We start from the raw sequence: 54,961 nt of genomic DNA on the forward strand, positions 1-54,961 counted from the left end.
ATATATATATATATATATACTTTGTTCTATTTGAGAAACAAAGATTGATACTTGTACTTATTTCTTAATTTTGCACTTTATAAATTTGTGGCTTGTACACGTGACAATCAGATTTTGGGGGGTTTGATAGAAGGAATAAGGTTTCTTGCTTTATATTTCTGCATTTCTTTCATTTTTGTTGGGTTGAGCTGACTTGTTTTGGTGGGAATAGACAAATCATCACGTGTGTTTTTGGGCCGTGACAATAACATATTCAAACTTCTAACCTCACTTAGAAAGGTGAATACAATCATCACCGTACGACATACTATGAAATTTAAAGTGTAGATTATACATTTATATTTAAGTATTTTTGTAAAAAAAATATAATATTTCTATATTTAATTTTGGAAGAAGAACATGGATTCACGTAAACATGTTGACCACTTTAGAATACACCCTGATTGATGGGAGTATTCGGTGGAGACTAACCACCAGGAGGGAAAATAGAAAATAGTTTAGGTCTTTACCTCGAGTTTTTGACCAAAATCCTCAAACTATATCCTTAAAATATCATTATTAGCAGAAAACATCCTTCAAGTATTTAAAAGTGAACAATGTTAATCCTTCTACTTAAATAAAAAAAAAACTAACAAATCCCACAAAAATCAAGTCATGCCTTCATAATTATTATTCTTATATATGCCAAAAATTCTGTTGTGTATTTTTTCGATAATTGAGTTTAGCATGAGGCAAAATCTTTTAATTTGACAGGTCTTATTCATTTATTTTTCGTGTAAATATATTAAAAATATTATTAGTTGAATTTGTTTCTTCTCAATTGAATATAGTAGAAGCGGCGTTCATTGAAAAGTTCTGTTTCTAATAATGTAGCATAAAATTCAAATGCGAGACATAAGCAATATTTGATCACTTTAATGTCAGATTGACCCAAAAATTCATTGATATAAATATAGTTTGACCATGAAAAAGGTAAAAATAATTAGATCCAACTTTGTGTTACTAAATGAGAAAAAGAGCAAATCATGTATCCTCACACTTTTCAAACATTTTCTTTGTTTCCGTAAGCATTAGTGACTAAGATTTTAATATTTTTTGAAGAACTTCTAATAGAAAGTAATGAAATTATGCAGAAAAACTTCTATTGTTAGTCACTTGAACTGCTCATATTTTTATAGGATTCCTTAGTTTTTTAATGATATCTAACAAAAGTACTATATTATTTACGTTTAAATATTTGAAGGTAATTTCTAATAATAATAAATGTAATTTAAATTTGAGATATAATTTAGAAATATTTTTGACCAAAAACTCTCTTTACCTCAATTTTTAAAAATAGTTAACCATTACATTAAGACTTCAGTTCAAAAAATTTCTTTAAGTAAATATTTTAAGGAATAAGATCGACAGAAAATAGAGTAAATTATCCCCCTTTAGGCTTTAAGTAAAAAAAATATATTTTTTGTGGGACTCAATCCTAATTTGTTTGTTTATAATAATTGTCCATGATCGTGCTGCACTAATTATAAGGTGTAATTTGAGCGATTTTATATATTCTCTGTATTTTAAATTTAAGATTATCATTTTTATTTATTTTTTAAAATTTTTTATCAAATTAAAACGATGAAAATAATGTTTATCTAGAAGGCTATAAATCAAATTTTTTGAAAAAGACCTAGAGCCGTTTGGATAGCTTTAAAAAAATAGTTTTTAAGTCAAAATAAAAAATTAAACTGAAATGATTTTTAAGTCAAAAAATAAAAAGTAAAAGGGAGACCTACTTTTGATTATTAGCCTAATTTAAGTCATTTAGAACTTATCTTAAGTTTTTTTTAACCTGGTTGAACATTTTTTAACTTATTTTAAGTTATGTTTTGACTTATTTAGAAGAGAAAAGGCTCAAATTTGCCATTGAACTTTCAGAAAAGACTCATTTATTCCATCAGTTAAAAGTTTGGCTCATTTATGTCATTACCGTTAAAGTAAAAGATCATTCATGCTATTATTTTTTAACAATGGTTTTGCAAAATCATTTTTGACACGTGGCCAATTATAATTCGGTCACGTCACCATTTTTTTAAATAAAAAAATTAATTCAATTTTTATTCATAGTTTTAATTTTTTTATTAAAAAATTGATGACGTGGCCAATTATAATTCGGTCACGTCATCAATTTTTTAAATAAAAAGTTTTTAAAATTTTTAATTCAATTTTTTTTAGAATTTATGATTTTTTTAATAAAAAAAATTGATGACGTGACCGAATTACAATTGACCACGTGTCAAAAATGGTTTTGCAAAACCACTGTTAAAAAATAATGACATGAATGAGCCTTTTCTTGAACAGTAATAACATAAATGAGTCAAACTTTTAACAAATGATAAATGAGTCTTTTCTGAAAGTCTGATGGCATAATTGAGTCTTTTCCCTAATAATAAAGTAAAACATAAATATTGAGTGCATAAATTTGCAGTTCTTTTTAATTAATTTGGTTGATAACTACACTTTTTCTTTTTGATATTCAAAATTATTAAACTAATTTCTTGTGTATATTTGTGTATAATAGTTTAATGATATCTCTCTATATATATATAACAATACCTTATTAAAATAATTATAAAAATCTCAAGCAAATATTATTAATATAATGATGTGTAACTGTATATTCATCTGAAGAACACATGATATACAAAAAATACTTACTCGTATGTGATTATAAATAAATCAAGCAATGAACTATATTTGCGATCACTATTATTTTAAGTGAGAATTGAAATATCGTTGGAATAGTAACAAAATTAGGTTCATCCGCATGCGAATGGCCCTCCTCTTCAACACTAATAAAACAACACCATATTTGATTGTAGTAGTCGTGGGAAGGAAATTGAGGCTTTATTTTTTTGTGCTTAGTGAAAATTTGAATGCTTTAAATATTAAATTATTAAAAATATTTGTTTTTATTAAGATTTAAGTACTTAATTGATTTGAATAGATTTTAAATAAAAAGTTAGTATCAATCAACAATATCTTGTATAGATAATATTTGTCACTATTTTGTTTATAATCAGCTGTCACTGCCACTAACTACATCTATCATCAAAACTATTACCATTGTCAATCACCATTCGCTTTCGTCATCACAATTACTACTAACAACCACAAGTGATGCCAACCATTAACTGCTACTATTCGTACCACCTTATCATTATAATTATATTCATTATCACTATCATTATTACTGTCAATCATTATTACTGTAATCAATTCCTAACATCAACACATTGTCAATCACCATATATTCTTCGACTACCACTAGTATCGTTGTCGCCATCACTTCCACCTCCACCATCACTATAAATCATATCACAATGGTTAATCCTTACTATCAACTACCTCCATCATCACAATTAGCATCGCAGCCAACTACCATGCCAACACATCGTCAACCACCAAACATTCTTTAACCACCACCAATTACTAATATCAACCAACTTCACAATCACCGTCATCACTACTAGTTGCCACCATCATGACAGTCACTACTACATCAATCACCTCCGTCGCAATTATCACTATCACTTTTACGAGCCACTAATTACCAACTATTACCATTATCACTATAAATCATCTATGTCATCACCGGTGTACATAAATATTGTTTTTTTAATCCAATAATAATAAATCTATATTTTTTTCTGATATTTAATATGTTTATATATATTTAAATTATTCACATTCAAAAATTGTATCACATCGGTAGCCCCCTAAAGTTGGCACTAATTTTCACTTAGACACTCCAATTAGACTTTGTTCATTTGGACACCTCATGTCATGTCCAGCTATGTCATTTTGACACTTTTTGCTGACATGACATAGTGAGTGTGATACACTCCTTACCAGCTGGAGAGCTTATATTTAACCTGCTTTATTTAATTTTTTGACTTAAGTCAACGACAGCTCCTTAAAGTTGTCTGTATAATTCATTTAGACACCTAACTAGGACTTGTACCTATTGAACACCTCAATTGTTTAGAACATGTACCTATTAAACACAAAATGCTGATATGGCAAAAAATGTGTTTTGCACTTTCCTGAAGCGTGTGAAAAGGTTCAAAATAGCGTTTTTTAATTATTATTTTTTTTACATTTTTTCTTCTTTTATTGACACCTGGCACTATAATTAACTTGAAACATTTTTTCTTCTTTTATTTACACTTTTTTCAAAAAAAAAAAAAGAAAAGCACCCCACCCCTACTATTCATCTTCTTCAAAATTTAGTTTGCAAACTTTCTCCATTTTAGCTCCAACATTGTTTGTCTCTCTTTTTTCTATCTATAAAAAAATATTTCTTCCAAATCTGGAGATAAATGAAAATCAACTATAAAGAAATCATATGCAGATTTGAAAGAAAGACTTTCTTTTGAATGATTTGTTGCAAATCTCATAAAAATAATGGAACAAATATGAAGAAGAGAAGATAAATGATTTCTATCATAAAAAATGTTAGCCGATATTTTTTATCACAATTTTCGAACAAATACTTCTACTCAAATTCAAATATAAACCCATTAAATTTATCAAAAACGATATTCCAAAATTTGAAAGAATTGATTTTTGAGCTATCAAATTTTTTTGTCATCGATGTAGAAATGAATAACCGCTGGCAAAATTCTTTTTATTCTTCGCTCTTAGTATTAATGTATCTTTTTTTCAAAAAATAATCTTCAAGTTATTTGATAAGTAATTAGGTTTTGTAATTTGAGAAAGAATATGTTTTGGGAGGAAGATGAAGATGAGGATGAAGATGAAAGGGGGTTGGGGTGGGGGAGAGGGTGGAGTTCTTAGAATAGGTTGACATTTTCATTGTCTTTTAAAAAAAAACTAGATATAAAATGTGTTTGAAATAATTTTAAAATTTTATTTTTTTATAATTTTGGGGGTCCTGTGCCACATGTCATTTTTTAATTAGTTGTTTTGCCACGTCAGCGCAAGTGTATCATACACTCTTCATGTTTTTTGATGATTATAAAAAAATGCCTAATAGGAATAACTTTGAATAGCTAAAAGTGTTCAACAAGTACTAGTCTTAGTTAAGGTTTCTAAATAAATTATGCGGACAACTTTAAGGGGCCGTCGATGACTTAAGCCTAATTTTTTCTTCTTCTTCCCCATTTTAGCCACCATTTTCAAAACTTAAACTCCTTCCATGGAGAAATAGATCTAATAGTGCTACAACATCAATAAATTTCAAGCTTAAATAACTTTTTTTATTTTGTTGTCATTCTTCCTTGAAATGTTTTGAATAAAAATTGAAATATATTTTCTTAAAAGAAAATCTAGAAAATTCTTTTAAGGGAACTCTTTGTTTAAATTTGAAGAATTTGATTTTATTTGAATTTTGTGAGTAAGAGAAATCAATTTTTGCAAAGAAATTGTGCTTGTATAAATAATTCATTTCAAATAGTTAAATTACTATAAAAATATATCGAAGAAAATTAAAACAATCTAGAATAGGGGGTTGTGGAATGTGAAGAAGACAATCTGGTGGGCGAGAGGTTGAGGACCAGTGGTGGGGGTGGTGAAGAACAAAATAGGACTTGTAAGTGGTTAATTCTTGTTAAAATTATTTGAATTAAAATTGACACATGTCATTAAGTAATTAGCCTTTTTTAAAAAAAAACTCAAAATTTATTATTTAAAAATTATTTTCAATATATATGTCACGTGTCTTTGTTTAATTCATCATTTTGACACGTCATCGACGAGTATGTTATACACACCTTACATATTTGACTGATTATAAAAAAAAGTGCCAAAATGACATACCAAAACATGACATGAGGTGTCTAAAATAATAAAGCCTAATTGAAATGTATAAGTGAAAATTAATACCAACTTTAGGAGGCTAGCAATACTATAAAAACAAATGCGGAGTTCTGAAGCACTTTAAGATTTAGAAAGAGCCTCAATTTTTTAGGTAAAAAGCTTTTGGTGCAAAAAGGACCTTATAGTTAAGTACTTCAATCAGTGAGACAGAAAGTGTTTGTTCAATCCATGAACAACAAAATGGTACTTGTACAAAATAGGAAATCATATATATCAGTGGACTATAGGAAATGTGGTTAATTAGTTTAGGATTAAAACCAAAGCTATCACTTCTTTTAAAGATATATAAAGGAGTACTCTATTGCGATGAGAAATTTTGGGAGGTAAAATACTATCTAAGCATCAAAAGAGAATTTTATTTTTAGGACTCAAACTCGAGACTCTAGTTATCGATCAAGACATATTTACTCCTCCACCTTTGTGATGGAGAATTTAAATTCTCTTTGAATTGTGAGAAAAGCTGATATATATTGGTAATTAATTAAGACAGGAAAACATGTTCTTATTAATAATAATAAAGCGAAAGTAGTTCTATGTTAGTAAATTTTATAATCTTTTATAAATTTGTTCTTTATTTTATGTCCTTCCAATAAGAAATATTATATAACACATAGAAAATCTAAAATGTATTCAATTATAATTTACATTGAAATTATAAGGGATTGTGTCCACTCATTTCCTCCTTTGCTGCTCCCTTAATGGTAAGATTGGTTGTAGAGCACAAAACAAAATAACATCATGATTTCAAGGCATAAAAAGGAGTAGTATGCATTAGAGAAAATACAGTACTAGAGTTGGTAGTATTACTTTTTTATTTGATATAAATCATAATAGATTGATATTTATTTAATATTATTTTATATATAATTAATACATAGCAAATCATGATATTAATAATAGAAGAGTTTCTATACGTGCATAAGCATTGTTTTGGATGGAGAATATTTTGTAAATAAAAAAATTATATGATACATATTATTTTTTTAATATACAAAATCAAATAGTAAATAAGATATAATGTCAAACATAACTATCTCTACCTTATTAATTTCAACATTATTAATATACGTTACTCAACATTATATTACTATTTTTATACATTTTATTAAAACACTCTGAAATGGTCCAATTCTATGAGGTTAATGAAAACTGAAAAGAACAAGACTCAGGCGTCTCAAGTGCAATAAATATAGGAGAAATAACAAACTGAAAGAGAAAAGGAGAAAGTCAATGAAATTAGTATGTAAACATTACGTAAAGCAAACAGGTACTGCCAATTTTATACATTCAATAAGGATCCGTTTTATAATACCCATAAACCTGTATTATTATTTAAATTGGAAAAAAAAAGTAATGCAGAAAAGGAAAAGCAAAGAAGAATATTAAATAATATATCAGAATTTTATATAAAGTCGAGCCCAATTATATACTATTTTAACTAGGAGAAGAATGGTCCAAATGGTTCTGTCAATTCTATATATTTTATTATTTAATATGAGAGCTTTTCTTTTTTGTCTCTAATATTAAAAAAATATAATAATAGTATAAATGAAAAGGTAACTTGAGCTCTGATCATCAGTTTAAATATTTTTGAATGTTTGACTACTTTGAATTTAGCGGGAAAAAAATATTTATGTAATATAAAAATTATACTTTATTTTGTTTTCAGAAGATGAGAAATCATTAATCAATTTGGTGTAGCCTGTAGGATTAGGTGGTTTTCGAGTCACGGTCCACAATATAGGCCCAAATTCATCCCAATGATCTGGGCCTGAACTTTGATATTAATGGCTATCTGGGTGAAACTATTGACTTCGGATAGTTGAAAAAGCTTAAAAAATAGATCAATTTTCACGTATGGCAAATATAAAAATTATATTTGAATGTTATAGTTATAGTTTGTATGATTACGTTCCATGATAAATTTTATGTTTGCTATGGAGCATCAGATTGTATAACTCGCTGGTAATGTTTCAGATTTGTATAATTTCGGTGGTAGGCCATTTGTATAAATCATTGGCAACCTCTCTTTTGTATGAATCGCTAACAGTCTCTCAATTTTATTTTATATGTTTGTATATCTGCATAAAATTTGAATTTGTATATAATTGAATCGAAATAAAACATTTGTATATCAAATCTCTCTCTCTCGCTTTATGCAACAATAATTATACATTGTAATTTGTATAATTTGTGTTTGTATAAAGTGAGAAAGAGAGAAAGACAAAAGAGAACTGGATAGGGAAAGATCTGTATTTGTATCATGATAAGTATATAGGACGAAAATATATGTATTCATATTTGTATATACATTTTTCTCTCGCTTTATACAAACACAAACACATTTCATATATGTGTGTTTGTATAAAAGCGAGAGTGGCGAGTGAGAAACCTAGGGAGAGAGGCGAATGAAAGCATTTTGCTACGGGTTAAATCAAATTGTGTTTATAACATTTAATTTGAATTAATAGTTTGTTATTATATATTTTTCCTTAAAAGGAATACAATACAAAATACAGAAACCTCAATAGTTTTTAGGCGTTAATTACACATTATCTCAAAAGTTTTTTAAATTAAATGATTTTGGATTTTCAAGAACTTGTGGATACATTGCTCATTCGCTATATATATATAACAAACAATGAATAAGTTGTGTATCACTAATATAATTATATTTGAAATAATTGGGGTTATGTATCAGTAATAATATTTGTACCATATCATTATACACAAACAAAATTGTGGTGTATTTCATATAGGTCAAGTGATGTATCCGGATGCTAAAAGAGAGAGAAGGAAAAAGGAAATTTTTGTATTTAATTCAAACATAGGAATTTTAGAGAATATAATATCTTAAGTTGTATATAATTTTGTAACTTTCTCTAAAAAGTTATTATCTTTATTGTTTTAAAAATAATTTCATTTCGTAATATTTTTTTTTCATTTGTTCCATTGTGTGTAGAGATGTCAAAGTTTGCTAAGCCCATGGAGCCGGTCCAACCCAACTCAGTATTGGGGTAGGGTTGTGATAGGATTTACAAGACCATTCAACATTAGGACTTACAAGCCCTTGAGTCTTGATCGGGAACGGGTCAGGATGTCCCATGGGTCAAAACTGTTTATATACGGTAACTAAAAAGATCTCACCAGTGTATGAGCTAGATAATTACTTAGATGCACGTTATGCTGTAACATTACAAATCTTACTAGATTTTGGTGCATTTCGATACGTCTATTTGTTCTAGATACACTTCATTCAAGTGGATTCACATGTATCTTGGATACATAAACAAATTTCAAACCCTCGCCTCCCACCCATCTCGATCGCTCTTATCTCGCTTGCATATTTGGGATGCATCACAACAGATACATATAGCTTGGGCATGTAGTATCCAAGATACATGTTAATCACACTAAATTTTTTGCTAGTGTTATTGAAAAAACACCATTATTACCATATCTGATTTGAAAATAGTCTCATTTACTTGATGTTATAGAGCTTTAAGTTTAAAAAGGAAAAAAAAGGGAAAAAAATGCTAACCCCCCAGTTTGTGGCCCTTCTAAGATTAGGTTGAGTTGAACAATTTAGGCACTTTCAAATAAAAGGGCCAACCTTCCTTAGCCCATTAAATTTCTTGGCCCACGAGGCTTGAATTGGATGGGCTGGGCTGATCTTCTTTTGTAACTCTAAATTTATGTGTACGGGAATTATATCATTGCTGAATAGAAATGTATCACTATTATTATATATGTATAAAGAATATCATATTCATAGTGGATTCAAGATTTGCACTAAGGGGTCGTTTGGTACAAACATGAATAATGCAGGAATTAGTAATGTAGGGATTAGCAATGCAGGGATCATTTTTATCAAGTGTTTGGTTCATTGTTTCTTATCTAATTTTGTGTGTGGTTTAAAAGTTTTTTTTAAAAAACTTTCAAATTATACCCTAGAGTTATTATGAGATTTTGTATTTCATGTAATTGAGTCAAAGTAGATAATTAACGGAGAATAATATTTTTTTATAACATTTTTAACTAGTTAGGAGAATAAAATTTTTATTGTCATGTTCACTATTTTCTCACTTAAATTATTTGAGAGTAAATAATTGTCATCTTAATAAATTAGAGTTAATAACTCAAAAGGTCACACAACTATAATGATTATAGAGAAAATTTATTGAACTTTGTTTTATATCAATAAATTTTAAAAAACTCTTTATCATAAAATAAAATAAAAATATAAAATAAATATAGAAAAATAAATTAAACTATTTTTATACTCGAGATGTGTGTGTAACACACACTCTTGTTTTAGACTACTTGTGTAATGTTTAATGAACTTTCATTAAGAGACAATATTTTACTTATGAATTGTTCTTAAATTCATACATCAACATTAACATATTAGTCGGATTATAATATTTTATATTAATAATAAATAGATTAAGTAATTCATATTTTAGAAACAAAAAATTATATCTAAATAATAAAATTTGTAAGCTAATTTATTTAAATAACTTTATTATTATAAATCTAAAATATAAAATCAAAAAAATAAATAAAATATTAAAAGGATTTGAGAGGTATTTTTGTCTTTACCTAGAATAGTCCCATGGTATTAGAGCTAATACCTCCAAATGGAAGGTATTAGTAATACATCACATAATACCATGTAGGATGTATTAACTAATCAATGGATTAGTTATACATAGGCTCACATTCCTACCAAACACAGTATTAAATTGTATCACATCTAATACATGGATTATTTCTTTTAATACAGCCTACCAAACGCCCCGTAAGGGGTTTCTAAGAGGGGAAATTTCAAAAACAACAAACATTAACCCTTAAAAGGATTCCATAACTACAGTTTCACTATTTATGATTCATAATAATATTCTTGTTTGCTATGCATTTATATTTATGTATTTTTTTCGTGAATTTTGATGAAAAAATACAAATAGAAACTAATTTGTATTAAAATGAATTCATATTAAGAGGAGAGAGATGAGTGAGAACGGGAGAAGAGAGACGGAAGCGAGATCGGGAGAATTATATTTTGTATCTATTTTACATTTTTATCCTCTATTTATTATTTAATGCATAACTATTTTGTATATTGTATCAATTGTATCTATCCTCTCTTTGATTGAGTACAATTGATACATAATACATTTAAAAATGTCTTACTTATACCGTATACTTTTTACCAAGTTGCTCACTCCCTCCTAAATTCGACCTTACGTATAGAATTGTATGAGTTAGAAGATGAATCATTGTTGTATATGTTGCGTATAATAAGCTCCAATCCCAATCTCGTTGAACAAAAATATTTAGGTGGCTCGTAACCATTTATACTTTTGCTCAACGAGATTGTGGAGAGCTTTGCGTTATTACTAGTTATATAAAAGAAAAAATAATCAAGTGTGTCAACATTCCCAAGTTGTTTCTGTAAATTATTTGTACATATTTGCTGAGCTTTCTTAGTTAAGCCCTACTCGGTTTCCAGGAACCCATACATTATACTCTACTAGATTTGACATTGCTAGATGACATCTAATCCTAAGGTAGGGCGAATAGCAGAAGATCAGTAGAAAAATAACTAAAATTGCGAATAAGTAGTAAGAATAACGCTACATATATTGATCTCCCTCTTCCCTTTCTTGATGGGACGTCGGTGAAATAACCTTCAAATGAAAAAAAACGAATGAAGAAGATTACAAGTCTTGCAAAGGGAAGGATCGAATATTAGCTGACTCAAGTGACCAAATCTTGACGGAGGCAGTAACGCTAGCCCCTGTGGCATTGTTGAAAACGAAGAGTCGTGCTGCTCCATTTACTGCCTTTGTTGGGTAAATTCGCGATGTTATGACTGTTCTTCCTCCTTGAGCAAAGCTCTCCACAATTGAGTGATCCACCTAAAATTCAGTTTATAAAACCTTTTACTCAAATGCAACTGCCAAGTACTTTAATTATTGTGAAGTGAACCAACTAGACTACAAGAATTGAATAAAAGCTTGATATTAAGAAAGGTAAAATAAGGGAATCATCATCACTTACCAATAATCTCATTGAGTGTTTTTCACCGTCCAACACAGGTACTGAACTACCATAAACTTGTTTACCAACTCCCGGAGCCTCTGAGGATCTGCATATATCAGATCAACAACCCGCTACTTTTATCCATCTCCATTTTACAAGGACAAATTAATTGTGCCAGATAGAGAAAATAGAAGCAAACCTAGTTTGATCAGCACAGAAGTGAGTCTCTGCACGACCATCAGCTCCTTTAGAAATGTAGAAGTAAACTGGCGTTAGCTCAGATAGCGTTTGATCAGCAATTACTATGACACCAAATGGTCCCAAAATGCCTCTGCTAGCAGCACCTCCACTAGTAGAGCAACTGAAACCTACATGATCTGCTTCAATTATTCCCTGAAGCGCGACTTTGTCCACTTCAAATGAGACTTCTATATCCAACTGCACAATAGCTAAACAAGTTTTAGGACTGCAGATTAAGCGCGTATAAGTAAAAGGTTTGTAATTTAAAACAAAAGTAAAGCAACAAACCTCTGCAGCTGAGTCAACACGGAGTAGCTCAATTGAGCCTGGTTGAAGATCGACTTGCTTAACAATAGGATCACCCACTCTTAAGCTTTCAATTTCTTCCACTGGCCACTGAAGTAGATGTGTCCCTGTCTTCTTGTCGTAAAGCACTGTCCTTGGAATACTCTGTTAATACGAAACTATTAGACATGAGAATTTACTTCAAATTCACTTCACCTACAAATGCATTGATTATACAACTTTCTCTAAATAAGAAATTTCCCTACCATGATTATTACGATACAACTAGACGCTGTGTATGGTGCAAAGTAAAATAACAAAACAATGTGTTCATCCAAGTCCATACCTGTACAGATGCCCATCCCTTCTGCAGGTCAGCAGATTCACTGTCAGTTTCCCCAATCCATCCCCACAGTACTCTTCGTTGTTTCTTCGGGTCATAAAAAGTCTTTGATGCATAATATTTCCCATAGTCTAGTCTCAACCCAATTCCACAATCCAATTCCGGGTTATCGGGCGTCCATTTGTTCTTTGTCAAGTCATACGTACCAATAGCATAATGATCTTGCTTATTGTCATCTAAACTTGCTTTTAAAACATGCTTTACACCCGGCCCGTTATATGATGTGTCCAACCCATTTGTTTTTTTAGTAGATACCGGGTAAAAGTCCACACACTCCCACATACCCGTACCCGGAACCGCATGCAGCACTCCATCCAATAGCTTAAAGCTTGTGAAGTTGGAAGTTTCATAAACAAGTGCAATACCCGTTTTACCAATCTTAGACCCGATTGTTAACAGCCATTGCCCATTTTGCGGTCCGGTCCAAGCAGTAGTCGGGTCTCTAAAGTCCTTGACAGCAATGCCGGGTGGAGGAACCAGAACCGGGTTGCCTTTGTACTTGACCCAGTCTAGAAGGAGAGGATCAGATAAGTTGGCGGGGTACGCAAGATTTTGCACTTGCACATAATCATCAGTGTCACCGGTATAAAGCATCATGATCTGACCATCGGGTAGGATGGTAGCGGACCCAGTCCAGACACCGTTAATATCATACCATTGATCAGGAACCATGGCAAAAGGCAAGTAGAGCCAGTGGATCAAGTCCTTGGATACAGCATGGCCCCATGTGATATTTCCCCAAATAGCTGAATCTGGATTGTATTGATAAAAAAGGTGGTACCATCCCTTGTGATACAATGGTCCTGTTAACCAATTTATTCACGTTACTAGAAATTTCAAAGTTTTTACTTGTATAGGTAAGACTTTTCTATGCAATTTGAATTGTCAAACACTCTACAAAATCTCAATATGTTCCGTACCAAAATTGCTATGCTTTTTGCGGCAAAAAGATAACCTTCTTTTTTTGAAAATTTGGCCACGAGTTTGTATTTTTGACTTTTGGATAAGATTTTCTTCAACAAGATACGCAAACAAATTTCAATAGTGATATGTTAGGAAAAATGACAGAAATCTCACATTTAAGTTATCTTATTACCATTATTCATATTAATTTTATAAATTTCTAATCCCTCAATTTTTACCTATCAGATTAATATATCAGTACATCAAATTAATATATCTCGCGCATCAGACTAATATATCAGCGCTTATATTATTGTATTAGTTTGAGAGATTTTTATAACTATAAAATTATAAGAAATTAATAATAATTTTATCTTAAAAATAAGTAATTTTTGTCATTTATCCATGATAATAGTAATTGCTAAGCGGCCAAGATAACCTACTCCATTTAAAATAAAAAAAAAAACAAGTGGAAGATGGATTACTTTGAGTGGGGGCCCAACTATTGGAATTATTACATTACTACAAAAAAGTATGACCCACATAACGTGATTGGTTTCCAAACTTGTATAAAACTGACCCAATCATGTGTTTTATTTTTATTGGAAAATTGCACAAAAGCAAAAAACATTACTGCCACAAGATCTCATGGTAATCCCAATTATATTGGAACAACAAGCTTAATTCATCAACTTGTGGTCTTTATTAAAATCTGTTCAACTAATTTTTATGAATATCTAGAAAGGTTAGAATATACTCCATCAATCCTACTCTATTTGACTTGTCGTGTTTTCTTAAAATTTGTTATTTCAAAATACTTATCCACTTAGAAAAATAAGATAATTGATTCCTCCCCTATTTCACCCTTAATCTAAATAATGTATACTGAAAATAAGAATGATTTAGCTTAATTATTTTTCCTAATGAGTACTCCCTCCAATCCAAAATTATTGATGATTTAACATGAATTAATTGTGACTAAAACATATGTAATTATGATAGTCTTTTCACATTGGATTTGACATAATCATTATAGGGGTCAGGAAGGGCAAATTTGAAAGAAAAAAAAAATTAAATATCACATTGATTATGTCAAACATCAATTATTTTGAAGGGAGTAATATTTGTTTTTGAGTATAAGGTAAAAGGATTAACCGAGATGATATACATAAGCACCCGAATTAATGATTTGCTCATTCATGAGATTGCTTTCAAAGTTTTAATCATAGTTTAAGAATATAATTAATTAAAAACTAGCAGAAAATAGTGATGATAATTAACTTTGAACTCACCATTAGGATCTGCAGAATAGCATCCAATCAGAATCCAAAAGATACCCCCAACAGATCAATAGCCATAAATATCATTAAAAAAAAAACTGGTATAAGTATTTAAAATTAATTTCAATTCTAAGATCAAATAAAAAGGAAATTACAGAAAAGTCAAAATAAGAAAGTTAATTACCGTTCATCCAATTTTTTTGAGGTTGAAAATGGTAAGCAGTTCTTTGCCAGCTAAGCATAGCATTGGACCACGCATAAGAAACGTGACTAGCCCCGGCTACATCTCGAAAAGTTTTATCGGAGACTCCCTGAGAAACACCTCTTGACGGCGGCGCCGGCGAACGGGAGTCGATTTGCAAGTCCGGTGACTGGTTGTTGAGGATCGGAAAGAAGGCTACAGAAAGCAAAAGGAAAACGGAGAGGAAAATGCCGGAGATGATTTTAAGGGACTTCCGGTGGCCGGAATCGGGTTGATCCGGGAGGAATGTGTAGTGAGAGGCGGAGTTTTCGGGGTCATAACACTGGGTGGCCATAATAGAAGATAGAGGAATGGGGGAAGCTACTAGTCTACTGCTTTATATATAGGTGATGAACACAGAAAATGACTGGGACCAACTAAATTGAGTAACAAAAGGGCTTTTATAATTTGAGGTACACTTGGGATTAGAGAAAATGACCGGAACTATGCTTACTGTTTGGTTAATTTTTTTATTTTACTTCTTCATTTATTTCAACTTCATTGAAATGGCTTAATGTATGCTTTATTTTAATCGTTAGTATATTTTACTTGATTGAAATGATCATTAATGTATAGATAAAATATGTTTATTTTGGTTCTTTATTTAATAAAAGTTTACTACTTTTCTTGCTCAAAATAAAAACTGTTATTAGGTCAGTAAAATAATATTTGAAAGAGAAAATAATAAATTTTATTGGAAAAATTAAAAATAAAAACAGTGTTAGATTTTATGGAAGATCTTTCTTTCGAAGTAAAAAAAAGTCTATGTTTAGAATAAAAGACCAAAATGACCACTTTTTGTTATATATGTACGATCATTTTAATAAATATATTAAGTATCCAAATGAACATATTTATTATATATTAAAGACTATCGTTATGGACCATTTTGCATATTTTCTCCTTGATATTATATTTCAGAGTAGTAACTTCCATTATAGATTAAAATGTGGAAAAGTAAATATTCAAAAAAAAATTGAGACTTGAATATTAATTAAATATAAATAGTAAAACTTTTCGTATAATGAAATTCGAATAAATCCTACTTGAAAGGGATTTACAGGTTGATTTGTCTTCATTGAATGTTTAGTTGGATTCAACAAAATAGACAAGTTCTCATCTATAAAGACAGAAATTTAAAAAGTTTAAATCCTCTAAATGTGCAAAAACATATTTATAAAACCAAGTTACTTGTAATGTAGTTATTTTATAGGACCTGTTTAATTAGAATGAAGTTTAAAAAGAAAAAAAATTAAATTCATGCACTAAAACAAGTTACATTTTTCTGATTATAAATAATTTCAATAAATGTGAAATCAGAAGTATAATAAGGGGGAAAATGTCTTTTTTCTCTCTTTTTAAATAGATTAAAAATAAAAAAATAACACAAACGAAAAGATTAATTACTAACTTAATAATATTGATAACCGGTCATTTGTCATCACATGTTAAAAAAGAATTTATTTTGTTATGGATTAGAGTTATCCTAAGTACAATCAAACTTTGATATTCTTCTTCTTAAAGTAGAAAAAAAGAATTGGAAACGATATGACAATACTTTAAATGCAATATTCGCCTCTCTCGACTCTATATTCATCTATTTTTAGTACATTCAATTGTTTTGATAATTAAGATTTGTCCAAAACGAGTTTTTTATGCTTATAAACAAGAAAATATATGAAATTTGTTTTCGCGACGTATCGTTGAATAAAAAAAGCTTGTAAAGTTTCAGAATGTTTGAAGTTCTAAAAATTATTTCTTGCCAGGTTCAGAAAGTATGATGTATGAAAAATTACATGAGCGATGATCTTAAGGGAAAACCTACAATAAACCTAATTATTTTATTAATTTTGGAAAGAAAAAATAAGTTAATTACGGAAACAAATTTGGTTAGAATTCAAATAGGACTCAACTATTGATAAGCATTTATTTGGGAACAATTTTTTTTTATAGTTAATACAATATTTTTAGCGACTAAACACTAATATAAGTTTTGTGCACTGTCAGTATAGTAAATTTCTACACCATCGGATAATTTAATATCTCCTTAATCTTTTTTACAAAATATAAAATTAAAATTAACTTTCTTTTCTCTCTCCTTGAAATTAAAATCCTCTCATGTATTTATTCCTCTAAAATAGCTGATATTCAGCGGCAGTTAGTCCTCCTTATACGCACTTGACCTACTTTCTCTTCTTTTTTTTTTTTTCAATTTGCATATCACATTGACCTACTTTCTCTTTATGTTTTCTTCATATCTGCATATCTTGATATTCCAATTTTGTTTGTTTATTTGTACACGTGGATAGTTATGATTTTGTTTTTATTTTATCATTTTTCACACTAATTAACTAATGATTATTTTATTGATTATTATAAAAAAAAAGCATTTGCAGTTAAATTTGCAGAATCGAAGTGTCAAATTCAATAATCTATTTCGCTATGTGTGAGTACTATAGATCTATGTTAGTGAAACTATTCTCTCTTCATTAATAATTTAATTTTAAAATTATTATGTGATTAGTGTGTCTTATTTTGTTTGCACAATCAGTTAACTCTAATAAAATTTCATTATTTATGAGTAATTCATTCATTAATCTTCTATAGATGATGGTATTCTTCATACAATATACTGTGTGGGGTTAAAGGAATGAAAGATGCTTCGACGGGAAAAAGAGAGACTTTCAAATGTAAATGTATTCACAATTTGTACTATTGTATGAAGTGCAAGTTTCATCCACAAACTTGTTAGGATCTAAGTATGTATTCATTCTAATATAAGTCCAAATTCATGTATATCATTCTGATACAATTAAGTAAGTGATCTTTGACATATCTCATATTTTACATGTGTGAAAGTAGGCAATGAAGAGGAAACTCATAGACTCAACGATGCTATTAGCAGCATCTGGTTAGGGAGGAGGATGAGGTAAAAAGTTCCATCGCGTCTGGAGCATCATATGCACTTTATAGATGTTTCTTCGGTCCTTAATCTCAATCTTTTCAGAGATAAATTTCTGAGATTGAATTAGTTCTTCTTGAAAAATCTGAAATATCTTTCTTATATATTCCTTCGCCGCTTTATCCTCCATAGGATACAAAGTTTTCAATATAGGTCTTGAATATTTTGTCTTGTAATCCTTCTCCCTTACTTTATCATACCTTGCGTTAATAGCCTTATCATATTGCACCACAAATATACTCATTGAACTACTAGAATTCAAATAATCATTAAAAAATTTATTCATATACTCTCACTTTTTTGACTTGTTGACATGCCTGCACAAAAAGTTGTACGCACATATGCTGGTATCCATTTTTCACGAATTGAATATATTCTCTGCAACCAACTATTTTCTCCTAAATTATACATCTCCATTATTTCTATCCACATTGTTTCAAATTCCTCAGGAGTAGTTGTACCGTGAATACACCAACTAAACTTGCTACTAGAATCAACATACTAATAATAAACATGACCTAAATATTCTGGAATCTTCTTTGTTATGTGACACATACAAAATGGTGTTTAGTGTTAGGAAATACCTACATCCATTTGAATTGCATAAAAAAACCTGAATTTTCAAATTGACGCCTTTGAAAATATTGCAGCATTAATTGTGCATCTCCTTTTTCAAGATCTTTTTGTCCTCTAATTTGCAAATAACTCTGGATATCTTGACTCGTTAAATTCAGTCGATCTAGACACCCAACTTGATTCATCAGCACTGACGTTATTTTACTTGGACGAACTCCAGAGTTATCAAGTAAATCAATAAGATTCTTTTGGACATCAATTTCTTTTTCTTTTTGATCGCAAGAATTTTTTACTAGTTGGAGATTCAAGTTCATATTATGCTTAGCAACAAGCCTACAAACAATCCAATTACCTTCTACTTTCTTTGACATATATAACAGCACTTTGCATCCTTCTCTAATTTCATTTCTTGATTTATTGCTTTCTAAATTTTTCTTTGAACGAAATCTTTGCTTTGAACAGACAAACTCTTGATTAATTATTGATTCATCTTTTCTAGACTTAGTCATATAACCTCGACGCACACTAAAGTCGCTACGATGAGCATAATCGAGATAAAATTTAAATGAATCATCAAGTGGCTGAAACTCCTTATCGATGTAGGGGTCTCTCGAATTTTGAACTACTATTTTGAAAACAATTTGTCTTGTTTCTTCGCCGTCACTTTCTTCTAATGAAACTTCAACTTCTCTATGTTGCTCATCTAAATTTGAGTTTTCCATTAATGCTGCAAAATACATTTATGAATATTAGATAGTTTAAAATATGTCTATTTATTCAACACTTTCTTCGTTAAATATACTCAGTAGTGAAAGTTCAAGTAATAAAAGATTTTCCCAATAACATAGAGTAGAAGAAAAGATTTGGAGACAATAGGACAATACTTTAAATGCAATATTCACCTCTCTCAACTCTATATTCACATATTTTTAGTACATTGAATTGTTTTGCGAATGAAGATTTGTCCAAAACAAGTTTTTTTATGCTTATAAACAAGAAAATATATGAAACTTGTGCTCGCGATATACCATTGAGTAGAAGAAGCTTGTCAAGTTTTAGAATATTTGAAGTTTTGAAAATTATCTCTTGCCAAGTTCAGAAAGTATGATGTTTGAAGAATTACATGAGTGATGATCTTAAGGAAAAACCTACGATAAACTTAATTATTGTATCAATTTTCAAAAGAAAATGTTTAATTACAGAACTAAACTTGGTTAGAATCCAAGTAGGACTCAACTATTGATATTCTTCTTTTTCTCCTCTTTTTAGTAAATGGTTGATTTCTTTTGATTTTTTTTATAATTATAATATTTTATTAAAATAGTTACCTAATGGTGTAGAAATTTACAGCACTGACCGTGCACAAAAGTTAAACTCTTATAGGATGTTTTAAATTAGAATGAAGTTTAAAAAGAAAAAAAGACTTAAACATACGCTAAAACAAGTTTCATTTTCTGGTTATAAATGATTTCAATAAAAGTGAAATCTGAAGTATAATTGGAGGGGGGGGGGGATATTATTCCTTTTCTCTTTAAACAGATTAAAAATAAAAAAATTAACACAAACGAAAAGATCAATTACTAACTTAATAATATTGATAACCGGTCATTTGTTATCATATGTTAAAAAAGAATGTATTTTGTTATGGGTTAGAGTTATATAATGAATGTATTTTTTGAAATTGTCTTTCTATCATAGCAAGGAAGGACTTAAGAATGGTGAATGCATTGCTTTTAGTAGTTAGCAAAAAAGTCCAAGTTTCTCTACTAAAGTCATCTACCATGGTCAAAAAATATCGATATCCATCATAAGTAGATGTTTGAAAAGGTCTGCATGTATCAATATGAATTAAGTCAAAATTTTGCTTAGAAGAAATATGACTTGTGGGAAAAGGGAGTTTGTGTTGTCTTGCTAAGGGGCAAATAGAACATGGCACAGAAAACTTAGAAACAACAGAAACTGGAATTTCATTTATATGTTGAATATTTAAAAGAGGGATATGACTCAATCTTACATGCCATAATCTACTTTTAACATCATTAGAAGAAATACAAGATAAACTGGATGTAATATCCTTGAAGGAATGAGAACTACAACTAAAATTTATAAAAGAAAGAGTAGCTGGAAGCCTATTCTTGAGGACACAGAGACCATTCTGATTTTCACCAAGGAGCATTGGGCTCTTCATTGAAAGGCCCTGCATGAAACAATGAGAAGAGGTAAAAGTTAACATCTTAGAAAGTTGTTTGTACAATAGATGGACAGGCAAGAGGTTGAAGTGAAAACTTGGCACAAATAAAACATTCGGAATGATAAGATTAGAGAAAAGTTTCACAAAACCTGAATGTGAGACCTAAACCCTTTGGGAATTAGGCAAATTAAAACAAATTGATTTAGGCAAAGGTTCAAAATTGAAGAAGAAATCCTTGTTATAGTTTATGTGTTCACTTGCGCCTGAGTCTATTATCCAAGTTTGCCTAGTGTAGTTGGTAGGATCAACCTGTAAATTTAAAGAAAAAGGACAAGGGCATAGGGTTATACCAGCACAATTAACAGATGTTGTGACTTCAGAGACGTTGATGCTTTTATTACTGTTTTCATATTTTGAAGCATTTGCATCACCTTGCTAACTGGTCAGTTGAGAGTAATTTTTCTTGTTCTGTTGAGTCCACATCAGCTATAAGAGAATTTCCAGAAAACTCATTTGAGGTGACAGCTTGTCCCTGAACAGAATTCTAAAAAATTTTCTGCCTAGTAAATTTAAAATTAGGTGGAAAGCCATGTAACTTATAGCATTTCTCAATAAGATGCCCTGCTTTCTTACAATACTTGCATAAAAGAGTTGATTTCTTAGCATCATAAGGAACTCTCTGACCCCTAAAATCAGTAGAAAAAGACATTTGACTAACATTTGTTTTACTTGTCATAATAAAGGAAAAGGATTCTCCAGGAAATTTTGGGATATTTTGCAACTCCCTGTGCTTCTCCTCCTGAATCAACAGTGCATAAGCATTTGAAATAGAGGGTAAGGGTGAGATCATGAGTATGTTACCTCTGGCAGCATAATAAGACTCATTGAGTCCCATTAAAAGTTGAACTAGACGTTCATCTTGTTTAGCCTTAATGTTTTTCTCTTTTGCTCCACAGGAACACACACAAGAGAAAATAGTAAAAGACTCTAAAGTATCCAATTCATCCCAGAGTCGCTTAATCCTGGTATAGTAAGCAGCAATATCAGATGACCCTTGGATAAGGTCACTCATTTCCTTTTGAAGCTGGAAAAGACGAGGGCCAGAGCTCTGATCAAACCTGTCTTCTAATTCTGCCCAAATATCTTTAGCAGTGGAGTAATAGAAGACACTTTTATAAATTTCTCTAGAAAGAGAGTTCAATAACCAATAAATTACCATGTTGTTAGATCTGGACCAAGCTCGATGGAGTTCTGTTCCTACTTCAGGTTCCACAATCGATCCATCAATGAAACCTGATTTGTTCTTAGCAGTTAAGGCTATTCACATACCTCTCTTCCATCCACCAAAGCTCTTGCCATCAAAAACAGTATTGACCAGCAAAGTACCAGGAGAATCAGAAGATGATATGAAGTAAGGATGAGCAGGGTTAATCAATTCAGAAGAGGATATATTGACAGTAGAAAGGGGAACTGTAGTCCCAATAGCTATTTCAGAGGTTTCTACCATGATAAAACTGAGGGAAAAAAAGTAGAGATTAGAGCTCTAGCTCTGATACCATGAATGAATAAACGAAGAAAGATTGAGATGAAATTTTCTGTCATTCTTATTTCTGCATAGCAAGAGTATATATAAGAAATACAAGGAATCAAAACCTAACAAACTAACAACTATCCTACTTTAATTGGCTAACTTGTGACAAACTATTATTTACAATTAATTAAACATAAATGAGATAATATTTACAATAAGAAAACGTGGAAGGTTCTGAATTGATGCCAGCTGTTGAGGCCACCTGTCTTTCTTCAATCTTCATTCTTCATTTTTCTCTTTTCAATATCTTTGTCGGAAATATTCTTCTTCTTCATAATACAACTTGTGCTATCTTTCATCTCTAATGGATTGCCATCGGCTGTAATTCCAACATATAAGTACAATTAAACTTTCTAAAATGGTTTTTCGTTATAAAACTTTCAACCTTTATAACGGTCATTCTTACAAACCTCTCTATAACAATCATTTGTTATAAAACTTTTTAACTTCTATAACGGTCATTCGTACAAACCTCTCCATAACGATCGTTCATACAAACCTCTCCATAACAATCGTTCGGACAAACCTCTCCATAATGGTCGTTCGTTATAAAACTCATCAACCTCTATAGTCATTCGTATAAATCTTGTAATAACGATCATTTGTTATAAAACTCTCCAACCTTTACAACTGTCATTGGTACAAACTTCTCTATAACAGTCATTCGTTATAAAACTGTTCAACTATATAACCTCTCTATAACGGTCATTTGTTATAAACTTTTCAACCTGTATAACCTCGCTTTGTAATGGTCATTCATTATAGCAATCTACAACCTAGATAACGGTAATTCATTATAACACTCTTTCAACCTCTTTAATGGTACTTCGTTGTAAAACTCATCAACATCTAAATTCTCTTTATAACGACCATTCATGCGAAACTCTTCATCCTTTAAAACCATTTTTTTGTGATATATTTTACTTTTCTCTGACAACATTTTACCTGTAACAAAGATGATATTCATTATAGCACTATACTCTTTTTAAAATTAATCTTTCATAACGCCATACTCAAATATTATATACAATAATATTTTATAAGAAATATATAAAATATAACATTAAAATTTTATGATAATTACCATTAATATCATGTACAAACTTTTGTTCCTGTTACAATTTTTCATGTCCTTTTTATGGTATAATAAAAGAAAATATCAAAATAATACATCTTCCAATACTCGGGGGCTGAACCATCTTGTGGTTACGGGGTCAGTCGAAACCCCTTTGAAAAAAACTTATACTATTTACACATATTAAAGTAAATTTTATGTATAATATATAATATATATAATCTCTTTTGATTAGTTTATGTATGTACTTCTTTAGATTTTAAATTTTTTCTTAGTGAAAATTATAACTTCGTTATTGTTATACTAGTAAATGTTTTTTATATTCGTGATCCTCATTTATTAAAATATTATCTGAACATTGTTCACCTCCTCCAAATTAAGAGTTTGATTGATATTACAGTTAGCGAGGTCAAAAATGCTTTCTTTTGAGAAAAAAGAAAAATATTTATTCTGAAAAATTGAGTGTTTTATAAATCCTTAAAACAGCTTTTAAATGGAAGCAAGAACAGTTCTGTTGTTGGGATGAAGCTAAAAAATTTCACTTCTTAAAAAGAGCAGAAACAGAAAATTATTTTTTAAAAGACTAATATATATATTCCTTATCAATTAATTAGCATATCTCATAAGTTTGGTTAAGTTTCATTCAAGAATTTTATTTTTTATTTTATGTAATAAATTTCTTATTATTTTTTTTTAGAATTTATATATTATTTTACGTTTTATTTACATAATTAGAAATAAAGGTAACAATAATATTTTTGTAGGATAAAAAAATATAAGACAACTTATTTTTGTGGTGAACTTTTGTATATAGTGGTTTAATTTGTGGAATGGTTTTTAAATTTATGAATATGTACATTTTAATTTAATTAAAATAAAATTTTAATCGAAAAATTGTACTAGCTATTTAAAATTTCTCTCAATAAAATAATATTAGTATTAAAACACATTGTTACTTATCCTTTTTCATAGAAAAAGATTAACCAAACGCAATTTACTTGTCAAAATTGCTTTTCAAATGACTTAAACAAATATAAAAAAGAAATTCAAAAATAAATGTCAAACAAACTCTAATAATGATATGTATATAATAAATGTTTATTGTCTTTCAATACATATTTGCAATCCTAAATAATAGCATCGAGAGAATGACACGTTGTATGCCTTTTGACTTCAATATTTAGGGCTTGTTTGGAAGGTTATTCGAAAAATTAAATTTGATATAATTAGGTGTAATTTTAATGTCTGCTCTTTGATTGTTTTTTGGTTGGACAGATAATTATTTGATCAATAGATAATTGGGGATTTGATGGAGGTAATTATTTTTAATTTTTTTTTAAAATTTCTGTTTTTTATTATTTTGTTTTAATTTTTTTACTTCTATTATTTTAAGTTTTTTTCTTATTTTAACTATTCTAAAAATTCCTAGAAGTTCACTTTTTATTTTTTATTATTATATTTTATTTTATTTTCGTTCTCAACTTTGCTTCATGTGATTCTATGTAATTTTTTCGTATTATCTATCTCTTTATGTCATGTTTATTTTCTCATTAGCATGATTCTATTAGTATTCTAATTTTTAAATTAAAATAGAATTTATTGTTAAGTGAGGTTATAGATTTACGGATTTTTTTTTGATAAAAATAAATCATTTCTATTATATTGAAATTTGCGATAAAAGTGTTATGTTAAATTTTTTTGTTTTGAATTTGTAATTTATGTTATATTTTCAGTTTTATTTGTTTTAGTAATATTTAATTCACATTGCAAGTCATTATTAATTAGACTATTGATAGATTATCTTTTTGTCAAACATTTTAATAATTTATGACATTATATTTACAGATTAATTTTTTTAATCAAATATGCATTTCAAGATATTAGTAAAAACTTCGTACTTATAGATTTTATGATCAAATTCTATTAAAATATATTAATTTGAAAAAATATAAATCAACTATTTTTTTTCATAATATTAGTAAGAACATATGTTTATAAATTAATATATTTTCAAAAATTATATATATATTAAATATTTCATTTAATATAATTTATATAGTTTCTTTTATTGTATAGTATAAATTTTAAATAATTAGTTTTTATTTTTAAAATTAATTGCTATTGTGCATACAAACAGAACATGTGTAATTATATTGTGGCATTCAAACAAGACATATGTAATTACTATGTAATTACACTATGGCAATCAAACAATCAATGCAATTACTAGATTATGTAATTATTACACTGATAATTACTATCATAATAATTACACTAATTCCAATTATAACTTAGCTTTCCAAACAGATATTTGATAGTTTTGTCGTAATTACTTAGATATTTTCTATAGTTAGAGTATTTCACTTTTCACATATTCAAATTACGGAGTCTGTTATTGTGCATGGTATGCAACTGATTTATTTCCGTGTGTCGAGGTGATTTTGAAGATTTAAATTCTAATACGTGCCTTGATTTTTTATTTTTTAAAAGAAATTCTTTTGACTAAAATGTGCTAACTTTTCACTTTTCAGCAAATTTGTTCTAACTAGCTCAATTCATCATTCTTAATTGGAAAATCACTTTTATACATGAAATTTGATTCATTTTTATGAAATGTTGAAGGAGATTTTTATTTAGCAAAATATAGCAAGAATTTTCTTTCAAACATACATGAAACTTTTGCTCAAAATTTTGTACATGAAAACGGTACAAAATCAACTCTTCAATTTAATTAGCTTCCTTTTGTTTTTATTTTTACAGTTACTTATATGATAAAAATAATAATATTTTCATTGTTTGTGTTATAGATCAACGTGTTGACAACTAATATTGTATTATCCAAATTGGAATAGACCACTCAACACATAAATCCAAACACTTAACTTTCATTCTCATAAATTCAAAATGTGTACTTCACAAGAGATTAAATTAAGGGATAATCTGAGCTGCATTGTAGCATTTTGAACTTTTGAGAAAAAACAAATCATTTTTTTCCTTTTTCCTAGTTTCCGAGAAATGCAAGAATTTTTAAATTCAGTAATTAATCAAATTGTAAATCAACTGATTTCTCTGTTTAACAATAGTTGTTCATTATTAACTTGATAATAAACGCAATAAAGTAGATATAAAGAGTAAATCATTCCTTGATTTTCTAAATTGGATAATTATATTTAGTAATGGATAAACTATTGTTGAACGGATGAAAGTACTAAATATTACTCTTACATGTTTCTCATTTTAGATTTCACGTCTTCTAAAGAAACCATGTAAGTGTACTATTTATATCCTTAGTTAGTATTCTCATGAAATCAAATTTCGATAATCAACTTGAATTAATCATCTAGTTTTCTATGTTGGTCAAATTTATACTTTCAAAACTAATAACTCTCAATGATTGGTAAAATAAGAATATAATTTGTTATTTATGCATTGATTTTGTTAAATGACAAATATTAAAGGCCATCTATATTCAGTAAGGACGATATAAATAGAAATGGAGGGTTTTGTTGAAGAAAATTGGAATAAAAAAAATAATTGTCTAAGATAATACTTAGAGGTTTCATAGGTCGATTTGAATTGGTTATTGGTCAAAATCAAATCATACAATTAAATTAATATTTAAATTATTAAAATCAAACCAAATATAATATATATGTATCATTTTGGTTGTTATCTGTTTCGATTCGATTGGTTCGATTATTCAGTTATTAATTATGCACCAAAATAAAAGAATCGATTCATTCAAAAGAGGCGAAAAAGGACAATAATTCAATCAAAAAGAAAAATAGTTAGACCGATTGACATTACATAACTTTTAATCATTCAATTTACCGTGGATAATTAAAGCTTCAAAATTCACCATTTTGACCTAGAAGAAAGAGATAGTGACATTCTTAGTTCTACCAAAAATTGTTATTGGATATTCATATAAATGAAACCAACAACATAAATGTTCTCATCTAGGGCACTTCTGTTTTTATAGATAAATTATAAATAAATTTTAATGAAATCATATACAAAATATCTCAAAATTATTGTTAAAAATAATATATATTTTTTATGTCAATAAAATATATGCATATAATTTGTCGGGTCGTTCGGTTATTTCTTCAATTTTTTTAAACAAAATTAAAATCAAATCTAATATCATCAGTTTTTAAAAATTTAAAATCAATCAAACCAATTCAACCAAAATCAAATGAAATTAATTGTTTAAATCAATTTCATTTAAATTAATTTTTATTCAAACCGTGAACACCCTTAATAATAACTATTAGTTGAGCTATTATATGAAATTAACAAAACACAAAATAAATTTAAAAAGAAAAGAATAAAAAAAGGAAGAAACAATAATGGAAGAGGGAGAGGGATCTAATTTTAACTTGCGTAAAGACAAAAAAAACATTCCTATCTGGCTATCTTCTTATATATTTGGGTTGTGTTAGTCAACAAATTAAAATAAACGGAATCACGTGTCATCACCTATAATCAAACTTATAATGATAGCAATATTTTATTAAACTAAACTTCGTGGCATCACCAATATCATACAATTATGAATTATGTTATAAGGTCACCTTTGATTGACAACATGAGCAACTATAATTAATAATTATGCACCCAAAAAGTTAAGTTCATGTGATGTACAATATAGTTACACTTTTCTACAACACCAGTTTTGAAATTTTTTTTCTTGTGTTAAAGTGATTGATTATTATATATTTATAATAATATTTAATTGTTATAGATACAAAAAAAGCACAGAATTTAATTTTAGATTTTAATATTTATGAATATAAAATTTACTATCTAATAAAATAAAATAATTTTCAATTCTTTCATAATTGTATCACATGGAAATAATGCAATCGTAATTCGAAATGATAGGATAATTTGGGTCCCCGATTAATAGCCAATGCCATTTCCATATGTTTTGTTCAACGTGCCCTTTTTTAAAAGCATTGGCCATAACTTTCACCAATAAACATTTTACCTAGAAAAAACATCACCACATAAATAGTGAAGTTTGAATTAGTCTAAGCACTTTACAATCATGAATTTTTAATGTATTGTTTGGTAACTAGTTATAATTACGTGGTATTAGTAATACTAACATTAAACGTGAATGAATTTATATATTATTTTATGTAGAGTTTAATTATTTATGTCTTAGTTATTGTATTTTTTTTCTACATAAAATAATATTCTGTTCGTTCACTTATATAGAGTTTGATTATTCATGTATTAGTTATTCTATTATTTACCCTACATGAAATAATACTTCATCCGTTCACTTTTAATTGTCGTGGTTTAATTTGGCACGCCAATTAAGAAAATAATTAATGATATAAGCATTTTACCAAACGATCCCCTGAAAAATGATGTCTTGAAAAATAATTCGAAAAGTAAGTATTTAATATTGACGGTAAAATATGGAAAAAATTATTGTACTTGATATGTCAGAAGTGCTAAGTTAAAATGAAAATCTATTTTAGGAATAAGTAAGAAGCAAAAATGAACTAAGGAAGTATATAGATTTCCTTGTAATTTATATAAATATTAATATTATCTGATTTTCTAAATAGTAAATAAAATATTATTTTAATTTTATTCAAAGCAAAAAATGCTATCAAAATAGAAATCCAACAATACTTGTCTACTATACTATATATAGATGTCCAACAATATTTGTCCATTTTATGAAATTAATAGATAATTTTATACTTTATTTCTAATTTATTGTTATCATTAATTATCGTCGTTCTCCTATTACATTTCAAGACATTGTACTTATTTTATTTAAAGAGTCATATAGTAAAATTATCTTTTTATTCATAATTTTGTAAGGAATATATTAAGTTAATAATAGATAGTTATTATTGGACAAAGAAAAGAAAGAGCATTAATATTTATAGAATTTGATACTAAGAATAATTTATGTCCTAACCAGTTAGTAAATGGCCCCTTAAATTAATAGCTGGCGTAATGGGATTTGCATGGTTGAAAATGGTGAACTCAATTATTTTGGTTAAAATTATTAAATTGTGGAAATTAACTGCGAAGAACTAACTCCATATAAATAAATGATTGAATACTCAAATCAAAAAGGAAATCATGATTTCTCACCTATTTTCTACTATTTCCCATCCAAACTAATCTATCAATGGACCAGGCATTGTTAATAATTCATTTTTATGTCTCCACCTTAATAAACCTTTGTATTGCCCAACTAATTGTAGGAATCAAAAAGCTTTATGGAGCTAAAATTTTCATTAAGAAATATCAAAATATAAAAAAGTAAACTCAATAAAAATTGAAAGGTGTTATTTGTCAATATATAATATTTACACGTAAAAATATAATTTATCTAGATACACTATATAATTTTTTATGAAAGAATGTCAACTGGTATATTGGCTTCGCCACTGAACTGTTAAGAATTCATCAAAAACTTAACTATTTACTAAAGATAAATTAAGAGAAATTTAGAATATTTCAAAATTGTAGAGAATTGAAGGAATATCTCGAGAATAAGTATTCTAAAAATAAAAGTCTAGAAATGTTGATTCTTCCATCACCTCCTATAAATAGAGGTAGTTCATTTGATATGCAACCAAGCAAGAAACTAGGTAACAAGCAAGTAAGAAAGTAACAGAGCAAACAAGAGTGAGTGCTCGAGTAAAGAGTGTTGCTGAAGCAAGAAACAAGTGTGATCAAGATTGTAAGACCAAAGCGAATTTTTACTTTGATATAATAAAATTCAAGTTGAGAGAAATCGATAATGCCCGTCGTCTCCGCACCCAAAAATATTCAACATCAACAAGCTGAAATATGAGTCATCTGAAATAATTTATTGGGAAAATCGGGGAGAAGTGGAGAATCAATTAATTTCATCGACTTATACTTGCATAAAATTACTATTGTGCGTAGGTATTCATAATAATTCTTCTAACATACATATACATGTATCATAATTAATTTAATTATAAGCATTTTCCTATTCGGCAGTTACTAAAAAAAAAATACATGCACTTCAGCATTAATTTTCTAATATATGAAACAGATAAATTCAGGTATCACAAATAACCTTTTCTTTTCCTAGCACAAAGATTCAATTTTTTTTAACAAATAGAGTACCAATATCTCAGATAATTTTTCTCTCAGAAATCACTCCACATTGATTTCAACCCAAAAGTCATTCAAAAATGGTTTTTTCTCTAGAAAAGTCACTCAACTTTGATTTTAACTCAAAAACCACTTAATTTCTTTAATTGATATTTTATTAAAATTTCAGTATTGTTATAAACAATTTGTATTATAGTGAATGTCTAATTATGTGGAGTCCTTGTAGAATATGATTAAGAATCCTACTTGGGGATCAAGTAAAATTTTCCTTATAAACAAAGGGTTTTCCTTCATTATAAATAAAATTTGTGAAAGATCTATAAATTTTGAATATACTATGAATAAGAGATCTTTTTTTCTTCTCTCTACTTTCTTCTTCTAATTTCAGATAGTTTCATAACACGTTATCAGCACGATTGTTCTATTATTGAAAAAATGATGAAGAAGACAAAAAAAGTGCAAAGGAGATCTTGCATAAATTATGCAATAAGGTTCTTATATCTTCAAGGTATGATTTATCTTTATGTTATAATTATTTATGCAACAGATCTAGAGGTACCATCTAAAGTAAGTATTTAAAGAGACTTGTCAACTTTCTATACGTTTAATTTTAATCGACTCAAAAGAGAATTCCTTAATTTATTTTAATAATAGATAAGTACAATTTAGTGAAAGTATGTTTTCAACCTTTATATGAGGTATGTGATCTATTAAACTATATTTATTAACTACTAATGTTGATTATAATAAATCAATAATCTCAATTTTGTGTACGATCATATTAATTATCATCAAAAGTGATAAAATTACAATTATTTTGAAGGCTTGAGGTTGAGCCTCATTATGGGTAAGACGGTAGATTTAAGTTTTATCGCACCAAAAGTATAAGACTATGGATTTATGTCCAATCGCAAAAAGAGGGTAAGACATTGGGTTAAAGTCCTGATGCACCATGATGATAAGATATTGGGTTCAAGATCCATCGATTTATAACTTAAGACACTTTTATATGGATAAGACATTGAATGTGAGTCTCAATGCACCATATTGATAATATAATAATGACTAAAGAAAAACTAATGTGTTTTTGATGAGAAGTCATGAAATTTACTGAATTTGCTCCATTACGTAAAGTGAATGTGGTTGTAGTGCATAATATGTCTGAAAGAAGACAAGTGATTGAATAATGCACATAGATATGAAATGAGGTACTAAAGCTATCATTATTGATATGTTCACATATTTGTATTTCATTCATGAAGAATGAGAACTTTTGATAAATGCTAAAAATATAAATCAATTTTCTAAAGGAAATGAGGTGTAAGCAACCATGCTAGGCATAAGAAAGATTGCGACCTTTGGTTAACGATGTGGTATCATCAAGAATGTCTCTAAGAAGACATATATTATAGAAACTTTTCATGTTTTATCTTCAGGCTTGTATTGGACAAGAATTAGTTCAATTGAGGCACATTCTATGATAAATAAGAAATTTTCTAATTTCAATACTTTCATAATTTTGCATGATTGTCTGAGACATCATTAGTTTATAATGTTTAGACGAATTATGGAAAATTAAAATGGACATCCGTTGAAGAACCTAAAAATTCTTTTAAATGGTGAGTTTTCTTGTAATGATTGTTAGCAAGGCAAGCTAATTGTGGGACCATCATAAACGAAAGTTGAGATTGAATTCTCTGCGTTCTAGGAACGTATACAAATATTTGTGGACCTAGTCATCCACCTAGTGGATTGTTTAGACATTTAATGGTCCTAATAAGGGCCCGTTTGGCCACAAATTTTGCAAGTAAAACTTGGGAAAAAACTTGGCAAATTTTGTTTTTCCATACACTTTTTTATTATTTGGCAAATTTTTTTGGCAAATTTTCCAAATTCCCAAATACTAGAAAAAACTAGTATTTGGGCCAAATTTCATTATTTGGAAAGTTTTAGAAATTCAATTTTTACCCTTTAACTTTTTATTTTACAAAAATAATATATTTATTGACACCAATCAATTCAATTAGCTCTCTTCTACATGCATTCTTTTGATTTCATACATTCCTTTGTTACAGTTAATCTTAATGAACTAGCTACTAAATAAAACATGAATTGCATTTATTTTATTTTGGTAGATAAATATTGCGTTGTTGACGCTGGTCTACGGAACACAAGAGGATTTTTAGCTCCATTCATTGGAATGCGCTATCATTTGCAGGACTACCGAGGAAGTGAAAGAGAGCCTAAGAATGGAAAAGAGCTATTTAACTATAGACATGCTTCTCTGCGCAATGTAATTGAAAGAACTTTTGGTGCGTGGAAAAGTAGATCCAGAATACTAAGACAAGGCATGAACAACTATGAATGTGACATGCAAGTGAAAATAGTAATTACTTGCGCTGTATTGCATAATTTTTTACGTGAACACCAAAGTAGTGATGGAATATTCAATGAATATGAAAATGATGATATGGTTGTTGATGAAAGTGACGAACTACGGGCTCAGGGTAACAACATCGCTTCATCTTCTCGATCGTCTGATTCGAAAATGCAAGCTCATCGAGAAGAGATTGTTCATAAAATGTGGGAAGATTATATTAAAGAATAGGTTGAACTCTTTCAGATGAGAAAGCATAGGTTCTTCAGTGATTGCAATATTTAGTTCCTTTTGTTTTCTTCTCTTTTTTTTTCCCGAATTTATATTAGTTGTATTTTCATTATCATGATTTGTACCAAGACCTTTTCACTATACGAATATTTACTGTAATGATTCTTGTTGATTTGTTGCGGAAGTCATAAATCTTGTTACGTGAGATTTCTATTGTGCTATGTAATACAAATTTATGGTTAGTTTGATAGTTTTAAAAACTTATGGGTATAAATCATATTTCTTAAAAAAATGAAATATGTTTCTCAAATTCTATGGCCAAACACATGGTAAAATTTCACCCAAATTTTCATCCAAATGATATTTGCCAAAAATATTTGAATATCTATGGCCAAACGCTAGCTAAATGTTTCTTCTGTATGGTCTCATGTGTGCCTATTGTTATCTCGCAACTTGATGTTTGCAAAAATGTTGGCACAAATAATATGTTATATTATATGCACAATTTTCTTCAGATTAGTTCATTTAATGATGGGATCACGACTCACCTAAATGGGTGAAGTAATTGAGAAGAAATAAATCTGAAAATTACTCTTGGATTAATAAAATTGAAATTTACTCATATAATAGTAAATCAGAAATTTACTAAAGCAAAAGACACATGACGTAGTAAACTTGGAGTTTACGAGTACTAATAATATTATTAGTTGGCATGAATAATTTGGTCATCCCAAAGATGTGCATATCGAGTAATGGACATACATTGAAAAACTAAAAGATTCTTCAAGAATTTTTTACGTTGCTTGTTCTCGTGATAAAATTGATTGGATCAACTAAAGTTGGGACTAAATCCCTAAATTCTGAAAAATATAAAAGGTGAATATGGGACCGTTCACCTATCATGTGATATGATAAAAAGATGCATCTATAAGATAATCACATGTGCGTTTGTTGTCAACATGTTGTTTGACGCACAAAAAATTATTTGTGCAAAAAATAGTTGAATTAAGAGCACAATTTCAGAATATGTAATCAAGACAATTTATCTTATAATATTGATAAATACTCAAGATGATGTGACACTAAATGTCTCAAATAGTAAAATCATTGTTTATGAAAATAAAGCTTCATATGTTGATATGAAATACGATATTGCATACAAAAGTATTTGTACGCATCAGACCGATAAATTATGATCAAATTTTCTTTCAATTGATTTATGGTCGGGGATCAAATATTTTTCATCTGATTATTTTGGTATGTTAATATAACAATGAATATACAATGATGCACAAAGATAGATTCTCCAAAAGATTGAGATATATGTTAGTTCGTCTAACATAAAGGGGAGATTAGAAGCAACACAAGAGTTGTAAATACTCGTATTGAATGTTCCTTAAGGATAGAGTCTACGACATGCATGAAGCATGATAGACTAAACAATTCTAAATAAAATAATCCTTGAAAAAGGGGTAGGATCAAAGAATCAAAATGATCATAATAAGGAGACAATGTGCTCTTGGGGAGCCTACGACATAACACTTTATGAAACCTCATGAGAGGAGTAGCTACCTAAAAATAATGAAGTGATGAGATCTCAATAAATTATGTCGTATTGTGAATCAATGCAAAATGATATATCGGTGACGGTATCTTTGATACAATATCACGCAATATTGTAAAAGATTATTATGATACAAATTCTACAACTATTAAAGCATGTTGGTGTATAAATAATAATCAAGTGAAAAGTGGAATGGTACATCTTGGTAAGCGTCTTATTTGACTTGCAATCTAGGCACTAAAAGATGTCATACATCTAACATTGAACGTTGTCCCTTAACAAAATTGATATGAAAATATCCAATGGGTTCAAAATCTAAAGCATATACAAGTTTTCGGAAAACTTATTTATCGTCCTCATAAGGATTAAATTGATTCAAAATGCATAGAGCATATACAAGTATTATTATTCAAAGTTGACGACTAGAACTAAAACTCTTGAAGAGTTTTCAAAAGGCAATAGATTATTTGCTTAAAGAAGTAGAAGTAAGGAACTTGCAGAAATCTTTGATCCTGAAGGAAAGATTCATAAAGCAAGATAGAAGAAAATATATTTCATCAAGGTTTTTCTACACTCATGAGCTTCCAAGAATGGTAATATCAACATGCAACATGTTTGTTCAAGTAATACTACAATTGATTTATCCACCAAGTCTCTATACTACAACTTTCAAGAAGATGATGCTCAAGATTGGAAAACGAAGATCCAAATCTCTTGATGTTTTCATGAGGGGGAGTTAATACGTGATGTACTTTTTTTTCCTCACAAGGTTTTGTCCCATTGAGTTTTCCTTGTAAGGTTTTTAATGAGGCATCCATAATGCGTATTATTAGATATGTGTACTCTTTTTCTTTCACTATATTTTTTTCCCACTGGGTTTTATCTAGTAAGGTTTTAACGAGGCACATAATCTACCGACATTAAAGGGGGGAGTGTTATAAACAATTTGTATTATAGTGAATGTCTAATTATGTGAAGTCCATGTAGATCCTACTTGGAGACCAAGTAAGATTTTCCCTATAAATAAAGGGTTTTCCTTCATTGTAAATAAAATTTGTGAAATCCTGAATATATTATTCATAAGAAATCTTTTTTTCTTCTCTCGATTTTCTTCTTCTAATTTCATATAGTTTCATAACAAGTATGATATTTTTATTTAAAACCTAAATTTTATAAAATATAAAATAGCCTATTTTTAAAATACCGTTAATTGGAATGCTATTTTTTAGGGACTGGTCAACAATTGAATTTTCTCACAAATTTATGAAATTCATTGCTTAAATTGTGGCTTATGAGTTGTGATTTGTGAGAATTGAACAAAATACAAAAAAGATGCTCATAAATAAATAACATTTTCTCCTAAATTATAGGCAAAGAAGAAGCTAATTTCAAAGAAGAAAAATGTGTACACGTGCAATCAGGTGAAATAAATGAATCAATATTATATGTTGTATTTAGTGATTGGAGTCATTAAAATAGTTTACATAGATTATCTTTTATTTTTTATTTTTTATTTTAAATAAAAATCTAATATTTAAAAAATAATTAAATAGATTCTGTGATTTGGTAAGTAAAATTTTTTAATGATTTTTTTGATTAAAAATCATAGTGAGTAATTTTTAGGAGAAAAAAGCTTATTGGCCTGATTGTTGCTTTAAATGTGTTAATGTGACAATTCTTTTTACACTTCAATGTCTAAAAAGTGAAAAAACTTATCCGCATCGAGTGTTTACATCAAAGTAAAATGATATATATGTTTTCATTTTTTTCTCTTTCTATTTTCTTGCTCCACATACTACAAAGAGAGTGAAGCCATTCTCCAAGTCACTTGCATTGTAGAGAAATTAGGCTTTAAATAAAATATGTTACAGTTCAAAAGGTAACATTTAACAACATTCCATAATTTACAGTATTAACTGAAAAAAACATGATAATTATATATATTAAAATGCTTTGAAATAAATAATCCTAAAATTTTGGAGAGGAAAGCATAATACAGGAAGGAAAAAAGCTTAATCTAATGCTAAAAGAGAACTTTTTAGTTAGATTTCACTTTTATTGATTAGGCCCAATAATTTTAAAAGTAGAAAAGATTGGCACTTGTCGGAAAAGGAAGTGAGGAAAAAAAAAGCAAATAAAATGTGATCTTTTAAGTACTATTCCTCTCCATTTTTAATTAATATGATTTCCATTTTTAAAATTAAACCGTAAAAATTTTAATTAATATTTTAAGATATATTTTTTTAATTATATTGATATGCAAAAATTTATGATTTATAATACTTTGCATATAATTTTTAAATATTTGAATTTTTTATTTAAAATATCAAATTAATCTCTAATATAATTTTAGAAATTAATCAAATTAATTATAGAAGAACACATTTATAACAAATAAAAATGAACGGAGATAGTATGATGCTTCATGTTTTGGAATCCAATTAATGCAAATTAATGATTTCAATTAGGTGATAAGTTGTTATGACTCTCGTGAGTTTGTTCCTCTCATCTAGTCTAGAAGTTGCATATTCACGTGGCTTCTTTTTGCTTAATGTCTTTTCCTCTAACGGGACCAAACGGCAAAGCATGTACATTCTTTTTCGTAGTTAAAGTTCCATACTTAAAAAAATAAAGGGCAATATTAAATGATTAGAAAATTTTTTTATTTTAAAATAAATTATTTTTTTATTTTTAAATTAAAATATAGTAAAATTAAAAGGGTAAAAATATTCAAAAAGATAACATAACATAGAGTGATATTTTATCATTCTGGTCAAACTTACTGATAAAAAAGGATTTTTATGAATTCATATTTTCATTAACTTGTACTCCCTATGTCACTAATTACTTGTTGACTTTTTCTTTTTAGTTGTTCCTAATTACTGATTCATTTTTACAAATCAAGAAAGAACAATTCTTTTTACCTATTATACCCTTAATTTATTATTTAGAAAAGGTATAACTTCTTGTAAATTTTAAATTTTTAATTCAGCCACTTCATAATTAATATGAGTGAAATGGTAAACTCACTATTTCAATCATTATTTTCTTAATAGATGTGTCAATTCAAAAATGGACAAGTAATTAGGGACATAGGGAGAAATGAGTATTTAGTAGGATGGTGACTTAGTTTATTTTTTAAAGTTCAATTAGAAAATATGTAAGAATTGTATTTTTTAATTGAGCCATTTTTATTTACTATCTTGAATATTTTAGTACTTTAAAGAAATTATTTTAATAAATAATATTATATCACTCTTATTATATGTAAAAATTAAAATTAAGTTTATTACACAAAATTACATATCTGCAATCCGTACCATATTAATTTTCAAAAAATCCACTTTAACCCACTCCGCATCCATCCAGCGTGCCCTATTGTCATCCCTAAAAGCATGGACATTAAAAGTTAGATTGTTGTCTACGAGACTAGGAGTGGTGGTCAACTTAAATGAGTTGATGAAATTAAGAAGAAACTAGATAATTATACATATTATTACTATTTATACTTTTAAATTATTACGTATTTTATCACTAATAAAAAACTTTCTACATATTATATATTTAGATATACATATTTTATCACCGAATATATAAAAATAGAGAAAAATATGAGTAAAATTCACATATATCTAGATATATACTAAATACACGTATCTATATAAATCTAGAGTGATTTGTACATATTTGAAATACCAGTCACATGAGCGAACCCACGTAGCATGCTACGGGTGCTCCCATTGATTTCAACTCCAACTACACAGATTTAAGTAGAAATACCAAATTTATTTTAAGTATATAAATAACGGTGAGCTAGCACCCATAGAACAAAAAGCTTGGTGGGTGCTTTGGTTTAGACGCCGAAACTAAGGCTCTTTTTAAGTCATATTTTAGGAAGGTGGGTGAGATCAATCCTCCTTCTTGAGAAAAATTTAGAAATAACAAAATAATAGATATAATAAAACTTTATATATATAATTTCAATAATTACACTTTATAGTTATAGTTTGGATTGTATATTTCTGTTTTTTTGTATATTTCGCTTGAAAATATACAAACAGGATAAGTATATATAAATTCTGAATTTATACATTTAGGAAATTTTTAGATCCGTTTGTACAGTTCGCATGTCAATATACAAATATGGTAATTTATTATGGATTTTTTATAAATCGTATTCAAATAGCTAGGACAAACATATACAAAATTTTAAATTTATACAATCATGAACTAATTATACAAATTCTGGATTTATACAAATCAGGAAAATAACAAGAATTGGAGAAACTATAATTGCGAATTACAATTTTTTGAAACTATAGCTATAGTACCTAATATAGGCTAAATAATCGTATCAGCGTTTTTAACTATAGTTTTGTTATTTGCGTATCATAGCCAAATTATGTTTGCTATGGAGCATATGATTTGCATATCGTGGCGATTTGTATAAATCAAGCGTTAATTCATCTCTATATATAAAAATTATGTTTATATATGTATATGTTCTTTGTTTTAAGCTAAAGCGGCAAACGAGATTGAAAAAGAGAGGAGAGAGACGAGCGTGAGAGGGATGAGAATGGAGATAGATGGATTGTATATGTATATCGGTTAGATAATTGTATGTGTAACCTACTATGTATAGGTATCAATAACTGTGTTTGTATATCTGCATAAAATTGAATCATATACAATTGAATCGAGTTAAAACATTTGTATTGATATCAAAGGTTTTTCTCTCTTCTTTATACACACAAATTATATATTATATTTGTACAATTTGTGTGTGTGTAAAGTGAGAAAAAAATTCAAAAGAGAATTGAGTAAAGGAAGATTTGTATTTGTATAATCATAAGTGTATAGGATGAAGAAATATTGTTTGTATTTGTATATACCGTCTCCTTTGCTTTATACAAACACAAACTCAAATTATACACTTCTATTTGTATAAAGTGACAGAGGCGAGAGATGACTGAAAAAGAGATCGAGCGAGATTCCGGAGAGGGGAGAGGCGAATGAGAAGAAGTTTGATGCAATTCGAAATTAAATGAAACTATAACTATAACATTTATTTTAAATTAATATGTTGTTATAATACACAATTTTCCCAATGATAATTTACACCTAATTAACTAACTCATATAATATTTCAAGGAAATAAAAAAAAATACTGAGCAATTTAGTAAAATTGGGTTCTCTTGATTTTAGGCTCATATTTTGAACTCTCTTTGCCACCTAACTCTACCCTCCTTTGAACAAACACAAATTCATCTTTGAGTTTTCAGAGGGAGCACTAATAGTTTCTCATGTTTGCAATATTTGGTGCCCTCTTGGTCCTACCCTAAAATTTTACCTATTACGTATTACATTTACTGGTTGACAAACGTAATATTTATTCAATTATTATACATATACACATATATGCAATGTTTTTTTTGAGATCACTGGATGCCGTGGCACCCCATCCTTCCAGATAGATCCGCCCCTGCGTTGAACGCAGAGCAATTTCAATGGGATCACATATGTGTAGGTTCACTGCTCAAATTAGCTTGGATTAATCTTAAATTTTCGAATATGTATGGGCTATTGAAAAGATGACATGCAATCTTCAAAGCAGTGTGATAGAATAGGGCAATAAAATACTCTTGAACATAAATTAATAAGATAAAGAAATTAAGGTGTCGAACAAGGTACACTCTCCCTTGGGGAGAGAAGTGGTAGCCAAAGTCAAAAACAAAATAAAAAAGAAATATGAAGATGGATGACTAAGAAATACATTGGCTGGGCTAAGGGCATCCTTGATGCAGCAATTACGAAAATGAATTTACAAAGAAAAGCTCTGAGCAGAAACAGCAAATTAGAATATCCTGATTCTCGTCTCTCGAAACTTTTAATAAGCACCTCCGCTCCCTAAACCATCCCCACAACTAGTCATTCCATCTTCATAACAAAAAAATCCAACAAAATGGGGTATATATATGTATTCGATAAGTTAATTGCTACAACTTGACTTCTTCCATGATACCAAGCACTTGAGGAATTCCATCACCTAAAACCACAGAAATGCAATCTCTATAAAATCTTATACTAAGAATGTAGGTTCCTCAAGCAACTTCAATTACTTTCATACCTCAGATGGATCCCTCAGAGAGTAGAATGCATTGCTTTCTTTTGGAGCAGAAGAAACTAAGATTCCGTAACCTTTATTTCCCTCTCTCAACACCTGTTAACAAGCACATTAGGCAACTTAATAAACATGGTTGATGATTCCTCAAGGAAAAGTAGGTCTGTTAAACTTTACCTTAAATGCATCTTCATCTGTACGATCATCTCCTATGTAAATGGGAAGAACATCATCACAATTATTCAACCCTTAAAAAAAGAAAAAAACATGCACTTGCGTTAGTTTTAACTGTTGGAACATCCAGTAACTAGTTACATAAAGCAATCAAGGACATCTCACTCACCCAATGATTCAAGTAAGAACTCAACAGCTTTTCCTTTGTCCCAGTTAAGCACAGGCCTGACTTCTAAAACCTGAATAAGATTGAGGAGAATCTAGTTAGAGGAGTTAACTTTCCTACTGCCCTGCAAAATGCACTGCAAAAGCAGTCTCAGATGTGTACCTTCCGGCCATGTGTCAATCGCAGACGGGGGTAGTGTTTTAACAAATCATCAACAGATTCGGCGATGGTTGACCAACTCTGTAATAATTTAAGCAAGCACAATACAAGGGATAAGAATTTTCTGACAGGTAAAGTAACATAATCTTATTTAAAAAATCAGTGAGAAATGTAAAGAGTCTTTTAATTTGACTTTAACCAAAAGTATCTATTCATACCTTCTCGTCTACATTACGGTAGTGTACCGAAACACAGAATTTGTTGTTCTCAACCTTTGCTCCGCTGATGTCTTTTGTGAGCTCAACAAGAGATCTAAGAACCTGTTTGAGAATATATTAAAAACAATGTTTTATATGGAGTAATGTTACAAATCGAAATAATAATCTTTTAGCACAAAATTCTTATTTACCTCCTCGATCATTGGTAAGAACTCACTAGCAGGTTGGAAAAGATTAACTTCCTTGCCCTGTGTTCACAGAAGTTGATTGTGGTCAGTAGCTCATAAGACAAGATGGTTGGATGTCTCATTTTTTTCAATAAAGATTAGATTTAGCATCATTACCTGCTTGTCAGTAGATCTAATACAACTATAGTCATCAGAAATGGCTCGAACAGGGCACATTATATCCATGCCGTGACTACCAGCGTAGTAAAGTTCAGATAGTCCGACAAAGTCATGTACCTGGACACGAGAATATCCAATCAATAAGAGTAGAATCTTGTAAGCCTTAAACATAGAAATGATAATATTTATACATAAAAAAGAAGTCTAGTTCAAACACACTAAAATGAAAGCATTGATAGGCACCTTATCACGACTTCTCCCACTAATAATTGCTGTGGGAAAATATTTAGCCACATTCCTCACAGCACCACGCATCTGAAAAAGAGTGACTTAGTGTAAAAAAGGAATCCTATAATGAGTGTCGCACAAACTTTCTCCCATTAAAAAGTTAAAATACTCACAGCACTAGACATGAAAGCTCGATCTGGATCATCTACAATTGGTGATAAAGTCCCATCATAGTCCAGAAAAAGTGCTAATCTTTTGCCTTTTGCATAATTTGTGATTTGTTCAAATGATGAAAGTGCCGAGGGATACTTGAGCTGCAAAAGCACAAAAAAAATATTACAATACTTCTCTTGTATTCTTCTGCAAGTAGGATCCAGGCAAAATATTGACTAAATTAGATTACAAAGAACATAAAGAGCATTACCATCCATATGCGGTAGGCAAGATCATTTTCATTTGATGCTAGTTCAGCAGTGGAATCCTTACTTTTCTTTCTATGTGTAGGAGATGAAGATTTCATGGCATCCACCAACCAAGTATTTGATCTAACATCATCTAAAATTCCAGGCTTCTTCCTTGGGATAGTAAGGAAGAGTGTGGGGGAGAAAGTTGGCCCAGCCGGAGAGTATGGCATCAAAGCTGAGTGGATGCCCAATCTGGACGGAGTCAGTGGGGCAGGATCGGTGACAACAGGGGATGTATTTGATTTCAGGTCCATTGTGCCCGGTATCTTTTTTATGGCAGAAAATAAGTTTTAAAACTATGCAAGCAGTTGACAATGGTTTGAGTTACTCTGCTCTTAAATTGTTTCACACACTTTTAACCAACCCTTTTGTCGATGAAAAACCACTTCTTCAAAGTAACCTTATCACTGCAGCCAGGCGTACGGTCCATTAAGCAAAAGAGCCCTGGAAACTGACAATCACCAGACAATGAGTGACTTACGGAAAGAATTCAATGTCAAATTCATAAATTACGATCCAATGTAGATCTTACTTGCACATCTTCCCACTTCTTAGCCTCACTTTTCTAGTCAGTCAACAAACTGCAAAATATGGATCAGAAGGATATATATGTTAAGAAGATGTACGTCTCAATATCACAGAGATGTAATAAACGGATATGCAGCATCTAGAATGCAACAGAACGCCTAGAAAGTTTGTAACATCAAGCAATTTGCATAATAAGATTAATCACAACCAGGAAAAGGGGAAAGATCGCACCCAAAAAAGAAAAGCAAGTAGAACAAGACTTGAAAGATTTCTAATTTAAAGAATGTCAATCAATACCATACACAAAAAAGACAAATCAAAGGGTTCTGTAGATTCCATATAGCATACAATTGAGACACTGCATGAGTTGCTGTGAACTTATTATAGGGCCTAACTACTAACAAACAATTATAAACATTAATGAAACAAATACATTCTCTGATTACCTTTGAATGAATAAAACAACAGGTTGTCTGAGAGGTCTCATAAATTAATTAAACTAATGGTTCAAATACTAACTAATATTTGGTAAGAAAATTTGACAATTGGCAGTAGGTAGCTGTTAATCTCCCCATAGCCCACAAATTGAGAGGAAAAAAACAGCAGATGCAACCACATATTATGGTCCTACAAAGAAGCATGGGGAGGCATTAAATATGGACCCCTCCCATTAAATTCTAGTAATAGAACAAAACCATGACATTGAAGATAAACCAAGAATCATGCTAAATACACATTTCTCCATATTATAGTTGCTTTCATACACCAACTTGGTGACCACCACCAAGAAATAGAAATATTTGGACATAACGATTGCCTATCGAACCTTTTATTTTCAAGAACAATGTTTTCTCTCTTCAAAGATCAAAATATATATATATCCATCAACACTTGGATACAAAGATATAATGTATTGATTATATCTGTGAAAAGAAAAATGTATCGACTTAATATTATTACAGGAAGAAGAATCTAACAACAATTAAATTGAAAATGATTTTCGAAAAATTGACAGATGAACATGATATCCAAAAATGACATATATATCACATCATACACAGCTCCATTACAAAAATAATGGTAGAAATAACCGAACTTATCAATCACTTGAAACAGCACCACCGATTTCACAATATAATATCTAACATTTCTATTCAAAACAAAAAAAAATCATGATAAATAATTCCGCGTAACAACGAAAATATAAAAAAGAACTTTTACAAAAAACAGAGGACACAATAATCCCAAAAAATAAAAAAATTATCAAAACATAGTTTGTACTAACCGGAGTAGGGACGACAATTGAATGCAGCAGTGGAAACGTGTAAATGGAAGGACGCCTAAAATGTGATAAAAACAAAAATGTTATCATATAAAAGCAGACTCGAAGAACAAGACGATAGGCAATGACGTCAGCTTACCTCTGGCAACAACGAAACCCTAGAAGAGGAAGAAAAATCACGGAGAAGGAAATGTGGGGAAAAAAATGTAAGAGGGGAAAAAAAGAGAAAGAAGAAAAGACTAGGGAGGAAGGGTTGTTTATATAATGAGAGACGTGGTGGAGAAGGCAAAGGGTTCCCCTTTGTAGTTCAATTCCAACCAAATCAGAAAAACCCAACCGCGGTTTGACCACGCTTTTCATTTCCCCATGGCGTGCGTGACAGTTGAAATTACACCAACCACCAAACATTTTAAATGCAAATTTACTTTTTCAACTCCTCCTACCTTTGTTAATGTTTTAATATATATATATATATATATATTTGCTTTGTGTATTGATATTTTTTTTAATATTTTGTTCGTATAAGTTGGAAAGAAAATGGAAAATGTTTCACTTAGCACATAGCCTTTTACTAAAACAGCAATCTTAATTGTTGTTATTAGTCACTACTAGCATGATTTTGACAATTTAATAATAAGGGGTTGAAATTGATGCATGGAACATCAAACTTTCCCCTCTTGGACTGGCTTCCCTGCGCACTGAATTTACTAATATCAACCAATAACTCAGGCTCCACCAACATTTTTCCTGCCATCACTTTGAATTGACCAGTAGGAGGTCTTTTAATAGCCAACTTCACTTGCCTTTATTGGAGGCTCGCTTCGAACAGGTTCGGATCACTTATAATATATGAAATTTATGAGGGACGAAATTAAATTAAGAGTATTTTTAATATAGGACTAAAATATTATGCAAGTATTAATTATTTTATGTAGCATTTCATCTAGCTATTAACTGTATATGATTTAATTATTCATATATTAGGTATTTTAATTTTTTACCCTCGTATAAAATAATAGTATAAACTGCCAAGCTAAGCATGGCCCCCTACCATAAACAGGAAATATTAAGAAGGAAAAAATCGACGCGATGACACGTGGAAAAGAGACTTTAATGTTGAAGAAGTTGAAGGACACCTGTGATTGTGTCAGGATGACGTGGCCACGTTAATTGTGGGTCCCAATGACTTAGTGTGGTCATTTTCATGCCAGCTGGGCTCGCCTGCGGTTAAAAAACTCAAGGATTGGGTGGCACAAAATGTTCAAATACGGGGGGACCCATTCTTATTTTGACCCGACCCATCATGCCAAAAATACTACTATTACCGGTTACATTTGAGAATGTTTTTTTGATAAAATTATGACTACTTTTAAGTTTTAACATCTTACACCCTCCTTGTTTTCTAGCATACACTGGGAGTGGGACCATGAAATTAAAAGACAAAAGAGAACCTCACTCATAATGTTTTCTATACAGTTATTTAACTATTGATAATCTTCATAAATTTTTTATAAACTAAATAAAATTTAATACAAACAAGATATGGATAGTGTTATAAGGTAAGTATTTGAATATGTGAATTTATCTTAAATTCACATAAAAGTTTAATCTGAGTATTTCATGTTTTTTAAATAAAAATGTTTGACAAATTTATATTAATAAAGAAAATCATTTTTATCTACCGGTTATTTATTTAATATGTAAATAAAAGTTATAGCTGATATTATTCTTATCAATTTATAAATCATTTATATAGAATTTAACAATTACTTTTATCAATTAAGTTTTATATTATTTCAAATCAACGTTTACCAGGTGAGAGGATCATGTTAAAGAATAGAACACTATAATTTATGTTCAATTTTTTTATTGAATTAGAGTTTAATGTCCTTTCGGGGACATCCGATAAAAAAATTGAAGTTCAATTAATATATATATTTTTAAAATAACTTTATGATAGCATATTACATTTTTATTATGAATTTTTGCTTATTTAATGAAATTATATATAAAATTTGAGATTTTTTAAAATATAATTTTCAAAGCTTATTGGGGTGGGCAGGTTATATTTATGAGCAAATATAATATTTAAAAATATGAATTGCATGCTAAAAAAAATTCAATCTCATATCGTATAATTTAGTATCATAATTTCACATCATTTGGTTAAACGTCGCCTAAATATTGGTCAATGATAAGATAAAGTATATGGACCAACTAATAAAAATGGTAAATAAATTAGTAATTTTTTACACCAAAGACATCCAACATTGCTTAATTCACACAACCTTTTCTTTTCCAGCCAATCGACTATAAACGTCAACTTTGGCTCGATCTGATATTTTTATTTCGAAATTTCATAATCGTTTTAATTAAGATATAATTTAATAATAAAAAGATCAATTATATCATTTTTTATTCAATATTGATGATTATATAAAAAATTTCAAACCTCTAATTAAAATTTAAATTATTAATTTTTTTTTAAAACAATTCTATCATTACCACACAAACTATTGTAAAGTTTTATCAATTATTTTTTTTCAAACTTGAATGTTAATACAAGTTGGATTAGTGGATAGTACTTGTGTCTCGTGAGTGATTACATGAATCTTTGATTGATTGCTGGTGCTATTTGTGGGTCCCATCCCAGCTGGAAATGAGTTTTAAATAGAATCCATAGGTCATACACAAAAATTAAATACTCAATCAGTTCATATTTGTTTGTCACGTATATTAATAATAAATATGTAAAATTAATTGTTAATCTAGACAGTCAAAAAATAATTAATTTTTTTCTTTCAATTTTTCTCTTAATATTATTCAATTCTGTTTAATTAAAAAGCTATGTAAACTTTTGATTTTCTTAATATAGTATGGTTATATTAATTAAATTACACTTTGTATTAAATTTTCCTTGAGAAAAGTGCATAACCTTACCTAACAAATAATTATAAACCGATAATGTAAATAACAACCTTCACAGATTAAATTATTTTAAATTATAATTTTTTAATTAATTCAATTAATGTAAGATACATAAAAATTAAGTTTGGTATCATATTCACACGTTATTATTTGAAAATATGAACCTATCGTAAAATTAGTTATATCTTAATCAAACAAAATGTAAATTAATATTTTAAATATCTTATGAAATAAAATTTCTGAAAATCATTTGATACAGGAGATAAAAAAAAACATAATTCAAAAATAAAATTTGAATTACTATTATCACATACTTGATTTAAGAAATTAACACTCTTCAAATTATTTTCTCTTACTACCTATAATTAGAGTAATAAAATTACTATCACATATAAATATAAAATATTATTATCCAAAAAAATATTTGATTTATGGATGAGATAGGAAAGAGATTAAAAAAAGGAAAAGGAAAAAGAAAAAAAATGGTTTACAAGTGAGATTTGGTATGCAAGTACATGTGGGGTCTCTCTAAAGATCCTTTAATGTTTGCTTCTTTTTGGAACAGACGACGCATCTTTTTTTGGTCATTTTCTGCCGAAACAATTATTTCTCGATTCAATTTTTAAATTTTACTAATTCTTATATTTGTAAAATTACTTTTTATAATAAATTAAATTATATTATTATTGTATATAATCTTAATTCATATGTAAAATCAAATGGAGTGGTAGATAGATAATAATACAATTGTGCCAATGCAACTTGCGTTGCAGCCAAAAGAAGCGAGTGGTGGTGGTGGGACTAATATTAATTATTAGATGATACTATGATTGGATGATGACGTAAATTGTAGTTTAATTAATGGGTAGAAAAATTCATTAGTTATTCATTCGGTGTGCATTCGATGAATTAGTTTATAATAAATAGATATAAATTGTATTAGATAAATCATATGTACTAAGTTTAACTGAGAAAGAGATCAACTAGCCTCCTCTTTGAGATATCACATTAGTCGCACGCTAACTAAGAAAGATCGGGTGAAATTATATATATCCTTGATTAGTCTTATAGAATATCTTTGATACGTCAACTCAATCGTCTTTCTACTTAACGCTTATTTAATTTAAATTTTTTTTACAATTATTTTTCTCCTGAAAATAACATAAAAATGTATAAATTGGACCCACCGATTGAAAGAAATGATGTTTGAAACGACATGTATCACATGCAATGCTATTCATTTGCCAAACTTTACAGAGAAAAACTCTATTGGCTATATTAAATGTAACAATTATATTCTAGAAGAAAGCTTTTGTAATATGAATGTAATTAAATGCTTATGAAACCTGAATGGAAGATACTTTGGGCAAAAAGAAAATAAATGTTTTAGAAAAGTGAAGAGTCCAAATGTAGGTAATGCATGCGTGTTGCCTACTTGGATGTGTACAAAGCTGAGTCTACGCTGAGGCATCACAACTCACACAAATCCAACTTTTGATAGTAGAAATTAAAGAAAATTGACTACGTCAAATTACTAGATAGAAATAAAACGTGCGTTAATATGTTATTAGAGTTTGATTCATCTCAATTGATGTGTATTAGGAGGAGACATATCACATATATTTATATGATGAAAGGACTGAATGGGGAAGGTGGACCAAACATTCTTAATTTAGGGAAGTGAGGGTGGACCAAACATAATTTAGGTATCAAGAAGGAGGCAGTATGATTTATACAACGAAAAGGAAATAAATGTGACAGGGATCTAAATTACAGCTTATTATTATTGTCACTCTCCTAACTGGTGGGGATTCATTTTTTTTTTTAATGAGTTGTCCAATTCTGTCACTGCCATGGGACAATGATGTAGATCAAACGGGAAGGGTCAAATATATCACTACTAGCTTAAATATATCTTTCGTTATATTTCTTTTATTATACGTTTAGCTTAAATATATCGATCTTATGAGAAATAACTTAAAGAAATAGCTTGTATATACTCGAATTGTTACGTATCTTTTTATAATGTATTGTATTATTATTGTATCATTTTAATAAATATAATATTTAGATAAATTACATTGTTCTTCATCATCATATAGGTCACATATCAATAATTTAAATGATAAATCTACTAAAAAAAACAAAATATGGTATGTTAAAAGGATAACATAAGATTATAATATAATAGGTAAAGACAAATTAAGAAAAAAAATATATTAAGATAGTGATATGACAAACCAAGCTAGCGTTTGACGTACTATAACAAAAACAATTTTTAACGGCAATAAATAGACACATTAATAAAGAACATTAAAGTTTTTACCGACATTAGTTAAGTGTCATTAGATCCAATGTCGTTAAATCCTTTAGGGGCATATACAAAGAGTGTTAATTGCCGCTAAAAGTATATACTTAGTGACAATTGCTAATTAATTGCCGCTAAAACTCATTTTTGATATAGTGACCAAAGATTTTCAAATATTCTTGGCAAAATATTATTTGGATGAAAATTTAGATGAAATTTCACCATGTATTTGATCATAGTATTTGGAAAATATATTTTATTTTTATAGAAAAATATGATTTATACTCATAAGCTTTTAAAATTATTAAAACTGACCACAAATTTGTATTACAAGTCAATTGAATCTTTGTTTCAACAAATAACAAGTAACATCAATGACATTAATTAGAGGAGAAAAGACATAAAGTAATACCTGAAGTTGTCCCAAATTTTTAAAAAGACACCTTAACTATGTGAACGTCCTATTACCCCCCTAAACAATTCTGATAATATATTATAACATCATTTTTCGATCAATACCAGATTTTAAATAGCAAGTGGTTATCACACACCAATCATTGTGTCACACGTGTTAATTGAATTTGAAATATATATTTTTTTTAATTTTAACTTTTTTTTTATTTCTCTCTCTCTTACTTTTTGACTTATTTTAATTTTATTACTTTAATTTTAATTTCACTTTAAATTCTTCATCTTTCACCCCTACTTTTAAGTTACCCCTCCCTTCATTTTCTTTTTTCTTTTTCTTTTTCTTCTTCTTCTTCTTCACCTCACCCCACCCCTTCGTCAAGTTGAGTCCCTCCATTTGTTCTTCTTCTTCTTCACCTCACCCCACCCCTTCGTCAAGTTGAGCCCCTCCATTTGTTCTTCTTCTTCTTCTTCTTCGGTCAAATTCCTTTCTATCAAAATTATATTATTTTATAGTATTTGTGTTATTGATAACAAACTAATTATTTTGTCTAAGAAAAATCAAAATTTTGAAGGTATCATCAATTATCTCATTTCATATAACTTTAAAACTAGAAATGATAATTTTGAAAGAATCAGAAATCTCCAAAAATTGAAAAAGTTTAAGTGAAATTTGTATTTTAGAAAATGAATAATACCTACTAATCATCTTGAAATCTAGTGGATTATCAAATTGTTCGAAATGTAATAAAACATTTAGATATAATTTTAAAGTTGAAGAGAGCTAAACTAATAGTAGTAAAAAAGGGAGGTGGAGTTGTGATAAAAAATGACATTAAAAGTGAGAAGTTGCAATGAAAATGACAATGAATTTTTGAAGACGAAGGAAGAAAGAAAAAGAGAAAATTAATAAGGAGAAAAAGTTAAAATAATAAGAAAAACAAGAAAATATATTTTATAACAAAATACTTGTAAAAATAAAATTATATTTATTTTTTTAGTTTGTTCACGCTATTTAAGATAGTGCATACATTCTCCATGCCAGGTGGACAAAAAATGATGTAATAATATTAGTTCAAGATTGTTTAGGGGGGTAATAGGACGTTTGCATAGTTTAAGTGTCTTTTTGAAAATTTGGGACAACTCCAGGTGTCACTTTATCTCTTTTCTTTAATTAGAGCAATGTGGTAATTTGGAGTGAGTGAAACAATCATCATTCCATATATCGTTAAGTAGACAAAACACATGACTTTGTTACTCTGAGCCGATAGTTCATTATTTTCATCAACAACCATATCATCATTTTCATATTAACTGACTGTTTTATCACTACTTTGGTTCACGCAAAAAAATTATGTAATACAACAGAACAATTACTATAGAGGGTGTTTTTGGAAAAGATAAAATTTTGACGTAAAATTCAATTTTTGAAAGAACCCAAATGAGATTTGACTCAAATATTAGAAAATAACTAGTTTTTTTTGGAATTTGGAATATTTGCCAAGAATATTTGCCAATTAATCATAAATTGTATGGACAAGCACTATTTGTCAAATTTTTTCTCAAATATTACTTAAAAAATCTATGGCAAAACGTGTCTCAAATAAGTCGTTGCATAAAATAAATTTTTTTGTGGTTACCTTACAATGAATTAATTATACTATATGATTCAATAAAATTTAAGCATCAAAGCACATAATTTTTTTTTAAATTAACAATACAATACATTACAACACGTAACAACCATCCAAAGTCCAAACAAGGAACTAATTACAATAAAAATTTAAGATACTTATCGATATCACTGTCTATGAAAAATTATAATGATATTTCGTACATCCTTAGATTTTTTTTGTAAACACAGAAGATCGTACTATTATACGTGCAATACACACCGTCGTATGCAAACTGGTGGACATTAATAAGACAGAACTTATGAATATACAATTTCACTTGAAATAAGGAAGGCAACGTTTATACAAATTAGAAATTTCTATTTCAGAAGACGTGCGGTAACCTACTCGCTCCGTCCGAAATTGTTTGTCATGTTCCGCTTATCAAAAGTTAATTTGACTAATTTTCAAAGGTAAATTAGATCGCATTAATTCGATATTTTAAACAAAAAAAATAAATATTCTAAAACTATATGAAAAACACTATAAATTACAATTTTTTTGCATATTAATATTAAGAAAAAATGTATCTTAAAATATTAGTGAAAATTTTTATAATTTGACTCTAAAAATAGAAATCATGACAAATAAACCGGATGGAGGGAGTAGTAAACTAGTAATAGTTTTAATTTTCATGTCCTTTGTGCAAGAATTTAGTATTTACTCCTTTGCTGATGTTTACTTATTCATTTAATTTGACACATGTTTTAAATCGTCTCACTAATTAGGAAATAAATAAAAACTTAATAATAAAAATAAAATAAATATATTGTGATAAATTACTTTTTAATTATTTAAATTGAACAAATAAATATGAACATTTATTTTTAGCGTATGAAATAAGTAAAAGACTATATAAGCCCCTCCTATTAATTAATGCGCTGGTGAGGTCGTTAGAAAGCAAATCATAGACATAATAATCGATTAGAAAAATCCTATATATAATTAGTACTATTATTTTTATAAAAAAATAATTGTAGACATCATTAAAATGACGTATTGGTAAAATTTCACTTCTCAAACGTGTCTGCTGCTTAGGGTTTGTTATTTTGATGGGCTGGTGGAAGTTGAGAACTTGACTTTGAGTTCAAGCTAACATATTTTGACATTCAGAAAGTCGGTGGCAATCGCAAGTTGAATTTAGTAATTTTTACTTTAAATTATATATTTATATTAAAAATATGTATAATTATTAAAAAAAATTTAATAAGATATGAACTAAACCTATGAACTTGGTTCTAAGAAACGTGTTATTAGATCAAAAAAATTTATTTGTTTTTCTCATATTTATTCTTCTGTCATGTTAGAATCATTTGCCAATTGTGTTAAATTTAAATACTCTGCATTCTTCGAAGTCGTGTTTTCCTATATCTAGTTTCGTCAAAATGAGACACTGAAACTATTATTATAATATTCCATGTTTTTTTGCAACAAGTTTGAGAAATTATTATTTAATTTGCGTTGGGAATCAAATGAAATATATATTAATTATTATTATTATAAGAAGAGAGGGAAAGAGGTGGTTTTGATACAAGTCAAATTGGAAAGATTGAGGAAATCTCTTGGAAATAAAATACTAGGCCATATTATTATTAATATTATGAACTCATTGTGTTTGTAATAGTAAACTTATACATCACGTTATAGTCGGTGCCTAACTCTTGAATTATTATTATTATTTTATTCTCTTAGTTAATACACATATACTCTATTGATTCTGTATTCCGTCTAGAACAAGAAAATTATGTAAACAAAAAAGGCACATGAAATGTCTGCAATTATTTGGCGGTTTATGACTTATGTGGCAAACAAACTACTTCTTTATGGTACTAATGTAAACGTTTCTCAATTGATTTGGTCAAACACAAAATTTTCAATTCTGTTTTTGGAAAAACAATTTTTTTGAAGGTAGGCTGAACATATCCTAAGTAAGCCCAATCCATTTGCAACCAGGCTTAGACTAACAACAGATCAATTGACTAGCACTGGGCTGGAGATAGCTAGGGCCTAGGCCTAGGCCTAGGCATCAATCTGTTGTTGGACTAACAAAGATTGGAAAAATTAGCAAATTAGTCAAGATTAAAAACTTAATTAGTAAAAAATTTACTACTTTAAAAATATTAGTTAAAATGTTAAAAATGTCATTATTTTGAAAAACAATATGTATCCTAATTAAACACCTATTTTATCTCCTAAAAAATAATTTATTTACATTTCTATGTATATCTATAGTTTACTTTTCCCAAATTATTTTAATTTTTAAAAAATCAAAATCTACAAATTTTCCTCATATCTCTCTCTTCCTTATTTATCTCATAAGTAAAAAAAAATAAAATTCTCTCTCTTCATATTTTCATGTTCATATTCCTATTCAACCTTTAAATCTTTCTTCTCTTTAACTCCAATTTTTTTATTATCTTCTACCGAATTATTTTTTTTTATCTTCAAAATCTGGATTCACACAAATTCCTCTAATTAAGGTATTTTTATCGGTATCTTTTTTTTTTTTAAGATTTATTTTTTGATTTTATTGTTGTTTAAATTATTGGTGAAAGTAGGATTCTTCTCGTTTATAACTATAAAACACTTTCCAAAGAATGATTCTAAGAGACACTATTCATCTTAGTAAACGATTTCTAGTGATTTTTCATCATTTAATCTATGTATTATTCAAGAAATAGCGGATATTGTAAGATCTGCTTCTAAAATTAGGGAAGAGAGACGACAAGAATAAAGTCTTCATCAAATTCAGATTGAAAACGTAACTCGTAGGGTATAAGAAAATGACGGCGAAGACCAAATTGTTGATGAAGAGGTATTTAAATATTTTTTTACATGTTTAGATTTTTGCATGTTGAGTTGAAGTTAAATAACAATTTGTTCAACAATGTGTACTGAATATATTTGTAAATTTCTTGTTATGTACATTGTGCAATATTTATTAGTTTGTATTTTGTATTCAGTTGTTATTTTATTATTGTA

At 28.8% G+C, this 54,961-nt stretch overlaps 2 protein-coding genes across 9 annotated transcripts; both read right to left on the reverse strand.

Annotated features, from left to right (window-relative positions):
- Positions 1–11,306: 11,306 nt before the first annotated feature.
- On the reverse strand, positions 11,307–15,626 carry LOC107014529 (acid beta-fructofuranosidase). The gene is made up of 7 exons (XM_015214462.2): positions 15,227–15,626; positions 15,055–15,063; positions 12,803–13,662; positions 12,460–12,621; positions 12,131–12,369; positions 11,950–12,037; positions 11,307–11,807 (listed from the first exon to the last, which is right to left on the reverse strand). The coding sequence occupies exons 1-7, from the start codon at positions 15,576–15,578 to the stop codon at positions 11,607–11,609; spliced, it is 1,911 nt and encodes a 636-aa protein (XP_015069948.1). The 5' UTR covers positions 15,579–15,626; the 3' UTR covers positions 11,307–11,606.
- A 24,968-nt stretch (positions 15,627–40,594) lies between these two features.
- Positions 40,595–45,141, reverse strand: LOC107015412 (trehalose-phosphate phosphatase A-like). 8 transcript variants are annotated; one of them, XM_027915822.1, is made up of 14 exons: positions 44,802–45,141; positions 44,666–44,720; positions 43,385–43,433; positions 42,813–43,296; positions 42,562–42,702; positions 42,404–42,475; positions 42,158–42,277; positions 42,005–42,061; positions 41,814–41,915; positions 41,599–41,676; positions 41,440–41,509; positions 41,274–41,344; positions 41,103–41,195; positions 40,595–41,021 (listed from the first exon to the last, which is right to left on the reverse strand). In XM_027915822.1, exons 4-14 carry the CDS (start codon positions 43,104–43,106, stop codon positions 40,965–40,967), a joined length of 1,155 nt encoding a protein of 384 aa, XP_027771623.1. In that variant the 5' UTR covers positions 43,107–43,296; positions 43,385–43,433; positions 44,666–44,720; positions 44,802–45,141; the 3' UTR covers positions 40,595–40,964. The 8 variants fall into 8 exon arrangements, with proteins under 8 accessions (XP_027771623.1, XP_015071154.1, XP_015071158.1 ...); XM_015215668.2 differs by having other exon boundaries at positions 42,813–43,303; XM_015215672.2 differs by lacking the exons at positions 44,666–44,720; positions 44,802–45,141 and adding an exon at positions 43,827–44,019.
- Between the last annotated feature and the right edge of the window lie 9,820 nt (positions 45,142–54,961).

The sequence above is a fragment of the Solanum pennellii genome, chromosome 3 (assembly GCF_001406875.1).
Source record: "Solanum pennellii chromosome 3, SPENNV200".
Lineage (NCBI taxonomy): Eukaryota > Viridiplantae > Streptophyta > Magnoliopsida > Solanales > Solanaceae > Solanum > Solanum pennellii.

Bases quoted from the DNA above. Each gene is read 5' to 3' on its own strand.
- LOC107014529 (XM_015214462.2), bottom strand. From the start codon at position 15,578: ATGGCCACCCAGTGTTATGACCCCGAAAACTCCGCCTCTCACTACACA. The intron at 12,038-12,130 runs GTTTGCTTCTAT...TGATATATGCAG, and splicing joins TTCTGTGCTGATCAAACTAG to ATCCTCAGAGGCTCCGGGAG. The intron at 11,808-11,949 runs GTAAGTGATGAT...ACTGAATTTTAG, and splicing joins AACACTCAATGAGATTATTG to GTGGATCACTCAATTGTGGA.
- LOC107015412 (XM_027915822.1), bottom strand. From the start codon at position 43,106: ATGGACCTGAAATCAAATACATCCCCTGTTGTCACCGATCCTGCCCCA. The intron at 42,062-42,157 runs GTAATGATGCTA...CTGTGAACACAG, and splicing joins TTAGATCTACTGACAAGCAG to GGCAAGGAAGTTAATCTTTT. The intron at 41,916-42,004 runs GTAAATAAGAAT...ATTCTCAAACAG, and splicing joins TCTTACCAATGATCGAGGAG to GTTCTTAGATCTCTTGTTGA.